The sequence below is a fragment of the Cherax quadricarinatus genome, chromosome 52 (genome assembly GCF_038502225.1).
Source record: "Cherax quadricarinatus isolate ZL_2023a chromosome 52, ASM3850222v1, whole genome shotgun sequence".
Classification (NCBI taxonomy): Eukaryota; Metazoa; Arthropoda; class Malacostraca; order Decapoda; family Parastacidae; genus Cherax; species Cherax quadricarinatus.
Window position 1 is genome coordinate 17,152,480 of NC_091343.1, and position 72,089 is coordinate 17,224,568.

Consider the following 72,089-nt stretch of genomic DNA (forward strand, 5'->3'; position numbering starts at 1 on the left):
TAGTAATTTGCTGTTGCTCTCCCAGAACTGGCTTCTGCACTCTCTGAACTGGCTTCTGCTCTCTCAGAGCTGGCTTCAGCGCTCCCTGAACTGGCTTTTGCTACTGCTTCTCCCAGACCCGGCTGCTACTCATCCACCAGCAGCCGATGTTCTCCCAGCAGCAGCAACTAACAGATCTTACGATACAGGAGCAAAAATGAAAGCTACCGTTCGGGGGTAGAAGAATGGAAGTGTGTGAGTAAGAAGGTTCAACCCTGCCTCTTGCAGCAAGCAGCTTGCGGAGGAGAAGCACCATTGAAATGCATCCTGTTCGTTAATCCGTTAGAATGCTAAATTATTCAGGTTCCCCCTCGACTCCCTCGCCTGGAAATAATAAAAGGAAAGGGAAGATCATTTGCTACAGTCTCGAAGGGCGTCGCTCCCGGGTTATTCTATCGTGAAAGTAAACCCTGTTGCCCAAGGAGAATAGCGCTCTCTTGCCCTCGGCTCATCAGCTGGGTCTGTTTCTTCTGGGCGACCTTTGATGCTGAGGATTTTCGCTAGGATTGTAAGAGTGCGCTGGGAGTCTCAGATGAATAGTGAGCTTCAGTCTCCTTGTGCTCATCTTCCCTTTGTCATTTAACTCTTTTTTTGACCGACTGGCTTGCTGTTTATTTTTTTATTTTTTATTTCGTTTTAGTGTCTGTTGTGCCTATTGTATACCTTTTTTGTCGTCGCGCTTAACCTGCTGTTATCTCGCTGCCGTTGTCGCAACGTTGGTTGTTCGGTTGTCGCTCGGTTCCTCCTGACTGACGTGTACCTAGCACCCTAAGGACCGTTTTTTTTTATTTATTTACAAATAACCCACAATTTCGAGAAGAAATTATGAATGACGTTTTGGTACTTGGGCTTTATCAGTTCTCGACTGAGAGGAAACAGTGAGAAAACAAGAAGACAGGTCAAGTGAAGAAATGAGGAGTAAGGTCAGAGGAAGAAAATACCAGAAGACAGGTCAGGAGAAGAGGCGAGATGAAAGCCAAGGTTGTGTGTGCTCTGAGCATTGAAGAATTAGACATAAGTACAGCATCTGGGTATCTTTATTTGTAGGCGTTTCGCCATCCTTTTATGTACAGCTCTAAGAATTGCTGCGTTTATCAATTAACTGAGAGAGGAAGGAATCAATAGAAACGAAATCTGGCCTAAGACAGCGATGTTGTGACTTAATAATCCAGGACGGATCGAAACGTCGTCTGAAGCTTCCTCTGGAAAGTGTGGTTCATTTATGGAGTGCTGCAGTCACATGATTGTGACCTTTTTCACTCTTGTTTATGAAATAAGAGAATTTGAGAATAACATTAACCAGGCTTTGCAGTTTCCGCCAGAGGTCGTTACTGGAACATAGACACGTGTCGGTATCTTATACGTGATATACATTACCCACAATTTGATGAAATACATACAACACCTGGTCATCTGTATTGATGAGACGTTTCGCCAGCCAGTGTATCATATTTAGCGAAAGGATGGGATCGGTTTTGAGCTGTATAGCTGTCAGTTGTTCAAGTTTAAAAGAAAATAAGGTATTAAATACCATGAAGTAACTTGAGAACGCTTCTTCATATCGGGTTCAGATTTTTAATACCGGTGTGTCTTGCCTAAGGAAATGTTCAGATTTCCACTAGGCTTTGTAATTCGTCAGTTTTAGTTATAAAAATTATAGGTAACATCAATACCTTTGAGTATCAAGGGACTGGAATATCAACACCTGAGTCCCAGTGGTGTTAAAGCCAGGTCAGAAAATTGTAAAAATTAATCTTTTTTTTTCATTTGTTTTAGTAGAACATCTAACATCGCTGTTTATTCTTAAAGTTCGGACAGTTAAATTTAGGTTTAAAAAACTTATTAAATGTATATTTTGCTCCAAATGAACAAATTGAAAACGGCTCTGATGAGTCTTTGAGCGACGTAGCCGAGGATAAACAGTGGTGTGAGGATGGACTGCCTGTCATATAATTTTTTTACGCCTGTTAGAAGTCTCCTTAAGCTGTGTCAGTGCATTTCCTGATTTCCTTGGAGGTCTCGTGTGTGTGTGTGTGTGTGTGTGTGTGTGTGTGTGTGTGTGTGTGTATGTGTGTATGTGTGTGTGTGTATGTGTGTGTGTAGGCTTGCAGGCTTCCGGGAGATGGGAGGGGTGACAGGTTGTACAGCCGGTTCACAGCGCCATATTCTAATCTCGTGCCAGATCATCCAGGCTGTGATGGATATGTGAGACAACGGGCCACCAGTTGGTGGTGGTGTTGCCAGCAGCAGCAACACCAGACGAGCCTGGCTCATGGTTGTGGTTCCGGGAGTAGAAAAACTCTCGCAACATATCAAAGTTATATCAAAGCTTTGTACATTTACACTCAAAAAGTACAAATCTCCTGATCTTAACCTTCCCCTGTGTATAATGACACAAGGTACGTAGTATGGTATTTTCTTAGTTGTTTCGCCCACCTGGGACTTTTATCAATTTATCAGATCGAAAAAGACACCTGGTGGATGAAACGTGTTGTAATATAATGCACTTCTATGACATTATCCCTCATCTTTGGGACTATCATTTCTCTTTCTCTCTCTCTCTCTCTCTCTCTCTCTCTCTCTCTCTCTCTCTCTCTCTCTCTCTCTCTCTCTCTCTAATCTTGCCTTCCTCCTCCTCCTCCTCCTCCTCCTCGCTCGCTGGTAATAGAAACGCCGAATCCAATTTGCTGTTGAGTCAGTGGATATTTTTCACGTTTTTTATATAGGCAGAAACTTTCTTGAACGTCCTGTCTGCTGACTACTGATCTGTCTGTATTGTCTGCTGACTGCTGATCTACCTGTATTGTCTGCTGACTGCTGATCTACCTGTATTGTCTGCTGACTACTGATCTACCTGTATTGTCTGCTGACTACTGATCTACCTGTATTGTCTGCTGACTACTGATCTACCTGTATTGTCTGCTGACTACTGATCTACCTGTATTGTCTGCTGACTACTGATCTACCTGTATTGTCTGCTGACTACTGATCTACCTGTATTGTCTGCTGACTACTGATCTACCTGTATTGTCTGCTGACTACTGATCTACCTGTATTGTCTGCTGACTACTGATCTACCTGTATTGTCTGCTGACTACTGATCTACCTGTATTGTCTGCTGACTACTGATCTACCTGTATTGTCTGCTGACTACTGATCTACCTGTATTGTCTGCTGACTACTGATCTACCTGTATTGTCTGCTGACTACTGATCTACCTGTATTGTCTGCTGACTACTGATCTACCTGTATTGTCTGCTGACTACTGATCTACCTGTATTGTCTGCTGACTACTGATCTACCTGTATTGTCTGCTGACTACTGATCTACCTGTATTGTCTGCTGACTACTGATCTACCTGTATTGTCTGCTGACTACTGATCTACCTGTATTGTCTGCTGACTACTGATCTACCTGTATTGTCTGCTGACTACTGATCTACCTGTATTGTCTGCTGACTACTGATCTACCTGTATTGTCTGCTGACTACTGATCTACCTGTATTGTCTGCTGACTGCTGATCTACCTGTATTGTCTGCTGACTACTGATCTACCTGTATTGTCTGCTGACTGCTGATCTACCTGTATTGTCTGCTGACTACTGATCTACCTGTATTGTCTGCTGACTTCTGATCTGTCTGTATTGTCTGCTGACTTCTGATCTACCTGTATTGTCTGCTGACTTCTGATCTGTCTGTATTGTCTGCTGACTACTGATCTACCTGTATTGTCTGCTGACTTCTGATCTGTCTGTATTGTCTGCTGACTACTGATCTACCTGTATTGTCTGCTGACTACTGATCTACCTGTATTGTCTGCTGACTACTGATCTACCTGTATTGTCTGCTGACTACTGATCTACCTGTATTGTCTGCTGACTTCTGATCTGTCTGTATTGTCTGCTGACTACTGATCTACCTGTATTGTCTGCTGACTTCTGATCTGTCTGTATTGTCTGCTGACTACTGATCTACCTGTATTGTCTGCTGACTACTGATCTACCTGTATTGTCTGCTGACTACTGATCTACCTGTATTGTCTGCTGACTACTGATCTACCTGTATTGTCTGCTGACTACTGATCTACCTGTATTGTCTGCTGACTACTGATCTACCTGTATTGTCTGCTGACTACTGATCTACCCGTATTGTCTGCTGACTACTGATCTACCTGTATTGTCTGCTGACTACTGATCTACCTGTATTGTCTGCTGACTACTGATCTACCTGTATTGTCTGCTGACTACTGATCTACCTGTATTGTCTGCTGACTACTGATCTACCTGTATTGTCTGCCGACTGCTGATTAACCGCTTACATCAATATTTTTATGATCATATGCGTTTAGTCCACGTTTATATATATATATTTGTGTGTAAAAATGTGAATTCATGTTTTAGATTATGTGAAGCGGTAAACCCACAAGGACACATTCTTAATTTGTTTTTTTCATTTAATGTTTTTTGAAATGAAATATGATGATGGTGTAGGGCTCTTGATCCACGGAACTCTTTATCGCGTTCGTTTGGCTCAAATTTGTTTGCATTCTGTGCCCAAGCACCGTGTAATTCATAAGAGCCTAGCATTTTTCTTTAATAATAATAATAATAATAATAATTTTACTACTACTGTTACTCTATTATTGCTGCTGCTGATTAATAATAATAATAATAATAATAATAATAATAATAATAATTGTAACACCTGTCTCCTCCTTGCAGGTATGTGGGTGTGATTGGCAGGTGAGCAGAGGAAGAGTAGTGTGTGTAAGTAGTGAGGATGAGTCCAGGTTGCTGGTTGTTGTAGGGTTTCAACCCTGTCGACTTCACTAGTGTGAAGTCACATGTACACTGCAAGCCAAGGTTGCTGTAAGTGATAAGTATTAAGTAGATTATCATTGTATAGAGCTACTGAAACATGGACCTCTTGGTGTATATACTGGTATAAACCTTCCAGTGTATATACACTTGAGAGATGGACCCTTCTGTGTATATACACTTAGGTATTTCACTGTACATACACTGCATAAATACTCAGACTTTTCACTCTGTATACACTGAGATCTTTCACTGTATATATACTGAGACAGACCTCTCGGTGTATATACAGTGAATGTCATGTGTGCTGGAGGGTAGTCAGAGTTACCTCTGGTACTTGCCAGGTTTCCAGCTGTCAATTAGACTGCTAGATGAGCCTTAATTAAGGACACTGCCTGTTTTTTTTTTTTTTTGGTAGATGACGAGACGGTGGTTATCAGTAGATAATGACATGTAATCTGTAGATAAAGGTACGGGAATATCAGTCAGTTAACTCTTCCACGTCATCAGTCAGTCAGATATGCTTATGTTAACAAGTCAGTCATCGAAATAAGTCACCAGGGAAGGGGAAAAGAGGTATTCAATAGTTTGAAGTCTTTAGGTATAAAATAGTTTGAGGCCTTTCGTATGGATCCTTCGTCAGAGACTTGGGCATTAAATATGCTAGAGATTTGCTAGGAATTCACTTAGATGAAGAATGAGTTAGTGATTAGCTAGGAATCCAGAAGGGAACCACATGTCCTCAGATATTATATTCAAAAGGAAGCGCTAAACTAGTAGGGACCATATAGCGCCTTGGTAAAGGGAGGTAATCAGGTTTGATCCGAGGGTAGCTTCACTTAGATCAGGAACTCGCCAGCATGAAGGGGAAAAACGGCAGCAAGAGGGCGTCAGTTGAACCAGTCCAAGTGTGTGATTGATCCATTCCTCAAGGAGTTGCCTTGATCAAGGGCTCTTGATCCAAGCAGTTGGAGCTACCTTCCCTTTCGGATCACATCTTACTAGCTCTAATTCCCCATGAACTATATGACCCGTATGGGTTCAGCGATCCCTTAAATAATAATTATTATTTACCCATAATGCTAATTTACCAATAATAAATAATACAATTTAACAGTAAACATAATAGTAATTAAACAACAATAGTAATAATAATATTAAAGTAATAATACAATAATATTTAACAATAATAATATATAATAGTGATAAGAATACTAATATAATTTAACAATAATAATAATATAATTTAATGATAATTTAATGTACTACTAACAATAGCTATATATATTTAGGTTGCTGGGTGATCCGACTAAGGTTATCCCCGTATTACATAACCCCAGCCCACTCTGCCTCAAGGCAAGCGAATGAAATAGTACAGAGTGCGGCATGAGTATAATGCAGGTGAAAGTGTGGAAGGAATTAGAAGAGGCGTTGACACATCATTTTGAGACTACTGTTCAACATTTCAGTAAAAATGGTAAATTATGACATACATCAAATCTAATTCTAACCTTTCTAAGAGACCAGTATTGTGAAATGCACAAACACTTTAAGTTTGAAGTCAGTTAGAAGTTGCATTATGGAGTTACCAGCATGGAAAGGTTAAAGATAATCAGATGCGACACTCGGAAATTATCGCATGAAAAGTTACATTGAAATTCTTCGAATTTATTCCAGAAAGGCAAATTGGGTCCCACATAAGACAAAATCAGCCCTAACTTTTCTCTAAGTAAGATTTGATTACTGTAATTAATTGATGTACTTTTAAAAAATTAAGTACAGTAATTAATTACTGTCTTTTCAAAAAGTAAGTGCAGTAAGTTTTACTTAAGCTTAGTTTATAACATGTAAATAACACATAAATGAACTTTAATTGAACGTAGGATAACCCAGTACAATTAAATACTGTGATTTATCTAACTTAGGATAACCAAGTACAGTCAAACACTAATTAGAAGAGATATTTGTGGACTGAACACATCGATTCCAGGTTAAGGGACTGATTACCTCGATCTCTTCCTCTCCTTACCCATTTCTACTTTGTATTGGACTGATGAAGCCACTGTGTGGCGAAACGTTTCTTCAATAAAGATTCCCACGTGTTGCACAAGTGTCTCAATTCTTCAGAAGAGATATTGTTCAATTATTTCACAGAAACCAATTTAATTAATTAAATTGGCACGTGATAACTAACACAGCATCAAGAAATTGTTTACTTTGAGGGAGAACAAATCAGCACTAAAAGTTTAAAGTCGACAAGAAGAAGCATTTTCCAGTTATTGTACAGAATCCAACAAAATTCGTGCCTACGAGGTGCAGTGTACTCAAGTGTTGAAAATTTGAAGACGATCAACTGAGGAATTCTCGAGTAATAAACGAGAACTTGGAAAAAGAAACGAAAATGCTTGTGAGACTGTGTCCAAAAATAGGAAAGTCTTCCTTGTTATGCTTACTGACTGAGATTTTGCCACCGAAGTGGCTAGTTTATTGTGCATCCCATATCCCTCCTGTGGACGGTAGAGCAAGGCCACATGGATACACAAAAGGACTAGAAACTAGGCCCCGAAAGGGTTACCAGGAGTACATCTAGATTTATATCTACAGTTTACTTATCTGTTACAAGCACATTTAGAAATTTACTTACTATATCTAGTATCTTATTTTCATTAATAAGATATCTTGACATGTCACATAGGTCTATACTGTCTATGTTCCGCTTACGAAATAAAACCGCTGTATTTTTTCTAGTTTTCTTTTTTCATTTGCACTGTTCAAAATTCTGTATAATCCTGTAAGAAAAATTTTGATTTTGAAATTTCACGCTATTTTACACTCAAAATGCCCCTTAAGGGAGGTTCCTTGACGCTGGTCAGGGGCTCTTGATCTAGGGAATTTGATCTGTTCTCCAGTTCCCTAAATTAAGCCAAAGTGTCTTCCAGTTTCCCATCTACAGGCGCTGTATAATCCCTAGGGGTTTAGCACTACCCATAATAATAATAATTAATAATAATAGGGGTGTTGATGTTGCAGCTTTTTAACTGTAGTGTGTAGGCTCGCGTATGACAAAACAGTGATGGAGTGAATGATGAAAGTGTTTCATTCTTTTCGGGTCACCCTGACTTGGTGGGAAACGGCCGGTGTCTTAATAAAAATAAAATAAATAATAATAGCTGTATGACCCTTGTCGCTCTAGCGCTTCTTTTTTATAATAATAATAATAATAATAATAATACACATAAAATGGCCAAAACTTTTCAATCTCACGTCGAATTTTTTCTGGGGTAACTTTTTTTGTGTATAGGTTTAAAGATCCGTCACCGAGGGTTTTGGAAGTTATCCCAACCATTCCAAGGTGCTGGAAATGGGTTCAGTAACTTTGGTCGTAGGGCAAGTGCATGTGCCAGTTGTTCCAGGAATTTGGTCCTCGTTACCGTACACAAGTGTGGAAAATTAGAAACCGGTTGGTCGAGGCGTTCTTGAATTACGTGTGAAGTCGAAAAGTTGGTTGGAGGAAGAAAATTTGAAAAACAATTTAGGTAACCTTTTAAAGATCCTCTTTCAGTGATCCGTAATATTTTACTGCTGCTGCTACTAATACTATTACTGTTACAATTGCTACTAATATTACAATTGCTACTATTACAATTGCTACTACTACTACTATTGCTGCTACTACTACTATTGCTACTACTCCTATTACTATTACTACTACTGTTGTAACTCTAATGGTTATAACCATAATTTTTAAAGGGGTGGACCGGTAAGCCAGCGGAAGGCCTCGATCAGGTGACCAAAAGCTCCAGTAGTGGGTCATCATACGACTAATACCCGCGACAGGAAACACTTGGCCTGTTTCCTTACACACCTTACCTAACCTCCTCTTACTACTACTACTACTACTACTACTACTACTACTACTACTACTACTACTACTACTACTACTACTACTACTACTACTGCTGCTGCTGCTGCTGCTAATACTACTACTACTACTACTACTACTACTACTACTACTACTACTACTACTGCTAATACTACCACCACCAACACCACCTGTTAAGCAGGTTAATACACTACAAAGTCTGCCCTTGGCTTCTGATGGAATTTTTTTTTATCTTGTATTAAACATTTCTCCAGTATCCGCCTCTTCATTAGCCTTCCCTCTCCTCCCTTCCCCTACATTCTCCTCCCTTCCCCTCCCTCTTCTTCCTTCCCCTCCCTCTCCTCCCTTCCCCTACTCTGTCCTCCCTTCCCCTACCCTCTCCTCCCTTCCCCTACCCTCTCCTCCCTTCCCCTACCCTCTCCTCCCTTCCCCTCCCTCTTCTTCCTTCCCCCTCCTCCCTCTCGTTTCCGTTCTTTAAAAGCCTTTCGTTGTACACTAATTGGGGAATTTAAGCGAGTGTAAGAGAACTAGGCGTTGACTTCTCTGACTTGACCCCTTCCTCTCAAGGCTTATCTTTACTGTGTAACCCAGTAAGCTCAGAGAGAGAGAGAGAGAGAGAGAGAAAGGCAGCGGTGAACTCAATACACAGCATCTAGTGTTGACGTGATGAGGTCCGAGAGGCCAGATATCAGTCCCGATCAAAGTGGTCTAGTAGGCGGCGCCAGGAGCTGAGTCTCGATCCCCGCAAACACAATTCATTGAGTACGGAGATAACAGACACACATGAAAAATATAGTGATGGTTGAACAGATAAAGAGGCGGAAGAGATGGATAAACAGTGTGAGAGAGAAGGAGAAATATAGGAAATGTATCTTTAAACTAACCGAGACTCAAAACCATCTATTTTCCCTCCCTCACTAACTTTTTCCTAGTATTGCCTGTCGCCGCTGAGGAGCGGTGGCGCTCTGCAGTCAAACGTGTTATTTTTTATTTTGCGTGGAAAATTATCATCTTTGTCTTGCTGGTTTTATGACAACGTTGTTTGTCCTAGTCTGATGCGGTTTGTGATGTGCGACATGTTCCGTGTTTAGTTTGTAATTGTACTCACCTAATTGTGGTTGCAGGGGTTGAGTCATAGCTCCTGTCTGTTTATATATATATATATATATATATATATATATATATATATGTGTGTGTGTGTGTGTGTGTGTGTGTGTGTGTGTGTGTGTGTGTGTGTGTGTGTGTGTGTGTGTGTGTGTGTGTGTCGTGCCGAATATGTAAAACTGGTCAATTAGCAAGAACTCATTTAAAATTAAGTCCTTTCTAAAATTTTCTCTTATAGGTTTATAGATATATTTTTTCGTTAATGTTGATGTAAAAATTTATAATTTTGCACCAAAAGGAACTTAGAAAACTTACCTAACCTTATTATAACAAGAACAATTTATTTTAGTCTAACCCAAATAATTATATTTTAGATTTGTTTACAATAACAAACCCAGTGAAATATATTTTTTTCATTAGGTTCAGAATAATTTTGGCGAAATTATTACAAACTCAAATTTTCACTTGTCCTATATGGCAAGATGAGCGTTGCTATTTAAGCCAAGATCGCAAGTTCTGCCTATTCGGCACGACATATATATATATATATATACATATATATTTATATATATTTATATATATATATATATATATATATATATATATATATATATATATAATATGTCGTGCCGAATAAGTAAAACGCGATTTTGGCTTAAATAGCAACGCTCTTCTTGCCGATTAGGGCAAGCGAAAATTTGTGTGTGCAGTAATTTTGCAAAAATCATTATGAATCTAACGAAAATATATATTTCATTGTGTTTGTTTATTATTAAATTATTGTAAACTTATATAAAATATATTTAGTTGGATTAGGCTAAATTAAATTGCGCTTGTTATAATAAGATTAGGTAAGTTTCCTAAGGTTCTTTTGGTACAAAATCATTAATTTGTATATTAACATAATTGAAAAAAAATATCTTTAAATGTATAAGAGAAAATTTCACAAAGGACTTAATTTTAAGTGAGTTCTTGCTAACTGACCAGCTTTACCTATTCGGCACGACATGTATCTTGTGAAATGTTTTCAGACATATTTATTCATTTAAATGACTTCTATGTCAATTTTCGTACTTGTAAAATCTTGCACTGCCATTTGAAAACCTTGGCTGCTACACTGCACTGGCATCTCTCCTGACGCTGGTCGTGTGTCGTACCATCACTGCCTCGGCATCCTCATCTGGACGACTCGCCACATTGAAGTTTTACGCTCATTAACGATGCAGTAAATAAATTTGTCATTATAACGGTGGCTGGTCAATATAACAGTGGTCAGTGTAACAGTGGCTGATCAATATAGCAGTGGTCAGTATAACAGTGATTTCTCAGTATAAAAGTGACTGGTCAGTATAACTGACTGGTCAGTATAACAGTGGACAATATAACAGTGACTGGTCAGTATAACAGTGGATGGTCAATACGTCAAAACCAACGAGTTTAAGAGTTTATTTTTGGTTACATTGACATAGCTGCAATATTAATGATGCAAATTTTGCAATTCACCGTCCGAATTTGAGGTCTGTTGTTACGTGGAATTTGAGTTCGGTTTTGAGCAAGTGACGACCATATGGTATGTACACCGAGGTGTGTATCTTTCAGAGGTATATGTCTCTCGGTATATACATAGTGTATATTTCTAAGCGTATGTATACAGAGATGTAGATTCTCCAGGGTATATACACCAAGGTATATATCTAAGGTTTATAACCTGAGGTATATACACCAAGGTATATATCTCTCAGGTTTATAACCTGAGGTATATACACCAAGGTATATATCTCTCAGGTTTATAACCTGAGTTATGTACATCGAGGTGTATATATCCCGGGTATATACACAGATGGTTGCCTCGTGGGGTATATATAATTTTAAGCAAATGAAGCCTTGAAATAGACCTTTACTTATATGGACTCTTCTGTCATACTCCTTCCCTTCAAGGCGAAATATGCTCTTGATCCAAGGAATTGTAGTTACCCACGTTTCTTTTTTTCTCTTCCATCGAGCATCCCATTCACTTACGACATCAACGGGTTTAGCGCTTCCCCGAAGAAAAAAATAATAATAATGATGATTATTGTCAGAAATTTTTAGGGTATCAGCGAATGTTTTATTTTGTCCCGGGAAATATAAAATTTTGAGGAAGGTAATATCCGCACGACTTTTGGAAAATTCTAGAATATTATTTCCTTCGAGCGATATTACTCTGCTGCGTAATGGCTTTCATTTGTCAATTATATTACTTTTTTTTTTAGTTTTAATACCCCTCAAGGTATTTCTTTTATTAGTTTTGTATTTTATTCTTATATCTTTTAAAATCTTTCTTGTTATTTTTTTCCCTTTCTGTTTATCTATAACCTTCTTTTCCTTCTTTGTATCTGTGAAGCTTTGTTATATTCATTGCTTTCTTGTTTTCCTTGTTTATCAATAACTTCGCCTTTGTTATTGCCAGTTTTACTTACGTCGTTTCAGCTGGATTTTTTCCTCTACACCCTTGAATTTTCAGTTTTGAAGATTATGGTGCTCTTCACCAGCTCCGAGGTTGAGGGACTCATTACCTCATCTTTTGTATATAGTTCTACAGTTTTCCCATTATGTCCCTTAATTGAATTGATGAAGCCATTGCATGGCGAAACGTCTACAGTAAAGATACCCAGATGTTGCACATGTGTCTAATTCTTCATCTTGTCAGTTTTGTTTACTATATATGTACAACGATTAATAAACTGCACTCCTTGCAAGATTGCAAGACGGCTGTTACTTTCTCTATAGTGGACTGGCTGGGCGGCACTAGTTCACATTTGGAGGGTTGGGTGGAGAGGCCTGGACTCTCATATCTAGACCAGGTCCTGGGTGACTTCCTTGATGGCTAGGCAGAAAATGAAACGGGCGAGGAGGGTCAGTCTCCTGAACACTTCACACTAACCACGGCGTTTGTGGGGTACGAACCCGTGTTGGTAATCGTGTTATTAGCATTTCACGTTTACCGAAGAGAAGTTTTGATCCAATGCTGCGAAGTGGATGAACGGATAAAGAGAAGGGAAATATTGGTACGCCACTTAGTATATCTCTTAATCAGTGATTTAAACCAAGTAAACTTGTTTACATATGAGTTTGCAGTAGAGTCTACTGCTTATATCATACACACATGTGATAACCGCGACTTTTATTAAGACGACGTTTCTTCAAGCTATGTCTTTATGAATCATTAGATTGATAAACCATTTGGTTGGCAAGACGTCTCCTTAACAGAAGTCCTATTTACCTCATATGTGCCTTGCGTACATACTGACATGATGTATATTTTTAAACGTGGTGTCCAAGACATTGCCACACATGTCCTCGTCTATCTAGCTTTAGTTTAGGTAATTCACACTTGAGGATAATGATGGCTCGCTCTCTGTATATAACACGAGACCCTAGTATGGCAAGAGTGGGCGGGGCCCCTAAAGTGCTACTGATGCATAAGGGATCACAAATCCGGTCTTGCCACATGGCGCTCCAACAATAAATCTGTCTGTTGGTCAGTCTGATTATTATCGTCGAAGAGGTTATTAGAGTTGATTGTTTTAGTAGCCTGATTTTAAGGGTTTAGTGATGTGAGACAAGTTGTTGAAAGAGAGAGAGAGAGAGAGAGAGAGAGAGAGAGCTAGAGGTTTAGCTAGGTAAAGGTACATACCCAGTGTCACGTGTCAATAGTGTTACAGTTTTCGAGACATTTTCCCATCACGTGACAGTGCTTGTTTGTTGTCACTTGAGTGACGTATTGAGCTTCTGTATCGTGTAGCACAAGTCACTAGATGAACACATAATATTACTTTCGTAGTTCCACTGTTCACTGGATAGAACAAGCTTTTAGTTCAACGACCTTTCATCCATTACTCCCAACACAAGACCAGTAACATTCATCCCTTCCAACATAAGACCAGTAACATTCATCCCTTCCAACACAAGACCAGTAACATTCATCCCTTCCAACACAAGACCAGTAACATTCATCCCTTCCAACACAAGACCAGTAACATTCATCCCTTCCAACACAAGACCAGTAACATTCATCCCTTCCAACACAAGACCAGTAACATTCATCCCTTCCAACACCTCCCACATTATTTTTTCTAATGTAAAACTAGTTTTGCAAGGAACCCGAACTCTGCCACCACCACCACCATGCTACTAGCAAGCCACCACCACCACCACCACGCTACTAGCAAGCCACCACCACCATGCTACTAGCAACCCACCACCACCACCACGCTACTAGCAAGCCACCACCACCATGCTACTAGCAAGCCACCACCACCACCATGCTACTAGCAAGCCACCACCACCATGCTACTAGCAAGCCACCACCACCATGCTACTAGCAAGCCACCACCACCATGCTACTAGCAAGCCACCACCACCATGCTACTAGCAAGCCACCACCACCACCATGCTACTAGCAAGCCACCACCACCACCATGCTACTAGCAAGCCACCAACACCACGCTACTAGCAAGCCACCAACACCACCATGCTACTAGCAAGCCACCACCACCACCACCACCACGCTACTAGCAAGCCACCACCACCACCACGCTACTAGCAAGCCACCACGACCACCATGCTACTAGCAAGCCACCACCACCACCATGCTACTAGCAAGCCACCACCACCACCACGCTACTAGCAAGCCACCACCATGCTACTAGCAAGCCACCACCACCATGCTACTAGCAAGCCACCACCACCATGCTACTAGCAAGCCACCACCACCACCATGCTACTAGCAAGCCACCACCACCACGCTACTAGCAAGCCACCACCACCATGCTACTAGCAAGCCACCACCACCATGCTACTAGCAAGCCACCATGACCACCACGCTACTAGCAAGCCACCACCACCACCATGCTACTAGCAAGCCACCACCACCATGCTACTAGCAAGCCACCACCACGCTACTAGCAAGCCACCACCACCACCATGCTACTAGCAAGCCACCACCACCATGCTACTAGCAAGCCACCACCACCACCATGCTACTAGCAAGCCACCACCACCATGCTACTAGCAAGCCACCACCACCACCATGCTACTAGCAAGCCACCACCACCACCATGCTACTAGCAAGCCACCACCACCATGCTACTAGCAAGCCACCACCACCACCACCATGCTACTAGCAAGCCACCACCACCACGCTACTAGCAAGCCACCACCAGTACAATGCTACTAGCAAGCCACCACCATGCTACTAGCAAGCCACCACCACCATGCTACTAGCAAGCCACCACCACCACCATGCTACTAGCAAGCCACCACCATGCTACTAGCAAGCCACCACCACCACCACGCTACTAGCAAGCCACCACCATGCTACTAGCAAGCCACCACGCTACTAGCAAGCCGCCACCACCATGCTACTAGCAAGCCACCACCATGCTACTAGCAAGCCACCACCACCACGCTACTAGCAAGCCACCACCACCACCATGTTACTAGCAAGCCACCACCATGCTACTAGCAAGCCACCACCACCACCATGCTACTAGCAAGCCACCACCACCACCATGCTACTAGCAAGCCACCACCACCACCATGCTACTAGCAAGCCACCACCACCATGCTACTAGCAAGCCACCACCACCACCACGCTACTAGCAAGCCACCACCACCATGCTACTAGCAAGCCACCACGACCACGCTACTAGCAAGCCACCACCACCACCACGCTACTAGCAAGCCACCACCATGCTACTAGCAAGCCACCACCACCACGCTACTAGCAAGCCACCACCACCACCATGCTACTAGCAAGCCACCACCATCATGCTACTAGCAAGCCACCACCACCACCATGCTACTAGCAAGCCACCACCACCACCATGCTACTAGCAAGCCACCACCACCACCATGCTACTAGCAAGCCACCACCACCACCATGCTACTAGCAAGCCACCACCACCACCATGCTATTAGCAAGCCACCACCACCACCACGCTACTAGCAAGCCACCACCACCACCATGCTACTAGCAAGCCACCACCATGCTACTAGCAAGCCACCACCACCACCATGCTACTAGCAAGCCACCACCACCACCATGCTACTAGCAAGCCACCACCACCATGCTACTAGCAAGCCACCACCACCATGCTACTAGCAAGCCACCACCACCACGCTACTAGCAAGCCACCACCACCATGCTACTAGCAAGCCGCCACCACCACCGTGCTACTAGCAAGCCACCACCACCACCATGCTACTAGCAAGCCACCACCACCACCATGCTACTAGCAAGCCACCACCACCACCATGCTACCAGTAAGCCACCGCCATCATACTACCAGCAAGCCACCACCACCACCATGCTACCAGCTAACCACCACCACCATCCTACCAGCAAGCCACCACCATGCTACTAGCAAGCCACCATCATCACCACCATGCTACCAGCATGTCACCACCATGCTACCAGCAAGCCACCACCACCATGCTACCAGCAAGCCACCACCACCACCATGCTACAGCAAACCACCACCACCACCATGCTACCAGCAAGCCACCACCACCACCATGCTACTAGCAAGCCACCACCACCACCATGCTACCAGCAAGCCACCACAATTCTACCAGCAAGCCACCACAATCATACTACCAGCAAGCCACCACCATCATGCTACCAGCAAGCCACCACCACCATGCTGCCAGCAAGCCACCACCACCACCATGCTACTAGCAAGCCACCACCATGCTACCAGCAAGTCACCACCATGCTACCAGCAAGCCACCACCATCATGCTACCAGCAAGCCACCACCATCATGCTACCAGCAAGCCATCACCACCATGCTACCAGCAAGCCACCACCACCACCACCATGCTACCAGCAAGCCACCACCACCACCATGTTACCAGCAAGCCACCACCACCACCATGCTACCAGTAAGCTACCACCACCATGCTACCAGTAAGCCACCACCACCATGCTACCAGCAAGTCACCACCATGCTACCAGCAAGCCATCACCACCACCATGCTACCAGTAAGCCACCACCGCCATGCTACCAGCAAGTCACCACCATGCTACCAGTAAGCCACCACCACCATTCTACCAGCAAGCCACCACCATCATGCTACCAGCAAGCAACCACCACCACCATGCTACCAGCAAGCAACCACCACCACCATGCTACCAGCAAGTCACCACCATGTTACCAGCAAGCCACCACCACCACCATGCTACCAGTAAGCCACCACCACCATGCTACCAGCAAGCCACCACCACCATGCTTCCAGCAAGCCACCACCACCACCACCACCATGCTACCAGCAAGCCACCACCACCACCATGCTACCAGCAAGCCACCACCATGCTACCAGCAAGCAACCACCACCATGCTACCAGTAAGCCACCGCCATCATACTACCAGCAAGCCACCACCACCACCATGCTACCAGCAAACCACCACCACCATGCTACCAGCAAGCCACCACCATGGTACTAGCAAGCCACCATCATCACCACCATGCTACCAGCATGTCACCACCATGCTACCAGCAAGCCACCACCACCATGCTACCAGCAAGTCACCACCATGCTACCAGCAAACCACCACCACCATGCTACCAGCAAGCCAACACCATGGTACTAGCAAGCCACCATCATCACCACCATGCTACCAGCATGTCACCACCATGCTACCAGCAAGCCACCACCACCATGCTACCAGCAAGTCACCACCATGCTACCAACAAACCACCACCACCATGCTACCAGCAAGCCACCACCATGGTACTAGCAAGCCACCATCATCACCACCATGCTACCAGCATGTCACCACCATGCTACCAGCAAGCCACCACCACCACCACCATGCTACCAGTAAGCCACCACCACCATGCTACCAGCAAGCCACCACCACCACCATGCTACTAGCAAGCCACCACCACCATGCTACTAGCAAGCCACCACCACCACTATGCTACCAGCAAGCCACCACAATTCTACCAGCAAGCCACCACAATCATACTACCAGCAAGCCACCACCATCATGCTACCAGCAAGCCACCACCACCATGCTGCCAGCAAGCCACCACCACCACCATGCTACTAGCAAGCCACCACCATGCTACCAGCAAGTCACCCCCACCACCATGCTGCTAGCAAGCCACCACCACCACCATGCTGCTAGCAAGCCACCACCATGCTACCAGCAAGCCACCACCATCATGCTACCAGCAAGCCTCCACCATCATGCTACCAGCAAGCCATCACCACCATGCTACCAGCAAGCCACCACCACCACCACCATGCTACCAGTAAGCCACCACCACCACCATGCTACCAGCAAGCCACCGCCACCACCATGCTACCAGTAAGCTACCACCACCATACTACCAGTAAGCCACCACCACCATGCTACCAGCAAGCCACCACCACCATGCTACCAGCAAGCCACCACCATGCTACCAGCAAGCCACCATGCTACTAGCAAGCCACCACCATGCTACCAGCAAGCCACCATGCTACTAGCAAGCCACCACCATGCTACCAGCAAGCCACCACCACCATGCTACCACCATCACCCCTACACCTGTCGCTTACTCTTCCTGCACGAGCATTCTGCCTGGCAACACAAGCTTGGCCCCAGGATTACTATGGTTTAACACTCAGACCTTGCGCTGTTCTGATCTGTTTAGAATTACTAGTTTGTTATCCTGATTTTAAATGGAGATGGAGGTAATGCAGCTGGATTTTGTTTTGGTTCGCGAGGTGAACATATTGGTCATCCGGATTTGTCCATAACCTTGACAAGTGCAGAGTTTGTGAATATTGGTGAGGATTTTTTTTATGTTAAGAGGAACTCAACAATTTTTAGATTGGAACTCTGGATGGTATAGAAATATTAAGTCATGATTCTAAACACACACACACACACACACACACACACACACACACTTGCTGGACTTAGTATTCACCTTCAGTAGTGCAGATATCGAGGACATCACATATGAAAGACCCCTTGGGGCCAGTGACCATGTGGTTTTAAGCTTCGAATACACAGTAGAGCTACAAGTGGAGGGAGAAGCAGGAAGGCCAGGACGAATGAAGCCAAACTACAAGAAAGGGGACTACACAGGAATGAGGAACTACCTGAACGGGGTTCAGTGGGACAGAGAACTGGCAGGGAAGCCAGTTAATGAGATGATGGAATATGTAGCAACAAAATGCAAGGAGGCTGAGGAGAGGTTTGTACCCAAGGGTAACAGGAGTAATGAAAAAGCCAGGATGAGCCCATGGTTTACCCAAAGGTGCAGGGAGGCAAAAACCAAGTGTGCTAGGGAATGGAAGAAATATAGAAGGCAAAGGACCCAGGAGAATAAGGAGAACAGTCGTAGAGCCAGAAACGAATATGCACAGATAAGAAGGGAGGCCCAAAGACAATATGAAAATGACATAGCAGCGAAAGCCAAATCTGACCCGAAACTGTTGTACAGCCACATCAGGAGGAAAACAACAGTCAAGGACCAGGTAATCAGGCTAAGGAAGGAAGGAGGAGAGACAACAGGAAATGACCGTGAAGTATGTGAAGAACTCAACAAGAGATTCAAAGAAGTGTTCACAGAGGAGACAGAAGGGACTCCAGAAAGACGGAGAGGTGGGGCACACCACCAAGTGCTGGACACAGTGCACACAACCGAGGAAGAAGTGAAGAGGCTTCTGAGTGAGCTAGATACCTCAAAGGCAATGGGGCCAGATAACATCTCCCCATGGGTATTGAGAGAGGGAGCAGAGGCGCTATGTGTACCCCTAACAACAATATTCAATACATCTATCGAAACAGGGAGATTGCCTGAGGCATGGAAGACAGCAAATGTAGTCCCAATCTTTAAAAAAGGAGACAGACATGAAGCATTAAACTACAGACCAGTGTCACTGACATGTATAGTATGCAAAATCATGGAGAAGATTATCAGGAGAAGAGTGGTGGAACACCTAGAAAGGAATGATCTCATCAACAGCAGCCAGCATGGTTTCAGGGACGGGAAATCCTGTGTCACAAACCTACTGGAGTTCTATGACATGGTGACAGCAGTAAGACAAGAGAGAGAGGGGTGGGTGGATTGCATTTTCTTGGACTGCAAGAAGGCGTTTGACACAGTTCCACACAAGAGATTGGTGCAAAAACTGGAGGACCAAGCAGGGATAACAGGGAAGGCACTACAATGGATCAGGGAATACTTGTCAGGAAGACAGCAGCGAGTCATGGTACGTGGCGAGGTGTCAGAGTGGGCACCTGTGACCAGCGGGGTCCCGCAGGGGTCAGTCCTAGGACCAGTGCTGTTTCTGGTATTTGTGAACGACATGACGGAAGGAATAGACTCTGAGGTGTCCCTGTTTGCAGATGACGTGAAGTTGATGAGAAGAATACACTCGATCGAAGACCAGGCAGAACTACAAAGGGATCTGGATAGGCTGCAGACCTGGTCCAGCAATTGGCTCCTGGAGTTCAATCCCACCAAGTGCAAAGTCATGAAGATTGGGGAAGGGCAAAGAAGGCCGCAGACGGAGTACAGTCTAGGGGGTCAGAGACTACAAACCTCACTCAAGGAAAAAGATCTTGGGGTGAGTATAACACCAGGCACATCTCCTGAAGCGCACATCAACCAAATAACTGCTGCAGCATATGGGCGCCTAGCAAACCTCAGAACAGCATTCCGACATCTTAATAAGGAATCGTTCAGGACCCTGTACACCGTATACGTTAGGCCCATATTGGAGTATGCGGCACCAGTTTGGAACCCACACCTAGCCAAGCACGTAAAGAAACTAGAGAAAGTGCAAAGGTTTGCAACAAGACTAGTCCCAGAGCTAAGAGGTATGTCCTACGAGGAGAGGTTAAGGGAAATCAACCTGACGACACTGGAGGACAGGAGAGATAGGGGGGACATGATAACGACATACAAAATACTGAGAGGAATTGACAAGGTGGACAAAGACAGGATGTTCCAGAGATTGGACACAGTAACAAGGGGACACAGTTGGAAGCTGAAGACACAGATGAATCACAGGGATGTTAGGAAGTATTTCTTCAGCCACAGAGTAGTCAGTAAGTGGAATAGTTTGGGAAGCGATGTAGTGGAGGCAGGATCCATACATAGCTTTAAGCAGAGGTATGATAAAGCTCACGGCTCAGGGAGAGTGACCTAGTAGCGATCAGTGAAGAGGCGGGGCCAGGAGCTCGGACTCGACCCCCGCAACCTCAACTAGGTGAGTACAACTAGGTGAGTACACACACACACACACAGCCAGGAGCTGAGTCTCGACCCCTGCAATCACAATTAAGTGAGTACACACAGAGTGCAAGCGTAAAGCGACCTTTGTTAAGCGGGCTTCTGAAGTATTACCATTAAACTTTACGTTTGTGTGTGTGTGTGTGTCTGTGTGTGTGTGTGTCTGTGTCTGTGTGTGTGTGTGTTTCTGTGTGTGTGTGTTTCTGTGTGTGTGTGTTTCTGTGTGTGTGTGTTTCTGTGTGTGTGTGTGTTTCTGTGTGTGTGTGTGTGTGTTTGTGTGTGTGTGTGTGTGTGTGTGTGTGTGTGTGTGTGTGTGTGTGTGTGTGTGTGTGTGTGTGTGTGAGTGTTTGTGTCTGTGTGTGTGTTTCTGTGTGTGTGTTTCTGTGTGTGTGTGTGTGTGTGTGCGCGCACGCGCGAATGTTAACACATCTATTTGGGACTGTGCATGTTTCCTGTGAGCAGTAGTCTAGTATGACCACTAGTCTGGTGTAAGCAGTAGTCTTGTGTGAGCAGTAATCTGGTGTGAGTAGTAGTCTAGTATGACCACTAGTCTGGTGTAAGTAGTAGTCTTGTGTGAGCAGTAGTCTTGTGTGAGTAGTAGTCTAGTATGACCACTAGTCTGGTGTGAGCAGTAGTCTTATGTGAGCAGTAATCTGGCGTGAGCAGTAGTCTGGTGTAAGCAGTAGACTAGTGTAAGCAGTAGTCTGGTGTAAGCAGTAATCTGGTGTAAACAGTAGTCTGGTGTAAGCAGTAGTCTGGTGTAAGAAATAGTCTGGTGTAAACAGTAATCTGGTGTAAGCAGTAATCTGGTGTAAGCAATAGTCTGGTGTAAACAGTAATCTGGTGTAAGCAGTAGTCTGGTGTAAACAGTAGTCTGGTGTAAGCACTAGTCTGGTGTAAACAGTAATCTGGTGTAAGCAATAGTCTGGTGTAAACAGTAATCTGGTGTAAGCAGTAGTCTGGTGTAAACAGTAGTCTGGTGTAAGCAATAGTCTGGTGTAAACAGTAATCTGGTGTAAGCAGTAGTATTGTGTAAGCAGTAGTCTGGTGTAAGCAGTAATATGGTGTAAGCAGTCTGGTGTAAGCAGTAGTATGGTGTAAGCAGTAATGTGGTGTAAGCAGTAGTGTGGTGTAAGCAGTAGTGTGGTGTAAGCAGTAATCTGGTGTAAGCAGTAGTGTGGTGTAAGCAGTAGTGTGGTGTAAGCAGTAGTCTGGTGTAAGCAGTAGTCTGGTGTAAGCAGTAGTCTGGTGTAAGCAGTAGTCTGGTGTAAGCAGTAGTCTGGTGTAAGCAGTAGTCTGGTGTAAGCAGTAGTGTGGTGTAAGCAGTAGTGTGGTGTAAGCAGTAGTCTGGTGTAAGCAGTAGTCTGGTGTAAGCAGTAGTCTGGTGTAAGCAGTAGTGTGGTGTAAGCAGTAGTCTGGTGTAAGCAGTAGTCTGGTGTAAGCAGTAGTCTGGTGTAAGCAGTAGTCTGGTGTAAGCAGTAGTGTGGTGTAAGCAGTAGTCTGGTGTAAGCAGTAGTGTGGTGTAAGCAGTAGTCTGGTGTAAGCAGTAGTGTGGTGTAAGCAGTAGTGTGGTGTAAGCAGTAGTGTGGTGTAAGCAGTAGTCTGGTGTAAGCAGTAGTCTGGTGTAAGCAGTAGTGTGGTGTAAGCAGTAGTGTGGTGTAAGCAGTAGTGTGGTTTAAGCAGTAGTGTGGTGTAAGCAGTAGTGTGGTGTAAGCAGTAGTTTGGTGTAAGCAGTAGTCTGGTGTAAGCAGTAGTCTGGTGTAAGCAGTAGTCTGGTGTAAGCAGTAGTCTGGTGTAAGCAGTAGTCTGGTGTAAGCAGTAGTGTGGTGTAAGCAGTAGTCTGATGTAAGCAGTAGTGTGGTGTAAGCAGTAGTGTGGTGTAAGCAGTAGTCTGGTGTAAGCAGTAGTCTGGTGTAAGCAGTAGTCTGGTGTAAGCAGTAGTGTGGTGTAAGCAGTAGTGTGGTGTAAGCAGTAGTCTGGTGTAAGCAGTAGTGTGGTGTAAGCAGTAGTCTGATGTAAGCAGTAGTGTGGTGTAAGCAGTAGTCTGGTGTAAGCAGTAGTCTGGTGTAAGCAGTAGTCTGGTGTAAGCAGTAGTGTGGTGTAAGCAGTAGTGTGGTGTAAGCAGTAGTCTGGTGTAAGCAGTAGTGTGGTGTAAGCAGTAGTCTGGTGTAAGCAGTAGTCTGGTGTGAACGAGAGGTTCTACTCTGAATATCTATAATAATAAAGATGGCGTTCCCGTCTTCTTGAAAATGTTTAAATTTAAAAATAAAAAAACTTCGTTATTAAAAGTCTTAAAAACAGGCAAGCAAATTATTCACATTATTAAATATAAGCAGTTTTTCCCTTGCCATTATATGATTTATTATTATTATTTTTTTTTTCACTCTACGTAATAATAAGATGTAAAAATTTTTTTCAGTGTGAACTTATATTATTTTCCTTTAATATGCAAATATTTGACTGTTTGCAGGTCAGATTTTTTTGGTTATGTAAAGTATGGTGCTTAGAAATTGGAAAAAAATAGTCAAATTGGGATATGAATAAGAAAGAACTAATGATTTTGGAGTTTAGTTTAATTAGAGGTGTGTCCTTAATTAGTGTGTTTACTTAGTTGAGTTTGCATGGGTCGAGTTACTTCTCAGGGTGAGTGTGTGACTGTAGACAAGTGGTGCCCACGGAGGAAGCTTGAAAAGGGGAAGTAGAGAGGAGAAAAGACGTAGGAGGAAGAGGAAGTGAAGGACGAACTTTAATACTGATAGTAGTAATAGTAGTAGTAGTTGTTTTTGGTTTTATCTGAAGAATGAAAGGGGGATAAAATCAAAGGAAGTCATAAATGAATAATAAAGAGAGAGATAGGGGGGGGGGAAGAAGAGAGTAGAAGGGGAGAGATGGTGAGATGGTATCCTCACTTTGCATGCATGAACAAGCCTTGTATATTTGTCTATTATCACAAGAGAGAACAGTCTGTGTTTAATGTGTCTGTTTCTCTCTCTCTCTCTCTCTCTCTCTCTCTCTCTCTCTCTCTCTCTCTCTCTCTCTCTCTCTCTCTCTCTCTCTCTCTCTCTCTCACACACACACACACACACACACACACACACACATACACGGGGGGCCAGGAGCTGAGTATCGACCCTTGCAACCACAATTAGGTGAGTACACATACACCGAACAGGCCAAGTGTCTTATCGACAAGTGCCTTTGACAAAATGTTAACTAACACGCGCGCACACACACTTTTTCCTCTCTCTTGATTGGGTTTAAAAACCTATTCACTACACAGGGTCATTAATGCTGCATGTCATCTATTCACTACACAGGGTCATTAAGGCTGCATGTCATCTAATCACTACACAGGGTCATTAAGGCTGTATGTCATCTAATCACTACACAGGGTCATTAAGGCTGCATGTCATCTATTCACTACACAGGGTCATTAAGGCTGCATGTCATCTATTCACTACACAGGGTCATTAAGACTGCATGTCATCTATTCACTACACAGGGTCATTAAGGCTGCATGTCATCTAATCACTACACAGGGCCATTAAGGCTGCATGTCATCTATTCACTACACAGGGTCATTAAGGCTGCATGTCATCTATTCACTACACAGGGTCATTAAGGCTGCATGTCATCTATTCACTACACAGGGTCATTAAGGCTGCATGTCATCTATTCACTACACAGGGTCATTAAGGCTGCATGTCATCTATTCACTACACAGGGTCATTAAGGAGGCATGTCATCTATTCACTACCAGTCAAAAATACTTTAATGACCTAAACTGTAGATTAAAGTCAGTTTTGTATATACACACTTCTCGGTATATATAGTATATTCTTGGTTTAGAAAGACACGTAAGCAAACACTATAACATATTTATTAGAAAACGTTTCGGTCCTGGGACCTTGATCACTTCTAACATACAGAGGTAGAAAGACCCAGTAGGCCTTCTACAGTGTTCCTCCATTCTTATGTTCTTATGACATTCCTCAGGTCACGTGCGTCACATCTCACTCTCCGCCTATATATATAATGTCTTTCTACCTCTGTATGTTAGAAGTGATCAAGGTCCCAGGACCGAAACGTTTTCTAATAAATATGTTATAGTGTTTGCTTACGTGTCTTTCTAAACCAACTTGTCGGTATTTATTACCAAGGTTTATACCACAGTATATTCTTAAACATGTATTTGTAATGGGAGAAATGGAATAGTTTCAGTGATAATATATATATATATATATATATATATATATATATATATATATATATATATATATATATATATATATATATATATACACACACTCACAAATATATTTTTTTATATTAATGGAATAATAGTATTTAATTTTAATTTTCAGATTTTTATTAATTTTTTTGTTTCTACATTTCATAATTATAAGCAAAAACAAACACATTTTTATTTCTTTGTGCAGTATAAAAATGTAGTTTACTTGTAATAAAATATTGTTAAGTACAAAAAAGGCACTAACATGCAAGTGCCTTAGGAAAGGAAAATACGTTTTAATTAATAATTTGTTTCTGAGTATTTTGTTATATTCATGTATTTTTTTTTTTTCCATCCGAAAACTAAAAACGTGATGTTTAAAGCCAGATGTGAGATTATTAAAGCCAACTTCTGATAATATTGTGTTTATCTCTGAGTTTTTTAAAGAATTAAATTGAGAGTGTCGTGGTTGGAGCACTTGACATTTCACTCACGACTTGAGAAGGGTCAAGGAGGGACCGAAACGTCGTCTGTCGTTTCCTCTCCGAATTATGGGTCACTTGCAAACCGATTCTTGTGAAACTTAACTTGGTGCTCTTTTCAAGTCTTGTAAATCATTCCTTTCAGGGACTTTTATTGGTCTGTTAAATATTCCTTTAAGAATGTAAGAATGGAGGAACACTGCAGCAGGCCTACTGGCCCAAATTAGGCAGGTTTTTCTCTAAAACAACCATTCCCACCCACCCTCTTGTCCAACCATTTCCCAAAGCTCCCCAAGAATTAACTTCAATTAACTTCTATACTTCTGTCTTCAACAGGGAGCTTGATAAGTTCTTCCAACCACTTGCTGATCAGCCAGGCTGTTGTGCTTACGTTGGACTGCGTACTGCTAGCACCAACAGCCTAGCTGATCAATCTATCACGCGGATACCCCCAGGTTGCCCACATTAATATTTTGTTCCTAATTTGATGTAAGTCGTTTGGAAAAACCACTTTAGAATGCCACTGGCTGAGGAAACGTTTCGCCAGCCAGTGGCGTCTTCAGTCCAATACAGAGAAGAACGACGGAAGTTGAGGAGCTTGAGTAATTTGTCCCTCAGCCTGGAGTCGATGTGATCAATCCATCGATTAGTCCATCAAGACTGATGGACTGAACACATCGACTCGAAGCTGAGGGACTGATTACCTCAAACTACTCCTCTTTCATCATTTTTCTCATTCTTCATCTTACTCCTTGCTTCTCCAGTTCTCCAAATAACCATCTATCTGTCGCCGTATCAAAGGTTGTTTTATAGTCTGGCAAGATGCAGTCCACCCGTCTCTCTTTCCTGCTTTACCTCTTTTAGTATAGCGTGTTGAGATGCGATCACCAACAGTTTGATTGGACAGAGATGAGCTAGCGATTAGCGGACGGAGGCTCGAACTTCCACTGAAATGGGTTAATAATAGTAGTAGTAGTAATAATAATAATAATAATAATAATAATGAAATAGAATTAAATTATTTTTTCCTCCAGATGTTCGAGTTTTCCCTGAAATGTATGACTTTTTCCCCAGATGTTTCAGTTTTCCCCTCAATTCACGAATTTCCCTGAAATATTTTCCTTCCCGGATTTGCTTCCGTGCACCGTAATTAAGTGTTGGTGTAATATCAGTGCGTTATAAATTAACGTAAAAGTTTCCGCCAAAGTAACTCGCATTTTTGGCTGTTTGCGCAGAAGCTGTGTAAAACTAGAAGGAAAAAAAGCACTTAAAAAATATACCCCGCGCATTCTTCTCGTAAACAACTGACCTCGGCTCTCCCACATCTCCGGAAGACTTTCTCAGATTTTTCCTTGTCGTAAAAACCAGAAAATTATATAATTTACTCTTGTGTGTACGTGTTTATATATGAACACAGACACGCACGCACGAACACACACACACACACACACACACACACACACACACACACACACACACACACACACACACACACACACACACACACACACACACACACACACACACACACACACACACATATATATATATATATATATATATATATATATATATATATATATATATATATATATATATATATATATATATATATATATATAATCATATTAACAAAAAATAGCAAAATTCCAATATTTTTTCACTGTGGTTAATTTGCATGTTATGATATCACCTGTTAACTGTGATCTTATTGCATATATATGTATATATATGTCTTAATACTTTATAGGCCTAACTCCCTATGGTTCATTACTTTTTTTTTGTTGAGTGGCAACAGTAGCAGATGCTGCACTGGCAGTGAAGAGGGACGTTGAAAAACATACTTTTATTGGGACATCGTTTCGCTCAGTTGAATTTGCTTTTTTTTTTTTAATTTCGTGAAGCGCTAAACCCGTGTGGGGACATTTAGTAGTCTCATAATATGTGAGGGGGGGTTATGGGGAGGCTAACTTCACGTGGGAGCACAGCTCCGCTCAGACGATATATTGACCAACTAAACTGTTGTGGCGGGTCTTCGTGTCGATTGGCACGGTCCATGGTTTACCCTGGACGCCATGATAATGAGAATGATGGAGTAGGAGGAGGAGGGAAGAGGAAGAGGGGGAAGATAGAGGGTGAGGATGTATGAAGAGGAGGAAGGATGAGAGGATGAAGGAAGTAAGAGGAGAGAACAAGAGTTATTCAGCACAAGGAATTGTGGATACTCGATCCTAATCCCGTTAATACCGGCCAAATCTTTGACCAGTCAGACTGTTGGTGCTCCCAAGAAGTGAGCATGAAGATGAAAAATTAGCATCCCAGTGGAAACATTGACACATTGTACAAGTCTCACTGACAAGAGCTGTAACAAACCTTATCCTCTACCCTATACTTCTTATCCTATACGTCTTATTCTCTTCTCTATACTTCTTATCCTCTTCCCTATACTTATCCTATACTCATTATCCTCCTCCCTCTAGTCTTTATCCTTTTTATCCATATCTGTACTTCCATCCTGCTATTGTGTTCACTGTTTTGTTGCCTTCCCCAAGTACTGGCTGCAGCCTCTTTCATTATCTCGTCTAGTTTATCTCTTGAACTTCATCTCTCTTGCTCTTGTTAAAATCTGATTGTTATTGCAAGATGATTGCAACCACACCATCATGTGTTACTGTTCTTGCAACCACACCATCATGTGTTACTGTTCTTGCAACCACACCATCATGTGTTACTGTTCTTGCAACCACACCACCATGTGTTACTGTTCTTGCAACCACACCACCATGTGTTACTGTTCTTGCAACCACACCCAGTTACCTTCAAGGTACTTAAGTTTAAATTCGGGTCAAGTTTGTTGCCTGAGCTCGAGTTTATATACATTTTTTGTGACTTGAAGGAATTTCAAGTCTCAAAATTTTATTTGGGTATTAGGAACGTATGTGAGAGTCAACTTCGCAGAAAAAAAAAACTATAATAGGAGACCACTTGACCCCCATTAATTGGAAAGCAAAGTGTAAGCCATAATAGGCAGGAAAGGCAGGCAGACAGGGCAGGCAGGGCAGGAAAGGCATACAGGCAGGGCAGGAAAGACAGGCAGGCATGGCGGAAAAGGAAGGCAGGCAAGGCAGGCAGGCAGGCGAGGCAGGAAAGCCAGGCAGGCAAGGCAGGAAAGGCAGGAAGGGGAGGAAAGGGAGGCAGGCAGGGCTGGAAAGGCAGGCAGGCAGGCAGGCAGGCAGGCAGGCAGGCAGGCAGGCAGGCAATCAATTCCCTTTGCTGGTGACGCCGTAATAGCAAGATGAACTTAGCTATCAGAATACGAGTTTGAGCAATGAAGCAAGTTAACACACCCAGCTGACCTCTCCTCTGGTCCAGCCTAGCAAAAATTATACAGGTCTGAGTACCGCTTTGAAGAATTAATCTTAACGAAGAATACACAGTATATTTTATTCTTGAAACACTCGCGCACTCACGAGGAGGGACGTAAAAATTTAACGACTTTTCATGAGCTTTTGTTAGACAAAACAGAAACGTGCTGGGGTGAAATGAGGAAAAAATGTGTGCAGGGTATTTGGGACCGAAAAATATCACAAAAAAAGACAGCAAGGGAAGCGAACATGGAACCAAAATTGAAAATTAATTTACACGTGTTTGTTTACATAATGAAGGCCTTTCAAGGGGGTTATATTGATGCTGGCGAAGGGCTCTTGATCCAGGGAATGAGGGGTGACCTCCCCTTCTTTGGATCAGAACTGATTGTCTCCCACTCCCAGGTGCTGTATTTGTTAGACACTATGCAAGGGAAAGTTCCAATGTCGGCAGAGTATGTCCTATTTAAGAAAGACTTTGAAGAAAATATCACATAGGCGATATGGTCTCCTTGGAGGATTTTTAATGAGTCAGCCTCTCCCTCTCTCTCTCTCTCTCTCTCTCTCTCTCTCTCTCTCTCTCTCTCTCTCTCTCTCTCTCTCTCTCTCTCTCTCTCTCTCTCTCTCTCTCTCTCTCTCTCTCTCTCCCCCATCCCCCACACCAACCTACCTGCCTCCCTGTCTGTTTACCTACCTATCTACCTCTCAGCAACGGCAAGATAGAGCTGAAAAGTGTTTACGTAGTAATAAAGAAAGTACGAAGTGTTAAAAACGACAAGTGATCAGCTAACTCCTGTCAAGCCAGAACAAACATTGGCCACAATAACCGTGATTGAAGCACTTCACAACTTTTTAATTTCTGCTGATTGATGCGATTGAGCCCTGTATTACCTGTTTTTTGAAGCTCTGTGCGAAGTTCTCTTTCACTCTGTTGTTGGATAGCTCATTACACTTCTACTGTTTCTTCTTAGCACACTGGCCGTCCGAAAACTGAATTAGGGTGACCACAAAGAGGTAACACGTTAACCATCATTCATTCAGTTGCTCTCTTGCCAGAAATTACATTAGAAATTACTTCCGAGCTGTAACATCTCCACGTCGAAAGAAATTCTTAATATTCCTCCTCTGCTTCGCATCGACTTTATTTATCCCCGGGTTTAGCGCTTCCACATTACTGCACTGGTAATCCCACCATATTCCAGCCAGATTTCTTTCACTAGGGGAAAAAAAGTAATTCTCATGTTGATGCCAGGCCATATTAATGTGGATCTTGTTATTTCTGGAAAGATACGATGAGAAGCGGATTTTGAGAGTTACTACGAGGGCAGGAAGATGTCGAATCATTCTGGGACGAGCATCTCTAATGAGGTCGTTAGCTAGGGACAGCGAGGAGGCTGATGGTCCCGTACCGCACACCAGCGCGGGATCCTTCGTGAAGGCTGAGAGAGAGAGAGAGAGAGAGAGAGAGAGAGAGAGAGAGAGAGAGAGAGAGAGAGATAGACAGACAGAAACAGCGAGATTAGGGTTATTGTTATGGACAATGGCGAAAAACTAAGGAAGGGGGAAGAGAGACAGAGAATAGGTTATTTTTATGGTCAGTGAAGAATGACAGAGAGAGAGAAAGAAATGAGAAATACCAGTAGCTGAAAATGAAGTAATGAAAGCCAGAAGGTAATTTCATAATTATTATAATCATAACTAAACGCTAAACGCACAAATGTCTGGTAATTTAATAAAAGGAAGAAATGAGAATGGATAATGAAAAATGGCTATATATATATATATATATATATATATATATATATATATATATATATATATATATAGAGAGTACGAAGGAGGATGAGGAACCCAGAAATATTAGTCAGTAGTCAAAAATGAAGTAATGATGGAGAGAAAGCTTCATAAATGAAAGTAATGAGGATGTATAAAAATGGCTATATATTCAAGGTAGGAAGAGGGAGGAACCAAGAGTTACTGTGAAGGAGGAATCTCCATACTGGTAAAGTGAAGTTTGGCAGGAAGGAAGATCATAGTTATTACTGTTATAGTGGGTAAAGCGCTTAACCTACGTTGATCATCCAGCACCTGGGTAATGGTAAGTACAGTGGATCCCCGGTGTTTGATCTTAATTAGTTCCTAGGTGGTCTTCGAACTTCGAAAAGTTCTATGTCCGAAACAGTAATTCCCAGGCTTTAATTATCAGCCTCACACACTGGAGGATGTTGAATTGACTTTTCCAAGAGTCTCTGAGAGTCAGGTCGGCGTCAGAGGTCACTTCAAAGCACTTTTGGAACTGATTTCCTGTATGTTTTTTACAAATGAATTTTGAACAAGTTCAAAGACCGGGTCATATTTTCTTAACTAAATTGTTCGGATTTCGGTACGTTCGAACACCCGGGTTCCATTGTAATTCGGTTTATCCACTGGAAGGAAAAGGTAACTCCAATTCCTTAGATCAAACATCCTTGACCAGCAAAAAGGTACTCAACTGTACAGGGGAAGGTCAGGTAAAAGGTTAACAAATATTAGCGAAAGGAGAAGACTGGAAAAAGTGAAGGATAAGAAAATAAGGGGAAAAATAATAGAAAGGAAAGTGATAGAAAAAAACAAGAGAGCAATTATTAAATACTGAAATGAAATATAATATCTAGACTTTGACATAAAAGATGAAAAAAATGTGTAAACTGGATTCATTTTAGGAAATCTAGGAAGAATGGATGAGGAAATTTCAGGAGTTGGAGAGAGAGAGAGAGAGAGATCATGGGGTATAATATCAAACTGAGAGACGTAGTTATATCCTGCGAGACCAGACGAGGATAATAACTGAGATTTAACTGTGATAATGAACAGTGACTGAGAGTAATACATGATGGGTGAAGACCACCGGCTTTTATAACACCTGCATAATAACCATGTGTATATTGTTATTAACATTATATCGTGTACATACCGTGTGTACATGGTTATTAACATTATATCGTGTACATACCATGTGTACATGGTTATTAGCATTATACCGTGTACATGCCATGTGTACATGGTTATTAACATTATACCGTGTACATACCATGTGTACATGGTTATTAGCATTATACCGTGTACATACCATGTGTACATGGTTATTAACATTATATCGTGTACATACCATGTGTACATGGTTATTAACATACCGTGTACATACCGTGTGTACATGGTTATTAACATTATACCGTGTACATACCGTGTGTACATGGTTATTAACATTAAACCGTGTACATACCGTGTGTACATGGTTATTAACATTAAACCGTGTACATACCGTGTGTACATGGTTATTAACATTATACCGTGTACATACCATGTGTACATGGTTATTATCATTATACCGTGTACATACCATGTGTACATGGTTATTAACATTATACCGTGTACATACCATGTGTACATGGTTATTAACATTATACCGTGTACATACCGTGTGTACATGGTTATTAGCATTATACCGTGTACATACCATGTGTACATGGTTATTAACATACCGTGTACATACCGTGTGTACATGTTTATTAGCATTATACCGTGTACATACCATGTGTACATGGTTATTAACATTATATCGTGTACATACCGTGTGTACATGGTTATTAACATTATATCGTGTACATACCGTGTGTACATGGTTATTAGCATTATACCGTGTACATACCATGTGTACATGGTTATTAACATTATACCGTGTACATACCGTGTGTACATGGTTATTAACATTATACCGTGTACATACCATGTGTACCTGGCTATTAATATTATACCGTGTACATAACATGTGTACATGGTTATTAACATTATACCGTGTAAATTCCACGTGTACATGGTTATTAACATTATACCGTATACATACCGTGTACATACCATGTGTACATGGTTAACATTTTATCATGTACACGCGTGTGTACATGGTTGTTCCTTTTATTATATTCCCTTGGGGAGCGCTAAGTCCGTAGGGGTTATACAGGACTTGGTAATGGGAGACATTTAGGTTCGATCCCCGGAAGCTGAGAACAGGAAATATTCCTTGGATCAGGATTCCCTTCACCAGCTTAAAGGAACTTCCTTTAAGACATGAGGAATCATGAGAGGCCACTCGTGTATGCCGGTAGATTATTATTATTATTATAATCATAATTAAGCGCTAAACTCACAAGGGCCATACAGCGCTGGTATGTGAGTAGAGGCACAATAAATTACATAGCTATGATGAGGCTTGGTCATGCAGCAGCAGTATGGTGTCGAGTTTGGTCATGCAGCAGCAGTATGGTGTCGAGTTTGGTCATGCAGCAGCAGTATGTTGTTGAGTTTGGTCATGCAGCAGCAGTATGTTGTCGAGTTTGGTCATGCAGCAGCAGTATGTTGTCGAGTTTGGTCATGCAGCAGCAGTATGTTGTCGAGTTTGGTCATGCAGCAGCAGTATGTTGTTGAGTTTGGTCATGCAGCAGCAGTATGTTGTCGAGTTTGGTCATGCAGCAGCAGTATGTTGTCGAGTTTGGTCATGCAGCAGCAGTATGGTGTCGAGTTTGGTCATGCAGCAGCAGTATGGTGTCGAGTTTGGTCATGTAGCAGCAGTATGTTGTCGAGTTTGGTCATGCAGCAGCAGTATGTTGTCGAGTTTGGTCATGCAGCAGCAGTATGGTGTCGAGTTTGGTCATGCAGCAGCAGTATGGTGTCGAGTTTGGTCATGTAGCAGCAGTATGTTGTCGAGTTTGGTCATGCAGCAGCAGTATGGTGTCGAGTTTGGTCATGCAGCAGCAGTATGGTGTCGAGTTTGGTCATGCAGCAGCAGTATGGTGTCGAGTTTGGTCATGCAGCAGCAGTATGGTGTCGAGTTTGGTCATGTAGTAGCAGTATGTTGTCGAGGCGACAAGCATCAACACTATTTCCAAAGTGGTCACCATAAACCCACTGTTTTGCAAAAGTGGTCACCATTAACCCGCTACGGTGTCAGCAGAATACCCCGGCTGTCACTACTGATGCACTCCTGGTATGGCGTCTCGTCTAAGGTATACGAGAGGATTATATGAGACGAGGCTCGGTTATAACACCTCACTAAAAGTATAGAGCGTTGTCAGACACTGTATTGCCCTCGTATACTGCAGTAAACATTGCACGGGGCGTTGTTGCTCGTCTCTGTGTCAGTGAACACCAGCTGGGAATTTGCAGATTTAGAGTATTTTCAATAATGTTGCTAGGATTATCGACAATATGTTAGGTAAAAGGTCACAAGTGCAATTATTGCTACATTTTATTGCGGCAACGTTTCGCTCTCCAGGAGCTTTTGTCAAGCCGTTGTTTGACAAAAGCTCCTGGAGAGCGAAACGTTGCCACAGTAAAATGTCACATTAGTTGTTTTTGTGCCCTTTTAAATAACGTAGAGTATTTGCCTTTATTAAGATTCCTTTATTACTAGTTCTTGTAGAACCGAAGGTAGATAAGAAAAGCGTAGCTTAATTTCCCAAAGAGAAGCGCTACTCCCGTAGGGGTCACACAGCGCCTGAGGAATGGGAGGCAGTTATGTTCAGTCCGTAGAAATGAAGGGTAACGCCATTTCCTTTCATCAAGAACCCCTTCTTCCTCGAGGCATCCCCTTCCCAGTCCTTCAAAGATCTGAAGATGAAAGAGGTAAAAACTGAAAGGACATGAACAACTGCTAATGGTACATCCAGTGACCCTTTATAAACCGAATTATTATTCCTGTGTCTTAAGTAAGTGGGCGTGTGTAAGTGCGTTCTGCTAGCCATCTGTTAAACCCAAGACAACAGCACTACTAGTATGACTGCAACAAACCCAAGACAACAGCACTACTAGTATGACTGCAACAAACCCAAGACAACAGCACTACTAGTATGACTTCAACAAACCCAAGACAACAGCACTACTAGTATGACTTCAACAAACTCAAGACAACAGCACTACTAGTATGACTTCAACAAACCCAAGACAACAGCACTACTAGTATGACTGCAACAAACCCAAGACAACAGCACTACTAGTATGACTTCAACAAACCCAAGACAACAGCACTACTAGTATGACTTCAACAAACTCAAGACAACAGCACTACTAGTATGACTTCAACAAACTCAAGACAACAGCACTACTAGTATGACTTCAACAAACCCAAGACAACAGCACTACTAGTATGACTGCAACAAGCCCAAGACAACAGCACTACTAGTATGACTGCAACAAACCCAAGACAACAGCACTACTAGTATGACTGCAACAAACCCAAGACAACAGCACTACTAGTATGACTGCAACAAGCCCAAGACAACAGCACTACTAGTATGACTGCAACAAACCCAAGACAACAGCACTACTAGTATGACTGCAACAAACCCAAGACAACAGCACTACTAGTATGACTGCAACAAACCCAAGACAACAGCACTACTAGTATGACTTCAACAAACCCAAGACAACAGCACTACTAGTATGACTTCAACAAACCCAAGACAACATCACTACTAGTATGAATTCAGCAGTGTCCTGCTCCACAGTAATGAAGATTGTGTTTGATAATTTTATCCTCGTCTTTATTATGTACGAATATTGTATATATTTTTATTGGTTTGAGCATTCAATGTCCTACATGGACAAGTCCTCTATAAATATCACAACTACCTACCTACAGTAATACACAAATAGCCCGCACATAGGAGAGAGAAGCTTATGACGACGTTTCGGTCTGACTTGGTTCATTTGCAGGTTACATTGTGACTTGTGATTGATCCATGTCGGACCGAAACGTCGTCGTAAGCTTCTCGTTACTATGTACGAATTATTTGTATATGGTCTTTTGTGATAGTCACAGTAGAATTGTACATAAATATCTGGCAAAACAAACCCACCCTGGGTATCGTAAGCCTCTGTTCTCCCAGATAAGAATATCCTTGTTGTAATGTGGATGTGTAAGACACGATCTGCCCTCCTGACGTCGTAGCTATTATTGTACATTAGTTGTCAAGTTAAGTTTTTCTACGTGCATTATTTAGATTAATCAATATTGGCAAATTATTACTTGCAGTATTGCCAAATTAATAAACTAATAATAATAAATAAATATATAAATTAATAAATAATAAAAGCTAGATTATTATTTGAAACGCGAGCAGAAAGAATGGGCCCAGTAGGCCTTCTGCAGTGTTCCTTCCTTATGTTCTAATTTCGTAAAAAATCTGTTTTTACTTCATAACAGGTGGATAAGACTTGCCGCACTGAAATACAATCGAGTTTCGCTGAAAAATCAGTCCCAGAAACGTTGATTGCATTTCATAACTTCAGTAAATATCCTAAGAAACTGCAAGTCTTCGACTCCTGCTGTGAAGTGCGGCTCTTCCAGTTCCTGCACCTTCCCACTTTTTACAGTTTAGTGTCGCAGTCGCTTTAGCGACGTTCTTGACCCTAATAATCCGGCGTGTGCTTAGGAGGACTAGTTGAAACAGAGGCGCATCTTGGCCCATCCTGGCACTCTCCCTCACCCTGCAGTAGTAACATGGATTAAAAACGAATCTTGACTGACTGCAGGCACTGCATGTTCTGCTTGGATGATTCACAGCAGCAACAACAACAGGTACATTTTACGAGTCTTGCAAGCTGGTAGCGGCGGCACAAGGGCTCGTTTATAGGTGTTGCAGCACTAGAAATTAGGCCAGTAACGTTTGCGACTGTCGTGCATCTACTGAGTTGTCAGACTAATGTTTGCTTCTTTAAGACTCTCATGGCTGGTTTAAAGACACTCTTGGATTTTACAGGCTAGAAAGGGAAGCCATGGCCAACCTTTTCCACTGTTGTCTCGCATTTAAATGAAGAATTTTCTCATTAAATTTCAGCATTCTCTCTCTCTCTCTCTCTCTCTCTCTCTCTCTCTCTCTCTCTCTCTCTCTCTCTCTCTCTCTCTCTCTCTCTCTCTCTCTCTCTCTCTCTCTCTCTCTCTCTGTCTCTCTGTCTGTCTGTCTGTCTGTCTCTCTCTCTCTCTCTCTCTCTCTCTCTCTCTCTCTCTCTCTCTCTCTCTCTGTCTCTCTGTCTGTCTGTCTGTCTGTCTCTCTCTCTCTCTCTCTCTCTCTCTCTCTCTCTCTCTCTCTCTCGACGTAAAAAAACTTTAAAGGAACAATACACAAAAAACATGCACATAGGAGAGAGAAGCTTACGTGGAGGTTATTTGTGTATTGTTCCAGTCACGGTATTGTACCTTTTTGTTCAGAGCAACACTTTTAGTAATAAAAAACATAAAAAAAAAATCAGTGGTGTTTGTATCAGATACGAACAGATGAGTCCAGCTGAAGGGACCTTGGATATCCTTGACTTACATAGCATTTAAAGATGGGTAAATTCGTATGTAAATAAATGGTAAGAGAGTTGTGAGTTTTCTTAGGAAAGACCTCGTAGGAAATTTACAGAATACTTTTTAAAGTTGGTACGTCATACTTGGAAGATTCTAAAATCTGGTGTAGGTGTGTGCTGACCACACACCTGCACCAGAGTGTAGGTGGTCAGTGACCGAACAGGTTTGGATTGTAGGATGAGTGCTGGTCGTAGTGACCCAAGAAAGAGTACCGGTCAGCAGTGACCGAGCAGGTAAATATTTCTCAGACAATAGCCAGAAACACTGGATGTTTAAAAGGAAGGAAAGTATTAGTCCCACAGAGTGACTGTTACTGGCACTGTTACTGGCACTTTCACGGTTACTATCTTACTCAGCCAGTTACACTCACCTGTTGCAATCCTCACATCTGCCACAGCCAGCCACACTGTTCTCACACCTGCTGCAGCCAGCCACACACTTCTCGTTCCTCCAACGGCTACACCAATTAAGAATTGCCACAATCTGGTTGGATCATTTGAAAATCCGGTTCCAATACTATTGGCCCGATTGTAATGAGATTGTTAGTGTTTGAAATTCAGATATTATGGTTTGTGTTTGCTGCAAGCATTCTCTCTCTCTCTCTCTCTCTCTCTCTCTCTCTCTCTCTCTCTCTCTCTCTCTCTCTCTCTCTCTCTCTCTCTCTCTCTCTCTCTCTCTCAGATATATATATATATATATATATATATATATATATATATATATGTGTGTGTGTGTGTGTGTGTGTGTGTGTGTGTGTGTGTGTGTGTGTGTGTCGTGCCGAATATGTAAAACTGGTCAATTAGCAAGAACTCATTTAAAATTAAGTCCTTTCTAAAATTTTCTCTTATACGTTTAAAGATATATTTTTTCATTAATGTTGATGTAAAAATTTATAAATTTGCACCAAAAGGAACTTAGAAAACTTACCTAACCTTATTATAACAAGCGCAATTTATTTTAGCCTAACCCAACTAAATATATTTTAGATTTGTTTACAATAATTTAATACTAAACAAACACAGTGAAATATATTTTTTTCGTTAGGTTCAGAATGATTTTGGCGAAATTATTGCATACACAAATTTTCACTTGTCCTATATGGCAAGATGAGCGTTGCTATTTAAGCCAAGATCGCAAGTTCTGCCTATTCGGCACGACATATATATATATATATATATATATATATATATATATATATATATATATATATATATACATATATATATATATATATATATATATATATATATTTATATTTATTTATTATCACACCGGCCGATTCCCACCAAGGCAGGGTGGCCCGAAAAAGAAAAACTTTCACCATCATTCACTCCATCACTGTCTTGCCAGAAGGGTGCTTTACACTACAGTTTTTAAACTGCAACATTAACACCCCTCCTTCAGAGTGCAGGCACTGTACTTCCCATCTCCAGGACTCAAGTCCGGCCTGCCGGTTTCCCTGAATCCCTTCATAAATGTTACTTTGCTCACACTCCAACAGCACGTCAAGTATTAAAAACCATTTGTCTCCATTCACTCCTATCAAACACGCTCACGCATGCCTGCTGGAAGTCCAAGCCCCTCGCACACAAAACCTCCTTTACGCCCTCCCTCCAACCCTTCCTAGGCCGACCCCTACCCCGCCTTCCTTCCACTACAGACTGATACACTCTTGAAGTCATTCTGTTTCGCTCCATTCTCTCTACATGTCCGAACCACCTCAACAACCCTTCCTCAGCCCTCTGGACAACAGTTTTGGTAATCCCGCACCTCCTCCTAACTTCCAAACTACGAATTCTCTGCATTATATTCACACCACACATTGCCCTCAGACATATCTCCACTGCCTCCAGCCTCCTCCTCGCTGCAACATTCATCACCCACGCTTCACACCCATATAAGAGCGTTGGTAAAACTATACTCTCATACATTCCCCTCTTTGCCTCCAAGGACAAAGTTCTTTGTCTCCACAGACTCCTAAGTGCACCACTCACTCTTTTTCCCTCATCAATTCTATGATTCACCTCATCTTTCATAGACCCATCCGCTGACACGTCCACTCCCAAATATCTGAATACGTTCACCTCCTCCATACTCTCTCCCTCCAATCTGATATTCAATCTTTCATCACCTAATCTTTTTGTTATCCTCATAACCTTACTCTTTCCTGTATTCACCTTTAATTTTCTTCTTTTGCACACCCTACCAAATTCATCCACCAATCTCTGCAACTTCTCTTCAGAATCTCCCAAGAGCACAGTGTCATCAGCAAAGAGCAGCTGTGACAACTCCCACTTTGTGTGTGATTCTTTATCTTTTAACTCCACGCCTCTTGCCAAGACCCTCGCATACATATATACACATATATATATATATATATATATATATATATATATATATATATATATATATATATATATATATATATATATATATATATTGAAAGAAAGCCCAAAAGAAGGAAAATAAAAATAATACTTCGGAAACAATAAATAGAATTATCCCTCATCGTAGTCCTTTTATAACAACTTGGGTATGAAGTCCTTGGTATGTTCCGTCTCGAGTTACATCTCGTCATCATTGAATCATGCTTAAAATAATTGGGATAAATCTAAAAAAAAAAAAAGATCTGGGTTAAACGATGAAATCACTTAATAAGGCCTGATGTAAGGAGTATAGCTTTACTAGATCCTGTAAGAGGTCATGGTCTTATGCTAACTAAATGAAAGTCGTGGTGTCTGTGTGATGACATTAATTTACGTCACTGGCGTAATGAGTTTTGAGAACTGCACATATATAAGATTGATTGCAACAGCAGATTCTGATATAGGGAGAAGAATTTGAGCTAAGATGAGCAGAGCTAATAATTTAGATGGTAAAGAAGGTCACATTCTTCCAAGCAGACTTAAAAGGAGATGCCCTGCAATTATATTTGCTGCTAGTCGAATTGCCAGTGTTCCTGGTCGAATGATGTTTCTAATTGTTTCAATGAGAACTATGACAGGTATAAGTACGCTTGGGGTACCTTGAGGTACTAAATGTGCAAATGTACTGGTCAATCTGATACAGAGTTTGCAGGTTCGAGTCCTGTTGTGGACGTAGAGACAATGTTTGTAAATAATTTCGCCTGTTTGCGAATTGTTAAGCATATATATATATATATGTCGTGCCGAATAGGCAGAACTTGCGATATTGGCTTAAATAGCAACGCTCATCTTGCCATGTAGGACAAGTGAAAATTTGTGTATGCAATAATTTCGCCAAAATCATTCTGAACCTAACGAAAAAAATATATTTCACTGTGTTTGTTTAGTATTAAATTATTGTAAACAAATCTAAAATATATTTAGTTGGGTTAGGCTAAAATAAATTGCGCTTGTTATAATAAGGTTAGGTAAGTTTTCTCAGTTCCTTTTGGTGCAAAATTAAAAATTTTTACATCAACATTAATGAAAAAAATATATCTTTAAACGTATAAGAGAAAATTTTAGAAAGGACTTAATTTTAAACGAGTTCTTGATACTTGACCAATTTTACCTATTCGGCACGACAATATATATATATATATATATATTATATATATATATATATATATATATATATATATATATATATATATATATATATATATATATATATATATATATATATATATATATATATATATATGCAATAAGATCACAGTAAACAGGTGATTTTTAAAATATGCAAAACAACCACTGTGAAAGAGTAGTGAAATTCCAAGCGCTTTCGTGACTACTCACATTGTCAATGTGAGTAGTCACGAAAGCGCTTGGAATTTCACTACTCTTTCACAGTGGTTGTTTTGCATATATATATATATATATATATATATATATATATATATATATATATATATATATATATATATATATATATATCTACTTTCGCTCTTTCGATTTCCATCTTAATCAACATCTTAACAACCATTCTGACTATCAACTAATATCATACTACCATCTTGTTGAACACCTTCACATCCACTACTACTATCTTGACTACCATTAGTAACTGCAATTTGCTTTACCATTTGGTCTGCCACGGCAGTATTTCACACCTCATCTTAGTGTTGAAAACAATTACGGCTTTAACTGTCGTAACTCAGCGGCCGGATTTACGAGGTCGCTGTATTATCCAGCGGATGATGGAGAATGTTGACACTGTGTTCTGAAGTGTCTGGCTGCAACTGGGCGAGTGCCTGCTAGGCTGCGTGCCTGTTGCACTCTCGCTGGAAGGAGGGTCGAGCCTAAAGAATGAGACGTATGTAGTATTGCATACTATTACTGTAATGAAAGAATCCAGGTCTCCACTGCTCCCTGGATTCTAATATTCAGGAGTGCCATAGTTCATGAAATTGAGAGCAAACACACTGGATATACTCAGATGCATACATCTCGGTGTATATTCATTGGGAGGTGTATAACCTCTTGATGTATATACACAGATACAAATACATCCTCTCTCGATGTGCTTGCACTTGACACACATCTCTATGCATATGCACTCAACTCACTTTTCGATGTATGTACACTGAGAGGTATATACCTCGGTGTATATACACTGAGAGGTATATAGCCTTTCCTCCTACTGCTTACTTTACCTCCATCCACGAGGAGCCAAGAGTCAAGAGGATCACAGTGGAGGAGTGGAAAAGCTCTCGGTGTAAGAAAGTGTTAAGGTATATCCCCGCGAGGTGAGCAGAGAGAGGGAGGAAGAAAGGTGGCAGGGAGGTAGGGAGGGAATGAAGGAAGAAGGGTGGCAGGGAGGTGGGGATGGAGGGAGGGAAGGAAGGAAGAAGGTACGGGTGAAAGAAAGGACGGATGGAAAAAGGAGAGGGAGAAAGGAGGAGTTAATGGAAGAAGGAAGGAAGGTAAGGCAGAGGTAGGGAGAACGGCAGGGAGATGGAAATGCTCAGAGAAAAACAGTGATACTGAGAGGAATTCAGGAGATTAGGAGGTAATTCTTAAGAGATGTTTATTAATTTAGCAAAAAATAACATAATCATCAGTGGGCTGCTCCCCTATTGTATATGATCGTTACACAGTGGGGACAAAATCTGTCTTTCCGCTGTGTATAATGCACAGTAGCAGCACACTGCTGGTATATCCAATTTTGTTAAAGAAATTTCAGCTTCTCACTCTCCTGAATTCAAATGTGCAATACAAGAGAGAGAGAGAGAGAGAGAGAGAGAGAGAGAGAGAGAGAGAGAGAGAGAGAGAGAGAGAGAGAGAGAGAGAGAGAGAGAGAGAGAGAGAGAGAGAGAGAGGCTAGTTGGACCAGCATGATAAAGGGAGGATAGGACAAGCCTTGGGACTTAACACATTCCTCCAGCTTCACCGACCACACCGTCCCACAGTCACCTCTAGTCTCGCCCCAGTCTCCTCTGATCTTGCCCCAGTCTCCTCTGATCTTGCCCTAGCCTCCTCTGATCTTGCCCCAGTCTCTTCTGATCTCGCCTGTAGGTGAGAAGTATACCTGGAGAGGGTTTCGGGGATCAGTGCCCCCGCGGCCCGGTCTGTGACCAGGCCTCAAGGCTGGAGGGGGTGAAGGAAAGGAGAGTGTGGAGGTGGGTAGGGAGGAGGATTGAGTTAAATGATTTTATAATCTAATTACTCCGTAACCTTCCCAACAATTTTTTCACACCACTAAAATATATATATATATATATATATATATATATATATATATATATATATATATATATATGTGTGTGTGTGTGTGTGTGTGTGTGTGTGTGTGTGTGTGTGTGTGTGTGTGTGTGTGTGTGTGTGTGTATGTGTGTGTGTGTGTGTGTGCAAAACAACCACTGTGAAAGAATAGAGAAATTCCAAGCGCGTTCGTGACTACTCACATTATCAAGGATCATTGTTCCTTGATAATGTGAGTAGTCACGAAAGCGCTTGGAATTTTTCTATTCTTTCACAGTGGTTGTTTTGTATATTTTGAAATCACCTGTTTACTGTGATCTTATTGCATATATATATATATATATATATATATATATATATATATATATATATATATATATATATATATATATATATATATATATATTACACACACACACAAATTAATTATTTTAATAATACACTTGCCATCTCCCAATGAGTTGGCAGAGAGAAAATTTTCAGTTATTTACTCAGTCACTGTCTTGCCAGAGGAGTACAGTCATTACAGTTCAAAACTGCAACATCCCCATCCCACCTTCAGAGTACAGGCACTGTACTTCCCTCCTCCAGGGCTCGAGTCGAGCTACCTGATTTTTCTGAATCTCCTCATATTTGTTAACTCACATTCCAACTTCATATCAAATCACAAAAATCACCTGCCTTTAATCACTCCGATATAACACTCTTGCAAGGCTGTTAGATGTCCAAGCCCTTACCACACAAAGATTCTTTTATCTCCCTCTAACCCTTCCTAGGATGACGCTTACTCCTTCCCTCCACCCTGGATTTATATACTCTCCAGGTCATACTATTTTGTTCCAGCCTTTCCAGATACTCTAAACACCTCAACAACACCTCCTCAACGATGTGAATTATACTTTCTAATCTTCACGCTTCGAATTCTTTGCATAATATCCATAGCACATATTGCCCTCAAACATGACGTCCCCACTGCTTCCAGCCTCCTCCCTGTGACGTTTAAAATCCTTGCTTCACACCCATATAAAGGTATTGTTACCACTATACTCATGTACATTACCCTCCCTGCCTTCACTGGATAAAGTTCTTGGTCTCCACAGATGCCTCACTTCACCGCGCACCTTTTTCCAGTAAATTGGAGTTATCCTTCACTTCCACGACTTTATTCCTAATTATCTCCCACTCCCCAGGCTTTGAATGATGCTTGAAGGTTGAGCAGTTCTCAATAAATATTATCTACCTGGAAGGAGCTCTTACCCTGTCCGCTCTCTTTCCTTACAAACACCACAGGGCTCCCGTGTAAACGCTGGCTATCCTTTATCCAATAAGGAAGGACGGAAAAAATAGCTATGTGACCCGCTTCATTACACTCAGGAACATTGGTGGTAGGGACGTTGGAAGGTGGTAGTAGTGGTGGTGGTGCAGCAGTGATGATGGAGGCTGGTAGTAGTGGTGACGGAGGGTGGTGGCTGTAATTGTGTTAGATACTGGTGGTTGTGGGGATCTAGGGTGGTAATGAAAGTAGGTGATGATGGTGGTTGATGTTAGTGGTAATTGAAGTGCTGCCGGTGGTGAAGGTGGAGTTTATTCTGTTGATACTGATACTCAGGCTTCTGGCTGGACTGCTGATGCTGCTGCTGCTGTTGTTGGTGCTGGTGATACAACTGCCGTAAATGCTGTTTGCTACTGCTCCTGCTGTTTGTCCTGTTATTCCTGCTGGTGCTGTTGCTGCTGGTGGTGGTACTGCTGCTGGTGCTACTGTTGCTGGTGGTGGTGGTGCTGCTGGTGGTGGTGGTGGTGCTGCTACTGCTATTTCTACTGTTACTGCCAGTAATTTTAACCCTCACCATCACAAAGTCGAGCAAAACTGTGTGCGAGGTCGGACTACGTTAGTAATTTCCTCAGAGACGAACTGAAGCTGAAAGTACGGAAGGCCATGCACGACGGTACATTGGTATGCAACCGACCAGAGTACTGGTAAACCAACTACCACCCTTCTTAGTTTCATTCCTACCTTCTCCCTCTCACTCTCTCATTCACCCCTCTCAGACTCCTCTCCCTCTGCTCCATTCAGCTTTTTTCCCCATTCCACCCTGCCACGCCCTCCCACTCTTTCCCCTTTTTTTCTCTCTCTCCTCCCTCCCTCCTTACTTTGGGTCTCTGTGACAAGACTTCTACTTCACAGTGACTTATGGGCCACATATATATCGGTAGGTTTTTATAAAGTTGCAGGCCCGGTGGGCTCCGCAGACAAGCAGCAGGCTGGCCAGGGTTGGGCAAGACGTGGGTGTTTGGCCACCACTATAGTTTGAAGTCCCTTAGAACGTATGCGACAAAGATAAATCATTATCTACACCTGGAAGATTCTGAAGGGAATGGTACCAAATTTGCTCTCTGAAATCACTCCAAATGAAAGGAAGAGGCGGGAACCAATAGCTAAATCGATCAGGCCAGCAACCAGGAGGCCAGGTTTGTGACCGGGCCGCGGGGGCGGTGGCTTCCCCACCCCCTCAGAAACGACTACTAGTATAAGATAGAAGATTGGAGGATGGGAAGACAAACACACGTACGTGATGCTGAGTATTTTAACTTGATATGACTATTTTTTATTGTACGTGTTATTGTAAGAGTGATTTGTACTTGGAAAATTATTTGTAGCTTACGAATGTTGTGATTGTAAGTCTTGTTAGAGATGTGATTGTAAGGCTTGTTAGAGATGTGATTGTAAGGCTTGTTAGAGATGTGATTGTAAGGCTTGTTAGAGATGTGATTGTAAGGCTTGTTAGAGATGTGATTGTAAGGCTTGTTAGAGATGATGTGATTGTAAGGCTTGTTAGAGATGTGATTGTAAGGCTTGTTAGAGATGATGTGATTGTAAGGCTTGTTAGAGATGTGATTGTAAGTCTTGTTTTGAGATGATATGATTGTAAGTTTTGTTAGAAATTATATGATTGTAGGTCTTACATAGAGCCCCGAGTGTCGTTTAGGTCCCAACTCTCTATACATTTTAGCTCTTTCGGTCCTATCAACCTCCTTCCCTATTTTTTTTTGTCCCCTGTCACTCTCCCCTAGTCCTTCTCACTGTCTCCCCTCCTTCCCTTCCCATTCATTCCCTCCTTTCTCCAACTCTTCCCTCTTCCATCTCTCTCCCTCCTTGTACATTTCCCTTTCTTCCCACTCTTTCCTATCTTTCACTCTCTTCTCGTCCCCTCACTCTTCCCTCCTACTTTTTACCATTTTCCATTCCCCTTCTTCTTCCCAATCTCTTCTTCGCCCTCTCTTCTCCTTCCTTTCTACCTTTACATTCTTTTCACTCTCATCTTCTTTCCCCGTCCTTTCTTTTCCTCTCCCTTGCTCTCTTTACCACATTATACACAAGTCTTTCAGAGCAAATTTAATTGGAGTGGAGGTGTAGGTCTGGAGGTGCGGGGGTTACTGATGCTGGAGGAGGGAGGGTAGTGGGTTACTGATGCTGGAAGAGGGAGGGTAGTGGGTTACTGATGCTGGAGGAGGGAGGGTAGTGGGTTACTGATGCTGGAGGAGGGAGGGTAGTGGGTTACTGATGCTGGAAGAGGGAGGGTAGTGGGTTACTGATGCTGGAGGAGGGAGGGTAGTGGGTTACTGATGCTGGAGGAGGGAGGGTAGTGGGTTACTGATGCTGGAAGAGGGAGGGTAGTGGGTTACTGATGCTGGAGGAGGGAGGGTAGTGGGTTACTGATGCTGGAGGAGGGAGGGTAGTGGGTTACTGATGCTGGAAGAGGGAGGGTAGTGGGTTACTGATGCTGGAAGAGGGAGGGTAGTGGGTTACTGATGCTGGAGGAGGGAGGGTAGTGGGTTACTGATGCTGGAAGAGGGAAGGTAGTGGGTTACTGATGCTGGAGGAGGGAGGGTAGTGGGTTACTGATGCTGGAGGAGGGAGGGTAGTGGGTTACTGATGCTGGAAGAGGGAGGGTAGTGGGTTACTGATGCTGGAGGAGGGAGGGTAGTGGGTTACTGATGCTGGAGGAGGGAGGGTAGTGGGTTACTGATGCTGGAAGAGGGAGGGTAGTGGGTTACTGATGCTGGAAGAGGGAGGGTAGTGGGTTACTGATGCTGGAGGAGGGAGGGTAGTGGGTTACTGATGCTGGAAGAGGGAGGGTAGTGGGTTACTGATGCTGGAGGAGGGAGGGTAGTGGGTTACTGATGCTGGAGGAGGGAGGGTAGTGGGTTACTGATGCTGGAAGAGGGAGGGTAGTGGGTTACTGATGCTGGAGGAGGGAGGGTAGTGGGTTACTGATGCTGGAGGAGGGAAGGTAGTGGGTTACTGATGCTGAAGGAGGGAAGGTAGTGGGTTACTGATGCTGGAGGAGGGAAGGTAGTGGGTTACTGATGCTGGAGGAGGGAGGGTAGTGGGTTACTGATGCTGGAGGAGGGAGGGTAGTGGGTTACTGATGCTGGAAGAGGGAGGGTAGTGGGTTACTGATGCTGGAGGAGGGAGGGTAGTGGGTTACTGATGCTGGAGGAGAGAAGGTAGTGGGTTACTGATGCTGAAGGAGGGAAGGTAGTGGGTTACTGATGCTGGAGGAGGGAAGGTAGTGGGTTACTGATGCTGGAGGAGGGAGGGTAGTGGGTTACTGATGCTGGAGGAGGGAGGGTAGTGGGTTATTGATGCTGGAGGAGGGAAGGTAGTGGGTTACTGATGCTGAAGGAGGGAAGGTAGTGGGTTACTGATGCTGGAGGAGGGAAGGTAGTGGGTTACTGATGCTGGAGGAGGGAGGGTAGTGGGTTACTGATGCTGGAGGAGGGAGGGTAGTGGGTTACTGATGCTGGAGGAGGGAGGGTAGTGGGTTACTGATGCTGGAGGAGGGAAGGTAGTGGGTTACTGATGCTGGAGGAGGGAGGGTAGTGGGTTACTGATGCTGGAGGAGGGAAGGTAGTGGGTTACTGATGCTGGAGGAGGGAAGGTAGTGGGTTACTGATGCTGGAGGAGGGAGGGTAGTGGGTTACTGATGCTGGAGGAGGGAGGGTAGTGGGTTACTGATGCTGGAGGAGGGAGGGTAGTGGGTTACTGTTGCTGGAGGAGGGAGGGTAGTGGGTTACTGATGCTGGAGGAGGGAGTGTAGTGGGTTACTGATGCTGGAGGAGGGAGGGTAGTCGGTTACTGATGCTGGAAGAGGGAGGGTAGTGGGTTACTGATGCTGGAGGAGGGAGGGTAGTCGGTTACTGATGCTGGAGGAGGGAGGGGAGGGGGTTATTGATGTTGGAGAAGGGAGTGACTTGAGATTTTTATCTTGGAGGTGGTTGTGGGATTGGCAAAGTGAGGAGTGACTGTGAATTTTGACGAGGGGAGAGAGACTGAACATTATAGAGTGGAGGTGGATGGAATGGGGTGGCTGAGGATAACAGAGCAAAGAGTGGAGTATCAAGACATCATTACTGAAGATTTGCTTATCGTTTCGCGTGTGTGTGGCTGAACACACTCGTATATGTTCAATTCATGTGTGTTCTCCGCCCTAATGGTCCAAGCCATTGACAACATGTGATCTGTGAACACGAGTATCTTGTATGTTATGATCATATCTCGTTTTCTGCCCTTTAACTTTGTTAGATTTGACTCCTTGAGCCTATGGTAAGAATTCAGCATCTTTTGTTTAAAGGACTACCGTGGGAAGTCTTGTGCACCTTTTCACGTGATCTTATTTGCCTGAAAAGACAAAACCCATACAAGAAGTGCATCCGCCTATTATGTATAATAACCTTATGATTAGTGTGCTCCTGTTTCGTGATTTATAGAAGATTGTCACAACTACTATAGTTTGTAAATTCAATACAATTAAGTTTCCGTCTCAAACCTTCATTGCTCTTATTAGTGGCAGTATATCTCCCGCTTCTTGCTGATCTATATCTCCTGCTCTGCATCCTGTATTTTTTGGTATATTGGTAGGCATCTTTGTTGTTGTTATAGTTTCTGTGACTTTGATTATGTCTGGGTTGTTGTCCGCCCTCTTTTTAAATTAATTTACATTTTTATAGTTTCCATCAGCATTTGTGTACAGGACTTCGTCTGTTTTTGAAGTGTTAAGTAGAAGTGTGGCTTTTGTTGGTAAAATTTAAGTGAGGGTTGAGTGAGTCACGATGGGTGAGTGGGAAGTGGGAATAGTGAAAGCATAGTGTGGGAGAGAAAACGTTGAAGTGGCAGAGAAAGAACGAAGTAGAAAGAATTAAAAAAAAAATGTGGTTATTGGAGAGATTGGATTGACGTAGGAAGAAGTAAGGAAGAAATGGTTAGTTGGGATTGACCATCTGCGAATGGATGGGTTGAAAAAAGCATCGCATCTTTCTACTACTTTCACCTCCCCATCCCATCCCCATCCTCGAACTATCACTCTTCTCTTAATATCCCAACTTGAATGACTCTTGATCCGAAGAACGTATATTTACACCTATTTTTTATTCAAATTTAATTGCTTCCCATTCTTGATTCAAATTTAAGTCTCCTATTCTTGATTCAACGTTAATTACCTCCCATTCTTGATTCAAACCTAATTACCTCCCATTCTTAATTCCAAGTTAATTGTATCCCATTCTTGATTCAGAGTTAATTGCCTCCCATTCGTTATTCAAAGATAATTGCCTCCCATTCTTGATTCAGACCTAATTACCTCCCATTCCCGGGACGCAGTATAGCCCCTACAAGGTCACCTCTTTCCCATGAAAATAGTAATAATAATAATAATATAAAAATAACCTCCACAACCTTCACAATTTCCCCTGTGCAGCCCCCACCCCTGGTTGCAGCCCCCATCCCTGGTTGCAGCCCCCACCCCTGGTTGCAGCCCCCACCCCTGGTTGCAGCCCCCACCCCTGGTTGCAGCCCCCACCCCTGGTTGCAGCCCCCACCCCTGGTTGCAGCCCCCACCCCTGGTTGCAGCCCCCACCCCTGGTTGCAGCTTCCACCTCCCAGTTTTTCCCAAATGGTCAGTTTAGAGGCCACCGCAGCAGCTTCTCCAACTCAGCAACCTGGATCACACTAGTAAAGTTCACCAATTTTATGATCTCTCGTTTATTTTTTTCGGGCCTCCGACACGTGTTGACACCACTGTTTCTTGCCGGCTTTTTGCCCTGGATTGTCAACTTTAGTATCATTGTAGCAAAATATATAACGTATTTACCATTCTTCATTGTCGTTGATATATTTTTAAAGATTAAAGAGCGTTATATTTCTTCCTGGGGTCAGTCTCCTCGTTACCATTTTTTTTTTCACCCTGGCTGCCCTCCTTAATTGATGTCACATGCTTCTGTGTATATTATATTATATCTGCAATAAGATCACAGTAAACAGGTGATATCACAATATGCAAATCAACTACGTACTGTGAAAAATAGTGAAATTCTGAGCTTTCGTGATTTTATATATATATATATATATATATATATATATATATATATATATATATATATATATATATATATATATATATATATATTGCCTAGGATTTTGTTTCATTTGCATATACATCTCTGGGCACCAAGATTAATCCTCGTGGTTTAATTTAATATTACTGTTAATTTATTTAAGGCAGTACTATGAGAGTTAATTAGATAGAGAGCCTGGTAATCAACTTAGTCTCTTAAACCCGTTATGTAGAATATTCTGGTGTGTTTAACCTTAATTCTTCGAAGGCTACGTGGGCCTTGGTTTGACACACTGTTTTGTGGTAGTGTTCGTGTAAGATGAGGGTTCTAGGCCCTTTGCTGCTGATAACTGGGTATGTCTAAATATAACAAGACGTAGCTACTTGTTGGTATATCTTAATGTAGTCAAAGACAACTGAACTGGTTATAGTTTCATTTATGTAACATTAGATACCGCTGTACTAAATAATAATGATCAGTGTTACATTTGTATGTTTACTAATGACTCTTCTGTTGCCCACTTTCGTAATTACTAACTATAGATTTGTCACACTAATTGCTTTTCACTTAGAACGGCGTTTTTCATCACCAAAATGACGGACATTGTTGCTCGTGTCAGGTGACGGCAAAACACTGTTTGATCTAGTAAGTAACTAAAGAATCTGCTGATGATTTAGTCTAAATGTTGCACATGTGTCTGAATTTTAGACACATGTGCAGCATCTGGTCATATTTTTTTGTGAACGTTTCAACTTCAAGTTGCTTTTATCAATACAATACAGAGATATACACAGAAGACTGTAGAAGGGGAGAGGTCGAGGCCTGCTGAGTGGGCCGTCACCTGTCCACGACCCACTCACTGGCATCTTATTGTCCACCAGTGGGTCGTGACCTGTCCACGGCTTATTAGAGAGTTCTGTTTCATTTTTTCGTAATTGATTCTTTTATGGATGGCCGCATGACGGAGCTTTCAGATTAAGCAATGTGAATTTTGCTTCTAATATGAAGAGGGATTTGTTTTTTGATATGCGGGGGTTGGGGGGGAGTAGTCGCAGTAGTGTGATTTCTTGTTTTCACTTGTTTAAGGTTTCGGTATCACAGTATAGGCCTTAGGCTTCGCTGCAGAGTAGGACCTTCAAAACTAGTCACAGTATGTTTGACTAATTTTAGTTAATTGTTGACGATGTAACTTAGTAATGTAAAGCTCGTTACCATGGCGATATAAATAGTGTCACCGTGACAACAAAAAGAGCATCACCAAGCCTTAAGAGCGTTACCATAGCAACAAAAAATCTCCACCAAGGCAACCTAAGAGCATTACCATGGCAACACAAGAGGTGTTGTTAGCCGTGTCGAGGGAGGAAAAAAACAAGACTAAAACCTCTTGAGGCTAAGAATAAATCCTCAAAAAACCTCAAGTTTTCCTGATCCTCGAGATGAGTTTTCATCAAAAGTTGGTGTTCTCAGCCCTCAGGACTAATTAATAAGAATATTTTAGCCGCGTCCCCCCTTAAAAAATATTAAAAATAGTGTATAATTACATTCTTGAGCTCGGAGTCACCTAAAAGTAATTTGGTGTACATGTAACGACTCATGAAACTGTTGTGTGCTGAAGTGGGGAGGGAGGAAGGGTCGATGGGGAAGAGAGGGATGAAGGATGAGAAAGGAGAAGAGGATTGGCTAGAAGAGAGAGCGGGAGGATAAAAAGAAAAGACTGGAGAATGGGACAGAGGATGGAGGGTGAAAGGAAGGAGAGGATAGAAGGTGAAGGGAAGGAGAGGATGGAGGGTGAAGGGAGGAGAGGATGGGTGAAGGGAAGGAGAGGATGAAGGGAAGGATAGGATGGAGGGTAAAAGGAAGGAGACGATGGAGGGTGAAGGAAAGGAGAGGATGGAGTGTAAAGGAGGTAGGGGAAGGGACAGAGAGGAAGAAGAGGAGAGAGAAGGGGAAGAAGAGAGGAAAGAAAGGCTGGGGAAGGGAAGGGTAAGAGTAAGAGGGAACTTGAATTCATTGTATCTAGTAAAACAGTTAGTTCATTGTTAGCATCATAACCATCTAATGTGTTTACTTAGTCGCACTGGTCAGTTACCTGACACATGACCAAGGTGCACTAAGGGAAGGAACAACACTTGAAACCATAGAAAATCAGTCACAAAAATTCATAGCAAGTCTACCCTAAGACTCATAGCAAGTCTACCCTAAGACTCATAGCAAGTCAGTCCTAAAACTCATAGCAAGTCATTCCCAAAGCTCATAGCAAGTCAGTCCCAAAGCTCATAGCAAGTCAGTCCCAAAGCTCATAGCAAGTCAGTCCCAAAACTCATAGCAAGTCAGTCCCAAAACTCATAGCAAGTCAGTGACTTCAAGCAAGTGAGTCACATCACCAAGGTTCCTCTTCCAGCTCTTAAAAACTTACCCGAAACTATGCATGTAGAGAAGTTAGCTTTAGAATACAAAGTAGGAAATTAGTGTTTTGAGGAAAGACTGTTAATATTGCCCAGTAATCTAGCAGTTAATTGCCCAGTTAAAAAAAGACTAAGGTTGACGTCATGCTTAGTAGTAATTAGTATCTACGTTATTGTGTACACCAAACTAACCATACCACGGGCGGGGATAGAACCCGCTTTCAGAGAGTTTCAAAACGCCAGACTATCTCGTTAGCCACTGGACCAGCTAGCCACAATAAGATTCATCCAACTAGGTATATTTATACACCATAGGAAGGTTAACATAGGCACCACTGTGACCACAAATGCAAATTTTTACAGACGAATCTCCAGCTAGCGTGGCCGTGACGAACTCTAGCTCAAGTCCCCTCAAAGCCGTCAAATCTACTGGTAACCAGATCTGAGCCTGGCTACTATAACATTTGTCAGTCTGTTTACGCTGAGTGTACATAACACTGTTCGATGTACTTCAAGATTACGGTGATCATCATCTGCTCCTAGACTGAGGGATTGACTACCTGGTCTTCCACTGTCTTCTGTGTATATTTGCACATTCTTCGGATTATGTCTATATTCTATTGATAGACACACAGCTTCAAGAATTGTATTGATAAAAACCACTGGATGGCGAAACGTCTACAAGATACCCAGATGTTGCACATGTGTCTTAATTCATCAATCAAGCCTAAACTTGGCTGCAACGTCTATCAGTCTGTTTACATTACAAGTTTGTCTTCAGGTGTGCTTGTCTTCATTCAATGTTATCATAGTTGATAATGGATCTCCCGAGGTTCCTAATAGCATTACTCTGAGAATTAAATTAATTATTTAACTCCTATAAATAATTTTAATGCTTGAAGCAAACAGAGCCAAAATTAAATTCCGCTTCTTATTGTTTAAAGAAATTGCTTCAGTTAATTCATCAGCTTTACCACTCAGGACTGAGTCAGTGTATGTCGCTCTGGCTAAGACAGTCAGATGGGTGACTGTTACGAGGGCCTTAGTTAGGTTAGGCGAGATTCGTCAGGAAACAGGACAAGTGTTCCTTGACGCCGGTCTTAGTCATATGATAACCCACCACTGGAGCTTTTGGTCACCTGACCGAGGCCTTCCACTGACTCGTCTTACTCCAATAACCTAACTTAACGAGGTTCTGACAGTTCTACACCGAGGAGGTGCCAACAAGAACTATTGAATTGGGAAATGGACTTATTGGTTAGTTGATATAAAAGGTTTTAAGCCTATGGACCACATGAGGTCCATTAAGGTCGTATGTCATCAGTCAGGGATATATTTAAACCGTGAAATATGCTTCCTTTTTGAAAACACAAGAACTCCCTTTGAGAAAAAACACAGAACTGTCGTTCCACATTATTTAAATTTTTTGAAAGAGTTTTGTAGGGCAAGATCACGAACCACATGGATTCACAACTGTTGTACAAACCACGGGTTTAGAGCAGGTCGTTCCTAATGTAACTAAATTATCATCGTATATACACTAAGAGATTCACATTGTAGGTTTTTATACAGAGATATAAATCTCATTGTATGAATAACTAAAGTATAATGAGCACTTGTTAATGCTCAATAATAACTCACATGTAGACAGAAACTCAGGAGATCGATTGATCTGTAAAACTCGACATCTGCTGAAGAGGATCGCAGAAGGGGAACGAAATATACAGATCGGTCAATCTCCTGAGTTTCTGTCTACGTATGGGTTATTACTGACCATTTCTGTGTACATACACAAAGATGGATATACATATTACTGTACATACACTGATATACATTACTGTATATACACTGAGAGATACACACCTCTTGTATATACGACGTTAAATATTTATTGTATTGAACATACAAATATCGTAAACATTCATATAAGAAATTTTAAAAGATAAAAAACGTAATCTGTAGAGGTAAAAAAAACATAACCCAGAAGCAACCGAAACCACTTAGATAGAAGACTGAAGCGCAGATAAATGTTTCGACCTCAGAGACCCTCTTCAGCGGATAGTATATGATGCCAAAAATAAACAATTATGTTTATTACAACCTGTGTATATAAGTTTCCATATTAAGTACGAGAGTGGTTTAGCCAATCATATTAAGGAGTACGTGAGTAGTTTAATCAGTCATATTAAGGAGCACGTGAGTAGTTTAGCCAGTCATATTAAGGAGTACGTGAGTAGTTTAGCCAGTCATATTAAGGAGTACGTGAGTAGTTTAGCCAGTCATATTAAGGAGTACGTGAGTAGTTTAACCAGTCATATTAAGGAGTACGTGAGTAGTTTAACCAGTCATATTAAGGAGTACGTGAGTAGTTTAGCCAGTCATATTAAGGAGTACGTGAGTAGTTTAGCCAGTCATATTAAGGAGTACGTGAGTAGTTTAGCCAGTCATATTAAGGAGTACGTGAGTAGTTTAGCCAGTCATATTAAGGAGTACGTGAGTAGTTTAACCAGTCATATTAAGGAGTACGTGAGTAGTTTAACCAGTCATATTAAGGAGTACGTGAGTAGTTTAATCAGTCATATTAAGAAGTACGTGAGTAGTTTAATCAGTCATATTAAGGAGTACGTGAGTAGTTTAATCAGTCATATTAAGAAGTACGTGAGTAGTTTAATCAGTCATATTAAGAAGTACGTGAGTAGTTTAATCAGTCATATTAAGGAGTACGTGAGTAGTTTAATCAGTCATATTAAGAAGTACGTGAGTAGTTTAATCAGTCATATTAAGAAGTACGTGAGTAGTTTAATCAGTCATATTAAGAAGTACGTGAGTAGTTTAACCAGTCATATTAAGGAGTACGTGAGTAGTTTAACCAGTCATATTAAGAAGTTCGTGAGTAGTTTAATCAGTCATATTAAGGAGTACGTGAGTAGTTTAACCAGTCATATTAAGAAGTTCGTGAGTAGTTTAATCAGTCATATTAAGGAGTACGTGAGTAGTTTAACCAGTCATATTAAGAAGTTCGTGAGTAGTTTAACCAGTCATATTAAGAAGTTCGTGAGTAGTTTAATCAGTCATATTAAGGAGTACGTGAGTAGTTTAATCAGTCATATTAAGGAGTACGTGAGTAGTTTAACCAGTCATATTAAGAAGTTCGTGAGTAGTTTAATCAGTCATATTAAGGAGTACGTGAGTAGTTTAACCAGTCATATTAAGAAGTTCGTGAGTAGTTTAATCAGAGTACTCGATGATGAACGGAGAAAAAGTGGTTGCGTGAGTTATACCTAAAATAGAGATGTTTTCTGTGTATGTACCGCGAGGAACCAGTTGAACCATACAGAATAATTAATAAAAATAATAAAACAAAGAATATGATTGTGAGTTAAAAAAGAGAGTGAAGCGCCTTTTATTTCTCTCCTCTTCTTATGTTACTTATGTTCTTTCTTTCGTTCCTTATGTCTTCTTAGTTCATGTTATTGTTATCGTGTCTTCGTCCTTAATCATGTCTTCTTTCTTCATGTTATTATCATGTCTTCTTTCTTCATGTTATTATCATGTCTTCTTTCTTCATGTTATTATCATGTCTTCTTTCTTCATGTTATTATCATGTCTTCTTTCTTCATGTTATTATCATGTCTTCTTTCTTCATGTTATTATCATGTCTTCTTTCTTCATGTTATTATCATGTCTTCTTTCTTCATGTTATTATCATGTCTTCTTTCTTCATGTTATTATCATGTCTTCTTTCTTCATGTTATTATCATGTCTTCTTTCTTCATCATATTATTGTCTTCTTCCTTAATTATCTCTTCTTTCATCATATTATTATGTCTTTTTCCTTAATTATCTCTTCTTTCTTCACCGTGTTATCTCTTAGTAATGTTATCATCTCTCTGCCTCACGTCACCTCCACCTTTCCTCTCTTCCTCTTTTTTTCATTTCCGCGTCTCCTCCCTTCCTTGTTTTTATCTTCCTTGTTTCTTCATCCTCCTGTCTATGCTTCATTTTACTTATCTTTCTATGCCTTTCTTCCCCTTTTCCTTCTTTTTTTCTCCCCTCTCCTCCCCCTCTTCCTTTCCCCTCCTAATCAACTACTTCACTGTTTCCCCTTCTTCAGACTCTTCTCCCTCTTCCTCAACTCCCCGTCTACCCCTTCTATTTGTCCCTCTCCCCATCAACCCACTCCTCCCTAGTAGTTCTCCCTTCCCCCAGCAGCCCCCCCCCCGCTGTTCCAAACTCCACTAGGGGGTTCGCAAAATATCCAAACAGACCATTACTGGGTAATACAAGTTTTAATCCGCTTAAGTGGAGTCACCGGCTCTGATTTTGGTCCTTGTGTGCGGCGGTGTTAGGCTGGTGTTAGCGGCGGTGTTAGGCTGGTGTTAGCGGCGGTGTTAGGTTGGTGTTAGCGGCAGTGTTAGGTTGGTGTTAGCGTCGGCGCTAGGTTGGTGTTAGCGGCAGTGTTAGGCTGGTGTTAGCGGTGGTGTTAGCGGCAGTGTTAGGTTGGTATTAGCGGTAGTGTTAAGCTGGTGTCAGCGCCGGTGTTAGGTTGGTGTTAGCGGCAGTGTTAGGTTGGTGTTAGCAGTGTTAGGCTGGTGTTAGCGGTGGTGTTAGGTTGGTGTTAGCGGCAGTGTTAGGTTGGTATTAGCGGCAGTGTTAGGCTGGTGTTAGCGGTGGTGTTAAGTTGGTGTTAGCGGCAGTGTTAGGTTGGTGTTAGATGTGGTATTAGATTGGTGTTAGCGGCGGTGTTGGGTTGGTGTTAGCGGCGGTGTTAGGTTGGTGTTAGCGGCGGTGTTAGGCTTGTGTTAGCGGCGGTGTTAGGTTGGCGTTAGCGACGGTGTTAGGTTGGTGTTAGCGGCGGTGTTAAGTTGGTGTTAGCGGCGGTGTTGGGTTGGTGTTAGCGTCGGCGCTAGGTAGGTGTTAGCGCGGGGTTAGGTTGGTGTTAGCGGCGGTGTTAGGTTGGTGTTAGCGGCGGTGTTAGGTTGGTGTTAGCGGCGGTGTTAGGTTGGTGTTAGCGGCGGTGTTAAGTTGGTGTTAGCGGCGGTGTTAGGTTGGTGTTAATGTCGGCGCTAGGTTGGTGTTAGCGGCTGTGTTAGGTTGGTGTTAGCGGCGGTGTTAGGTTGATGTTAGCGGCAGTGTTAGGTTGGTGTTAATGTCGTCGCTAGGTTGATGTTAGCGGAGGTGTTAGGTTGGTGTTAGCGGAGGTGTTAGGTTGGTGTTAATGTCGGCGCTAGGTTGGTGTTAGCGGCGGTGTTAGGTTGGTGTTAGCGACTGTGTTAGGTTAATAATGGAAAAAGAGGGCAGATGAATCTTCACTTAACTCTTAACCACAGAGTAATTCTCAAAATACACATGCGCCCATTCTCAAAACCTCTGTTGTTTAAAATACAGAGCTTAAGTTAACTCAGTTTACCCGTCAGATAGCTCTCAGACAGGTAAGTCTTAGTTGCCTTCAAGAAGGAACTTGTGAGGTCTTTATAAGCACGACTGTCATGTGTACGTTGGACCATGGTATAAACCTTGGTAATAAATACCGACAAGTTGGTTTAGAAAGACACGTAAGCAAACACTATAACATATTTATTAGAAAACATTTCGGTCCTGGGACCTTGATCACTTCTAACAGAAGTGATCAAGGTCCCAGGACCGAAACGTTTTCTAATAAATATGTTATAGTGTTTGCTTACGTGTCTTTCTAAACCACGTTGGACCATGTGTCGCATGCTTGTGTCATGTCATTGATAGATGGGTGATTAGAGGAGAAAGGATCGAGCCTTTCGCTGAATGATCCACACGGGTTTAGTGCCTAATATTTTTTTGGAGAAAATCGGCCTAACGAGATTTTGAATCTGGAGGTCTAGTATGAGGCCGGACTTAAGGGTCGGTTCTCAAGGGAATTATCAACAGGTAGGTGTGTCTTCAGCACCTGAGCCAGATGTCCCACAGTCTCATCTTTGTCTCCCAGCACCCGAGCCAGATCTCCCAAACTCACATCTTTGTCTACCAGCACCCGTAGCACCCCACTTCTTTCAACTTTTGCGTCTTGGCTTCCTACGAAATACTCGTATTGTCCTTGTCTCAACTCTCTCCCGGCACTGGTGTAACCTTTCCCACTTCTCATTTTGCCTTGGAGCTCCCGTTTCTCTCAGCATCCTTGCAGTCTTTCCCATCTCGACAGCCTAGTTCTTTCAGCATCCATCCCAGCCAGCTAGTGCACCTACCTCCTAACCCCTAGTAAGTTTATGTAGGTACAGGTACACATAAATACAGTTACTCAAATTGTCATGCATAGCAACATATGCAAAACATCCACGGGGGGAGTTGAATGATAGCTCTAGGCCATTCGTGTTGTAAACAACATATCAGGAGCTTATAGTGTTGCAGGGAAGAGAAGAAAGTCCAAGTAAATACTTTCAGAGGAAGCATCTTTGCTCAAAGGCCTAGAGCTGTCATTCAACTTCCCCCGTGGTTGTTTTACATCTTGTATCACTTGTTTACGATTATTACATAATAGTAACACATGTGTAAATTACCTAGGATAACCCCCAAAAAAGTGAGGCAAGTGACTTATTTTCATTGGATGTCCTTGACTTATTTCCAAATAGTGTTGTTCCTGGCATCCTTCCAGCCTCGCCCCGGCGCTCAACCTTCAGCGATAATGAAGCCACGTCGCCCTTTTAGAGCGGCCGCGACACCTACTTCCAAATATAAATCTGGAGGAGACATGCCAGTCTCTTATCTTCATCAGGAGGGAGAAGGAAATTTGAGCCCTTAAAACTCCCTCCCACCCTTCCTGGCTCTTGTGTGTGTTCATTCTCCTACGTCACCTGCTGCTGCTATAGCTATTGTTGCTGCACCTCATGTTTCTCTTGCGTTTGCTGCTTCTCCTGCGGCTGCTTTTGCTGCTCCTTCTGCCGCTCTTGCTACTGCTGTTACTGCTCTTGTTGCTGCTACTGTTGCTACTCCTGCTGTTGTTGCTCCTGCTGTTGCTGCTACTTTTGCTGTTATGGTTCTTGCTTCTCTGCTCTTATTGCTCCTGCTGCCCTTGCTGTTGCGGCTCCTACTACATCTTCCTCTGTTCATCTTTGCTGCTGCTGCTTTTCCTCCTATTTATCTCTCCATCCTCCTATTCCCTCTTCCTAAGCATCACGCCAAAGTTTTTTCCCTTCAGGAAAGAGCCCTCCTCCAGGCATTATGCAGATGACAGGACGTCGTCCCTAGCTGTCTCGTGCACCCCACCCACCGGATGATCGTAGCTCTGACGTGTCGGGAGCACGACGCGCAGCGTCGTGTGAACGACAGCAGCGTCGCGAGCACGACAGTCAACGCTTCTCAGTGTGTAAACAACAACAACAAAAAGCGATCTCGTCACGACAGCGTTGTTTACTTCATGAAAGCCAAAGAAAGTTAGCTCACTACAGTGCAGAAAAACAACTTATTAAGTGGTGGAAACCTAATTGTTTCGCCACAGAAACCAGCTTGCTGGGCGATAGAAATTGGCGTGTCATGCGACAAACCGGTTTGTTAGGCGATAGAAACCGGCTTCTTATGACACAAACTAGCTTGTTAGGTGACAAAAACCGGATTCTTAAAAGACAGAAGTCGGCTTGTTAGGCGACAGAAACTGGCTTGCTAGACAATAGAAACCGGCTTCTTATGACACACAAACCAACTTGTTAGGTGAAAGAAACCGGCTTCTTATAAGACAGTAACCGGCTTGTTAGGCGAAGGAACGACATTCTTGCCTCTCTGTCCCTCACTCCTTATTCTATTTCCTTCGCTCCTTTCTGTCCTCCCTCCTTCGCTCCATCTTTTCATATCATTCCAGGGTGGAGTTTTAACTCTTCAGCATGGAATTTTGCCCTCCATCGTGGAGTTCTGGCCTCCAGCGTGGAGTCTGGCCTCCAGCGTGGAGTTCTGCCCTCCAGCGTGGAGTTCTGCCCTCCAGCATGGAGTTCTGCCCTCCAGCGTGGAGTTCTGCCCTCCAGCGTGGAGTTCTGCCCTCCAGCGTGGAGTTCTGCATGATAGACACAGAAGTTAGGACCCTAATGTGACTTGGCGCAATTTGGAATATACCGGTGTTGATAGAAGTTGTGGAGTGACGGAGGAGTGGAGTGATGGAGTGTGTGGAAGGAGTGGAGTGTGATGGAATGGTTATGAAGTGAAGGAGGGAATGAAAGCACTGGTAGTGTGAGTGAGATAAGATGGAAGGATTTGTGAAGAAGTGGAAGAGAGAAAGAATGGAGAGTAAGAAGATGGAGATAAAAAGAGTGGATGAAGTTTAGGAGGGAGTGAGAAACGGCGTAGAGGGAGAGAGAGAGAGAGAGAGAGAGAGAATGAATGATGAACGGACAGATGGACGTAAGAAGGACCAGGTGGAGGAAAAGAGAGTGAGGGAGGGAGGGGAGGGAAAGGAAATAATGATGTGAAGGGAAGTGAGAAAGAAAAGGTAAAGGGAGAGGCAAGTGTAAGAGAAGGAAGGATGGTTGCAAACTGCACTTACCTTCCTCCGTGGTCTTAACACTTCCAAAGGTGCACTTAAACTAGTGTATGCAGGCGCCATATTGGAAATGGTCTGTTCCAGCAAGAATGAGAACTAACAGTGAGAATGGCAAGTGGAAATGGGAAAGGGAAGTCTTTGCCGGAGAGACAAATAGCGTTTGGAGGGGTAAATGGCAACATGAATGGGAAGTTGTAGAAGGAATGGGAAGGGGAAGTGGGAATGGAAAGTGGCAGCAGGAGTTGGCAGTTTCAGCAGTAATGGTAAGTACAAGGAATGAAAAATAGCACTGGAAATGGGTAGTGGCACTGGGAATGGGTAGTAGCACTGGGAATGAGTAGTGGCACTGGGAATGGGTAGTAGCACTGGGAATAGGTAGTGGCACTGGGAATGGGTAGTGGCACTGGGAATGAGAAGTGTCACTGGGTATGGGAAGTGGCACTACAAATGTAAGGTATCATCAAGCAAGCACAACAGGAGCAACAAGAGAGATATATCACAAATACAACCTGAGAAAGTAACCCAATTTTAACTTTGAAAGTTTAAATCTAAAAGACAAGTGGTGGACCCACTTAAATATTCATTTGATCACAAAAAGTAACACAAGAGGACTCAGGATCCGACGCAAGACTTTGTGAGAACACAGAGCAGAGAAAAGTCTTGTCTTTGTGCAAGCATGTCCCTGACTGCGGCATTCTTGGCCAAGTAGCTGTCAGGTGAAAAAACCATACCACGGGCAGGGATGGAACCCGCGATCAGTCTCAAAACTCCAGACGGTCGCGTTAGCCACTGGACCAGCTAGCCACAATAAGATTCGTCCAACTAGGTATATTTCTACACCATAGGAAGGTTAGCATAGGCATTTGTGGTCACATTGGTGCCTATGCTAACCTTCCTATGGTGTAGAAATATACCTAGTTGGACGAATCTTATTGTGGCTAGCTGGTCCAGTGGCTAACGCGACGGTCTGGAGTTTTAAGACTCTCTGATCGCGGGTTCTATCCCCACCCGTGGTATGGTTTGTTTGCAATCGTGTCATTACGATTTCGTGAGTCACATAGTCAGCTATCAGATGAGCAGGCATACGAGGCCAGCATCTGGTCAAGGAGTCAGGTAAGTACTAGAACAGGTCAGCTGAGCAGGCCTACGAGGTCAGCATCAGGTCAAGGAGTCAGGTAAGTATCAGGACAGGTCAGCAAGAATAGCAGGGTCCTGGGAAGGGGCAGTGAGGAAAGGAATTTATGTATGTTTGTGTTTTGGAAATATGGAAATAATGTTTGACAACATCTTCAAGAAATGGGAAGACGAGGCTGTTGAGATTCAATTTTCTCGAGACTTTTGTTTTTTTTGCCATGTGCCTATGTGCATGTGTGTTTATGTAATATGTATATATTTGTGAAGGTAGGTTGTGTGTGTGTGATGGTGTGTGTATTCACCTAGTTACGGTTGAAGGGGTCGATTCATAGCTCCTGGCATTTCCTCTGATCGCTACTTGGTCCACTCTCTCCCTGCTCCATGAGCTTTATCGAACCTCCTGTGGATGGTTGCAGGTGTCGTACGTGTGTGTGTGTGGATGGCTGCAAGTGTCGTACCTGTGGGTGTGCTATGTATGGATCCTGCCTCCACTACATCACTCCAAATTGTTCCACTTCCTGACAACTCTTTGACTTAAGAAATACTTCCTAAAATTCCTGTGCGTGTCTCCTTGCTTGCTTGTGGTTGACCCTGCCTTGCCTACCCAGCATGCCTCTTCAAATACATGTCTAGTTAATTGGATTCAAGCGTGTTGACTTCCAGAAGTGAGTGGTGTAAAAAACACGTCACATCCGTTCATTCGTTCGTCCGTTCGTAGTTTTCTATCAACTTTGGACATCTTGTCAAAACTTATTCACTTACAAATTTAACAGAAACTTACTCAGATTAGACATTTCACGGTTGATAGACGGAAGAAAATGCCTGTCTTGGTGTCTTCCTCGAACGAACATGACTAGAAACAGTTCACTGAGCATATCTTAGTTTTTCTTAATAGTCTCATCATTTTATGTCTCCCTTTAGTTTCCTAAATCGATTTAAAAAAGTAAAAGCTTCACTTCTCGCATTACTAAGCGATTCCTTTTTTTCCTCCACATTTTTTCTTTAGTTATACTTCTTATCTTTGTTTTACTACTCAGAAAGTTGTGTCCAGCATTGAGTTGGGTTCTGGGAAAAATGGTTTGACCAACAGGTTGGCCACGACGTCCTCCCGGTGGCTATTATTTCTCTTTATTACTCTCTCAGGGAGACAAGCTGGATTTAACAAGATTTACAAAACGATATACTGCAGCCTTAGCGAAGTAGAAGAGTTGTGACGATGGATAAAATACCGACTGTGTAAACATAACTTTCCCCTCTCCTGAAGATATCTCTTGTATATACACTTTAAGACATCTCTAGTAGGTATACCTTTAGGTATTATTAATAGATATACCTCAGGGTATCATCTGGTGGATATATAAATAATACCTACCGAGCCTGGTATCGTTAAGATACCTTATTTCAGTGGATTGAAAATTTATATTACTTGTGCTTAGAGAACAAGGCTTCCATTGTAAATTAAACACTATTTTTTTTATTAACACGTCAATCGTTTCCCGCCGAGGCAGGGTTACCCGTGGAAGAAGAATCACTTTCATCATCATTCACTTCATCACTGTCTTGCCAGAGGCGTGCCTAGTTAAACAAAAATGCAACAAATCAACACCCCTACATCGGAGCTCAGACAATTTACTTCCCACCTCCAGGACTCTAAGTTCGACTAACCGTTTCCCTGAATCCCTTCAAAAATGTTACATTGCTCACACTCATATAAATCAGTCTGAGACCTTTCACCGTTCAGTAAGTACAGAAAGATATAGGTAGGACTGTCAATAAGATTTAAGTATAAATTCCATTTAAGGACAAGTCTTTATTTTTGGCAGTGTTCAGCAGAGAATGAACTTTAACAAACCATTGGACGGTACCCCAGAATAGAAGCTTTAATATTCCGTCCCAGCAGGAGTGGCTGAGGGGGAAGGGATTGGATTAGGCGGGAGAGGGTGAAGTAGGTGCGGTGAATGACTGATTCGTCTTTGTTGGATCATATTAATGTACATTTATCTCCGACCAGCAGTAATTTTGCAAGTGGGGCGATGTTGGTTGAAGAAGTGCCATCGAGGATGATGACAAAGGATACTTGTTAGTACATCAACCCTTCATTGTGACAATGTTTCGCTCCTAGGTGAGCTTTTATTTAAATCATGAATTGTAAAAGCTCTTAGTGCGAAGCGTTTATTTTTATAAATATAAAAGCGGATTTTTAGAGCTTCGATTTTTTTGTAACTTTTTTTTTCTATTGAATAACTTAGCTATGTTACAAACCGTGACGTGGGCGTGTAAGTTACGATGGTTTACGTAAGTATTGCGAGCGCTATGTTAGTATTCCATGACGTTTCACCTAATGTAGCGTTTGTAGCAACAATGAGGAATGGTGAAGAGGTATGACCGGGGTTGAGATCTTAATCTATGTGTAATTGTTCTGATGTTTATGAATGTTTTACTGGTCTAGTAAGAGACCCCTCTAGTGTTGCTTAGAGACGAGTGTGTAGGAGATGCTGGTGTCAGTGTTGCTTGGAGACGAGTGTGTAGGAGATGCTGGTGTCAGTGTTGCTTACAGACGAGTGTGTAGGAGATGCTGGTGTCAGTGTTGCTTGGAGACGAGTGTGTAGGAGATGCTGGTGTCAGTGTTGCTTACAGACGAGTGTGTAGGAGATGCTGGTGTCAGTGTTGCTTGGAGACGAGTGTGTAGGAGATGCTGGTGTCAGTGTTGCTTGGAGACGAGTGTGTAGGAGATGCTGGTGTCAGTGTTGCTTAGCAACGAGTGTGATGGAGATACTTGAAGAATGATCCGCCTATCATCTTAAGATGAAAACTCGTGAGATGTGAACTTGTGGATGATCTATTAGTTGACAACTAATAAATAGATCAGGCAGGAGACGTTTCGCCCCGTACTGAACCATTATCACTTCGCTGGCTGCTTGACCGGCCATGGTATTATGACTTTTATTCTTCCGTTTATCGGAATCACTCTGTTTCCGGGTTGTATTAGTCGTGTGTGTTATCCTTTCTCTTTAACTCTTGATGGAAAGCAAGAAAAGTTAGTTTCTTTTATGCTTTTGACAAGTTTACTTAAATTCCTCATCAAGAACTTTCTAAATGATCTTCTGGTCCCAGCGCTCTGTAAGTTTTAATTTTTCTTTTTCTTCCAGGAACTTGGGGCTGCTTATTATGTGCATCTTTATGGAGAAACTTCTAAACTTTTGCATTTTTTTTTTATTTTTTTTAATTACTTTCAGTTTTGTTTGTTTTGTTTGTCTTGTATTAAGTCGTTTATTTGAAAAAAATTGACTGGCTTGATTTAAAAAACCTGTGTGGGTAAAACCAGAATGTGATTGAAGGGTTTAACCTAGCTCTCTGCTAGGTTAAGTTAGGTTAGGTTAGGTTCGTCAGGAAACAGGACATTTGTTTTCTGGCGCGGGTCTGAGTCAGATGATGACCCACAACTTTTGGTCATCTGACCGAGGCCTTCCGCTGGCCTACCTGTCCACCCCTTTAGCGCTCTGCTGACAAGAGTTGAAAGCAACTTGATCTCCATATCTAGATAAACAGCGTGTCCAAACACAGTGTTTGAATACAGATCCAAACATCCTGAGGAGAACAACACATGCCAGTGTTCTGACTTTAAAGTCAGCACGTGTGTAAAGACACTGTTTGAATGTATATCCAGATAAGAGGAGAGGCTGAGCACAGACAAACACGGCCAGATGCGCTACACAAACTTCCAAACACATACTTGGCAAGTTGTAATTGTTATTCAAAGGTAACTTTTCTCATAGTATAACTGTGGAGCTGTTGCAACTTCGTTTATGATAGTGCAACATGGATAATACAAAATTATATTAAATAACTGGAGCAGCGCTGTATGATCCTGGTGGGTTTAGCGCTTAGATTTGATGATGATAATTATAATAATTAAATAACTAGAGAGGGTTTGACCCAGAGGTTTGTCATTGCTATTTCTGAAGCCTATATCGAACGAATATAATTTTTGTGCTATGGTTATTTAGAAGTTTTTAGATTTTTAAACTCGTTTCGTCTCTAATAAGCATCATACCTTAAACACTCATACGTTTGCAGTCTAATAAATAAGTGTCGGGGCCCAAGACCGTTCAGTAGCCTTTCATCATACATAAAGGGGATTACCAATAGATCCCTGACTGTCTTCAAGAGGGAACTGGTCAGATACCCAATCAGCGGGGTTGTGGTTGGTACGTCAGTTTGGGTGCGGCTAGCATTAATAGCCTGAAGAATTGAGACACTTATGCAACACATGGGAATCATTTTTGAAGAAACGTTTCGCCACACAGTGGCTTCATCAGTCCAATACAAAGTTGAAATCGGTAAGGAGAGGAGAAGTTTGAGGTAATCAGTCCCTCAACCTGGAATCGATGTGTTCAGTCCATCACTCTTGTAGGAAATGCAGCATAGGGCCAGAGAGGTGGCTTATATACTGGAGAACGGTGAGGTGAAGCAGGAGGAGGTGGGATCACAGTGGGACCTGCCACTAGTGTAAGTAGGTCGTCGTCCAAAGGTTGGGCAAGCGTTGAAGTCTTTGTACCAAGATCCCATGATGTTGCAGTGTCTGACAGATGTGATGAATGGTTTTGAAAAACCGACAAGTTGAAGAATTGAGACACTTATGCAACACTGTCAGACACTGCAACATCATGGGATCTTGGTACAAAGACTTCAACGCTTGCCCAACCTTTGGACGACGACCTACTTACACTAGTGGCAGGTCCCACTGTGATCCCACCTCCTGCTTCACCTCACCGTTCTCCAGTATATAAGCCACCTCTCTGGCCATATGCTGCATTTCCTACAAGAGTGATGGACTGAACACATCGATTCCAGGTTGAGGGACTGATTACCTCAAACTTCTCTTCTCCTTACCGATTTCAACTTTGTATTGGACTGATGAAGCCACTGTGTGGCGAAACGTTTCTTCAAAAATGATTCCCATGTGTTGCATAAGTGTCTCAATTCTTCAACTTGTCGGTTTTTCAAAACCATTCATCACATTAATAGCCTGGTTGATCAGACACTGATCCACCGTTAGGCCTGGTCCAGGACGGGATCGCGGGGGCGTTGACCCCCGGAACAACCTCAAGGTAGACTCCAGGTAAATAGCCCTATTAGATTATTTCTCAGTGACTGCGAGACGTGAGATTATATAAATCCCTTTTTTTCGTAGGAATTTGCGCTATTAGTACTGCTGTAGTGTTGAAAATTCTTGGTAACAGTGATGACAGTGTGCCAGCATTATAACCATGATTTCTTTAATAAGCAAAGCTGGATACAGCAGTGTGCTGCTACCCTGTTCTGCATGTCAGTCACACGGAACAAAGGCTAACTATGTTTCCCTGTCATATTCCGTCACGCGGGATGGAGGTCATGCAAAGTGTTGAAATGTGTCAGCCTGAGCTGGGAGACTGTAGCAGCTGTGTCAGCCTGAGCTGGGAGACTGTAGCAGCTGTGTCTGCCTGAGCTGGGAGACTGTAGCAGCTGTGTCTGCCTGAGCTGGGAGACTGTAGCAGCTGTGTCAGCCTGAGCTGGGAGACTGTAGCAGCTGTGTCAGCCTGAGCTGGGAGACTGTAGCAGCTGTGTCAGCCTGAGCTGGGAGATTGGAGCAGCTGTGTCAGCTTGAGCTGGGAGACTGTAGCAGCTGTGTCAGCCTGAGCTGGGAGACTGTAGCAGCTGTGTCAGCCTGAGCCGGGAGACTGTAGCAGCTGTGTCAGCCTGAGCTGGGAGACTGTAGCAGCTGTGTCAGCCTGAGCTGGGAGACTGTAGCAGCTGTGTCAGCTTGAGCTGGGAGACTGTAGCAGCTGTGTCAGCCTGAGCTGGGAGACTGTAGCAGCTGTGTCAGCCTGAGCTGGGAGATTGGAGCAGCTGTGTCAGCCTGAGCTGGGAGACTGTAGCAGCTGTGTCAGCCTGAGCTGGGAGACTGTAGCAGCTGTGTCAGCTTGAGCTGGGAGACTGTAGCAGCTGTGTCAGCCTGAGCTGGGAGACTGTAGCAGCTGTGTCAGCCTGAGCCGGGAGACTGTAGCAGCTGTGTCAGCCTGAGCTGGGAGACTGTAGCAGATGTGTCAGCTTGAGCTGGGAGACTGTAGCAGCTGTGTCAGCTTGAGCTGGGAGACTGTAGCAGATGTGTCAGCCTGAGCTGGGAGACTGTAGCAGCTGTGTCAGCCTGAGCTGGGAGACTGTAGCAGCTGTGTCAGCCTGAGCTGGGAGACTGTAGCAGCTGTGTCAGCCTGAGCTGGGAGACTGTAGCAGCTGTGTCAGCCTGAGCTGGGAGACTGTAGCAGCTGTGTCAGCCTGAGCTGGGAGACTGTAGCAGCTGTGTCAGCCTGAGCTGGGAGACTGTAGCAGCTGTGTCAGCCTGAGCCGGGAGACTGTAGCAGCTGTGTCAGTCTGAGCTGGGAGACTGTAGCAGATGTGTCAGCTTGAGCTGGGAGACTGTAGCAGCTGTGTCAGCTTGAGCTGGGAGACTGTAGCAGATGTGTCAGCCTGAGCTGGGAGGAGACTGTAGCAGCTGTGTCAGCTTGAGCTGGGAGACTGTAGCAGATGTGTCAGCCTGAGCTGGGAGACTTTAGCGGCTGTGTGTGTCAGCCTGAACTGGGAGACTGTAGCAGCTGTGTGTGTCAGCCTGAGCTGGGAGACTGTATCGGCTCAGTGAAGATATCACCAGCATGACTCACGGAATCGTAGTAACACAACGGCAAACAAATATATATATATATATATATATATATATATATATATATATATATATATATATATATATATATATATATATATATATATATATATATATAATATATGAAGATTGAGACACTTATGCAGCATATGGGAATCTTTATTCAGGAAACGTTTCGCCACACAGTGGCTTCATCAGTCCAATACAAAGAGGAAGGCGTAAGGAGAGGAGGAGTATGAGGTAATCAGTCCCTCAGCCTGGAGTCGATGTGTTCAGTCCATCAATCTTGTAGATTGATGTGTAGGGCGAAATGACAGTAGTTTGTTGGATTATGTATTGGTAGATAAAAGACTGTTGAGTAGACTTCAGGATGTACATGTTTATAGAGGGGCCACAGATATATCAGATCACTTTCTAGTTGTAGCTACACTGAGAGTAAAAGGTAGATGGGATACAAGGAGAATAGAAGCATCAGGGAAGAGAGAGGTGAAGGTTTATAAACTAAAAGAGGAGGCAGTTAGGGTAAGATATAAACAGCTATTGGAGGATAGATGGGCTAATGAGAGCATAGGCAATGGGGTCGAAGAGGTATGGGGTAGGTTTAAAAATGTAGTGTTAGAGTGTTCAGCAGAAGTTTGTGGTTACAGGAAAGTGGGTGCAGGAGGGAAGAGGAGCGATTGGTGGAATGATGATGTAAAGAGAGTAGTAAGGGAGAAAAAGTTAGCATATGAGAAGTTTTTACAAAGTAGAAGTGATGCAAGGAGGGAAGAGTATATGGAGAAAAAGAGAGAAGTTAAGAGAGTGGTGAAGCAGTGTAAAAAGAGAGCAAATGAGAGAGTGGGTGAGATGTTATCAACAAATTTTGTTGAAAATAAGAAAAAGTTTTGGAGTGAGATTAACAAGTTAAGAAAGCCTAGAGAACAAATGGATTTGTCAGTTAAAAATAGGAGAGGAGAGTTATTAAATGGAGAGTTAGAGGTATTGGGAAGATGGAAGGAATATTTTGAGGAATTGTTAAATGTTGATGAAGATAGGGAAGCTGTGATTTCGTGTATAGGGCAAGGAGGAATAACATCTTGTAGGAGTGAGGAAGAGCCAGTTGTGAGTGTGGGGGAAGTTCGTGAGGCAGTAGGTAAAATGAAAGGGGGTAAGGCAGCCGGGATTGATGGGATAAAGATAGAAATGTTAAAAGCAGGTGGGGATATAGTTTTGGAGTGGTTGGTGCAATTATTTAATAAATGTATGGAAGAGGGTAAGGTACCTAGGGATTGGCAGAGAGCATGCATAGTTCCTTTGTATAAAGGCAAAGGGGATAAAAGAGAGTGCAAAAATTATAGGGGGATAAGTCTGTTGAGTGTACCTGGTAAAGTGTATGGTAGAGTTATAATTGAAAGAATTAAGAGTAAGACGGAGAATAGGATAGCAGATGAACAAGGAGGCTTTAGGAAAGGTAGGGGGTGTGTGGACCAGGTGTTTACAGTGAAACATATAAGTGAACAGTATTTAGATAAGGCTAAAGAGGTCTTTGTGGCATTTATGGATTTGGAAAAGGCGTATGACAGGGTGGATAGGGGGGCAATGTGGCAGATGTTGCAAGTGTATGGTGTAGGAGGTAGGTTACTGAAAGCAGTGAAGAGTTTTTACGAGGATAGTGAGGCTCAAGTTAGAGTATGTAGGAAAGAGGGAAATTTTTTCCCAGTAAAAGTAGGCCTTAGACAAGGATGTGTGATGTCACCGTGGTTGTTTAATATATTTATAGATGGGGTTGTAAGAGAAGTAAATGCGAGGGTCTTGGCAAGAGGCGTAGAGTTAAAAGATAAAGAATCACACACAAAGTGGGAGTTGTCACAGCTGCTCTTTGCTGATGACACTGTGCTCTTGGGAGATTCTGAAGAGAAGTTGCAGAGATTGGTGGATGAATTTGGTAGGGTGTGCAAAAGAAGAAAATTAAAGGTGAATACAGGAAAGAGTAAGGTTATGAGGATAACAAAAAGATTAGGTGATGAAAGATTGAATATCAGATTGGAGGGAGAGAGTATGGAGGAGGTGAACGTATTCAGATATTTGGGAGTGGACGTGTCAGCGGATGGGTCTATGAAAGATGAGGTGAATCATAGAATTGATGAGGGAAAAAGAGTGAGTGGTGCACTTAGGAGTCTGTGGAGACAAAGAACTTTGTCCTTGGAGGCAAAGAGGGGAATGTATGAGAGTATAGTTTTACCAACGCTCTTATATGGGTGTGAAGCGTGGGTGATGAATGTTGCAGCGAGGAGAAGGCTGGAGGCAGTGGAGATGTCATGTCTGAGGGCAATGTGTGGTGTGAATATAATGCAGAGAATTCGTAGTTTGGAAGTTAGGAGGAGGTGCGGGATTACCAAAACTGTTGTCCAGAGGGCTGAGGAAGGGTTGTTGAGGTGGTTCGGACATGTAGAGAGAATGGAGCGAAACAGAATGACTTCAAGAGTGTATCAGTCTGTAGTGGAAGGAAGGCGGGGTAGGGGTCGGCCTAGGAAGGGTTGGAGGGAGGGGGTAAAGGAGGTTTTGTGTGCGAGGGGCTTGGACTTCCAGCAGGCATGCGTGAGCGTGTTTGATAGGAGTGAATGGAGACAAATGGTTTTTAATACTTGACGTGCTGTTGGAGTGTGAGCAAAGTAACATTTATGAAGGGATTCAGGGAAACCGGCAGGCCGGACTTGAGTCCTGGAGATGG